Consider the following 72,089-nt stretch of genomic DNA (forward strand, 5'->3'; position numbering starts at 1 on the left):
TACATTCAGATATGTACCGCAGGTACTTAAAATATTTACTTTACCAACATCAAAAACACGAAACGCGGAGCTCACTCAAGTCAACCACTTTTCTCTGAATATGTATGTCCTTCCTTACTTCTCTCATAAGATCCAGACAATTTCAGGCTGACCACTGTATAGCCATGCGTGCTAGAGTGTGTGCGTCGTCCAGAGCAGCCCTAAAGTTTGCCACCTCATCCCCGGCTCCTAAGCCACCACAATCAGACCCAAGTGTGTCATTCCCATAAAAGCCCCACTCGGAGTAAAAGGTACCCCCTCACTCCATAAATTTTCATTCGAATATGTCGCTTGTAATTCTATTATTTTTTCTTTTCATTTTATCTTAACACAAATACCCGGCCTTTCCAAGGTTTATTCTAATTTATACCTAAAACAAATATATTTGAGATAAATTGTTTTAAACTTTATAAAAATGCGCAAAAGACGTAGAAGCTAACACAAACTGTTATTCCCATGTATCTTATTTTATATTAAAAACTACAGTGCTAATTTAAATGATTAGTCTAGATTAGTTATATTTCTATATTTGGGAGGCATACAATATTCTTAGCTTTCCAAATACAGGAAAGTATTTCAAAATGATAGCTAGCATGCGTATACCTATGCACAATTTCAGTTAGCCACAAAATTGGTGTACAACATGGAACAGAGACAGACATACATTCAATTGTATTTTAAGAAAAATAATTCGGAGAAGTTTAGTTTAGAAAGTAGATACAAGATTAAACACGGTGTTGTACTTTGTTCATCTCCCTGCTGTTGTAATCGTTTTTAACAGACACAAGAGCACAAAGATCCATATGAGCGGTCAGGGAAATGTAACCGATTACATATTAGTTTTGAATTTATCAACAAGGCCAGATTTAAACCTGCTGTGGGAGGGGGGTCACTTCAAATTAGAATCCAAGACACAAATCAAATTTACATTTTAAAACCCATTTATTACATGTTATTGAAACTGGGCAAGTTTAAAATGCATCTGTCAATGCAAAAAATTATCAGCTAAAATGAGTACAAGTTTTACGCCCTGCTTCCTACTATATACTATTATGTCACCAACATAATTCTTTCTTTTTTGCTAGGCATCTGAAAAACTAATGATTTCCTCAAATTGTATCATTTACATCCAAAAAGACAGAGCACTTCGTCTTTCATGCGTCATCGTGTTTCTCTGATAATCCTGTATCATACCCAATTTACTGAATGACATTTTTCCTGAACAGCTAGTGACCACCAAGCTTAAATATATTCTAAGAACTACATCAAAACTATGAAAGGTATCAAGCAAGCCCTTTCATTATGGATTAACAATGCCTGTTGAGATGGAGTGAGACATGATCTGAACTTACAAAGGGCTGCAAACTGCATAATTTCGTCTCCAAACACATTAGTAAAACCATAAGGAAAAAAAGCTTCAGTTCTTACCCTTGCATTAGATAAACTGCTAAAGCTGGCGTTAAGCTTGTACCGATTGATAGTCTACTCTATCTTTCGTGAGGCAACAAACAACGGATTTAAAGATGACAGTGAAAGTCTCGCATTTGAATTTTGTCTTGCAGAAAGAACTTCCTTCGAGGCTAATGCTGGATTTACAATAGATTTGTTTTTCTTTGGCCTATCTGTTGTTTCTGTATAGCCTGTATTTCCTCACATCTTCCTGGAACCCGTTTCCAAATCTTCATACCTATCCTGAAGCGATTTCGGAAAGTTTTCCAAAGATCCACCACTTAATACAAATCAACTCCTTGAAAAGTTTTATTTGTACTGTTAAACCATACAAGACATATTCCAGATCTTAGTCATCAGAGCAGTCAATACAATCCATTTTGTCTGCCTATATCTGATCCTATTATACTTCAAGGGTTTGTTCCAGATCATATCTCGAGCACATTTTGAATGCTTACATATCCTCTCAATGAGCTATATGTGAGAGGCGGTGAGATATCTTTTTTACGAAAGTGGAAATGGTATTAAAAACAGCCAAATTTATATCTCCCTGTAAGTAACAACACAACAATAACAACAAATCGAAATACGTTGAAAAAAAGTACAATGACAATTTAATTTTTTCTTAATTAAAACAAATTCTAATGCATCCACAAATGCGAACAGAAAAATAGCATGAAAGATTAAATTCGAAAATTTAAGGCTTTAGAAAAATCTAAGTGAAATATCAGTGAAAATTAAACTAACAATAATTGGGAATGCACAAAATAACTTGATTACCCCGAATGATTAAAACAAATAAAATAAAGCATGAAAGTAGGTTATTTATTATAGATTTCTTTTTATTTTCAACAACGTCGTTTAACTCAAAATAGCATCGGAGAAAAGAAATCAGGATAGCTAAGTTGCTTTTCATACATTCCCTATTCTTGTTGATTTCAATTTCTTTCACTTTTATATCCCAAAATGAACTCTTCACAAAAACATTGCAAGAGAACGCGCTGAACAAAAAAAAAAAAGACGAAAATAACTCCCACTACATCTTGAAAGTGACTCAGACCAGTGTTTTGGGTGATGTCATTTTGATTGACGTATTGACCTTAAAAATATAGAATTTTAGAGAAACGACCATGACAAATTTTAGAAAAAAAGAAAGGTTCGGTTTAATGAAAAACAAGATTCACCGTCATATTCTAAAGCTGAAAAAACTTTTTAGATATTGTGTGAAAGAGATAATTTTATAATTACTACTAAATTATCATTAGAAAGTTAGAATATAGTCGGAAGCTATATTCTCGCCTTTTTCTCGTAAATATAACAAACCTATCAAAAGACTGATGTCGAATTGAATAATGAAGTTTTAAGAGTGGCAATACTTGCGTGTACGTGTTTGAATCGCAAGAAAATTGAAATTTGTAGGCCATGGGAAGAAAAAGAACTGCAACGACTTTGATCGATAGCTAGGTAGGTAGATAAACAGACATAATTAGTACTGATTATCATTTATTAGTGTTTCTTTTTTTTTTTTATCAATCCGCTCATTTTATACCGAAGGGAATTTAGCTGCTTTCGGACTAGGTAGTCCATTTACTCAATCCCAAAGTAAGCTAACTGGAGAATCTTAAGAAAAAAGGAAAAGCTATACAGAGATAAATGTCTATGCATTGTGGAGGTGGGGTCCCTTTTCATGCAAAAGTTGCCAGAAAGACACCTCGTTAAAAAACTCCACCACCACCGTCACAGAAGGGTGGGACGATATCAGACATGCCCCTTTTGTTCCCCTAAATATTCGGTTATGTTTAGCAAACCCGAAATTATAAGGGAATTAAATCGTCCCCGTAACATCTGAACTTTTGTCCTTATAATAATTTTATCGGCACAAGCATGGGTTGGTGATTAAGGAATTCACTTGGCAACCATGTGGTTTTTGTTTCAGTACCATTGCACGGCACCTTGAGCCAGTGTCTTCTGCTATAGCCTCGGGCCAACCAATGCTTTGTGACTGAAATCAGTTGATGAAACTGTTAAAAGCCAGTAATGTGGGGTGGGGGCGTGCGTGTTCATCGTTTAACAAGTATTAATTCGCATGCATTTCTGTAACTCAGTGGCTCGGTAAAAAGAGAAATAGAATACTGGAACCGATTTAATCGAATAAACCCTTCAATGTGACACTCCAAAGTGTCGATAAACAAGAGTCAAGGACAAAATTCAAAAAGGAATGCGGTTTGTATCTTCTGAATTCAGTGTTCAACCCAGAGAACTATACGTTCCTATCATCTGAATAAACGATCCTGTAAGCCTAAAAATATTTGCAGATAAATGAATTCAATTTCACAGCAGAATGACAATGGTAAATATAGAACAATGATTAAGTAGTAAATGTATATATTGTAGAACGTATATAATGAATTTGCAGAATATCGAAATATTTTTAGAATAAACCATAATTCAGATATTCATTAATACATTTCGACTGATTCGAACGTGAATCTATTAAACGGTGCTGTATTTTGTCTCCAGAGAAGAACATTCAGACTATGTGTTCACAAGTTATTCGATTTGTTGGAGTAAGACGATTCCGAGACAATGCAGTGTTTCGGTCTGGTTGTGCGGATTCAAAGAAAGAGAAAAAGGCATTCAAATGTTTAATAAAATTATGGTTTTAATAAATTATGATGACCAAGAAGAACGGATCTTCGTTTTCTTTTGACCGCTTAAAGATTTTTCCGTTCTCAATGGCTTGTTTTCAGATTGTCCATGCAGATGTAATTATGCATGCTGGTGACGAATGTTGCATTCATTTTTTCGAAAAGAAAAAAATGAATAAAGATTGAAACATTTGAAGTTAAATATTTTTAGCCAATGAAAGGAGTCCAGTGTCCTCACAAGTAGAAACTGTTTGCTGCCATGAAAACTGTATCGTAACAATATAAGAAGACTGTGAAAATTTAATGAAAGCAAACAAAGAAAGGGAGCATTTTCTTTTTTTTTTTTTTCTGAAAAAAAAAAATTAAAGATAAAGATAAAATAATGAATTTTTTTAACAGCTTTTTTGCTTTCTTGCAGCCACTTTAATATTTATAAATACAATTAAAATAATATTACCATGGTCACAGCTCTTGCTTTCGACCTGCTGTTAGAAAGAACAGTCGAAGTGAAACGAAAACTTGAACTGTCAATAAAAGAAAATTATGAAATAAAACAATGTAGAGAAACGTTAAGAATTTAAAGAAATTGAGCTATGCACTCCGATATCTTTTCAAAGAAATATGTTTCATACCTGCGGTGCTACATAAACTCGCAGAGATGAGTCCAATATAGAACGATGAGTGTTACAGCGCCGTTCATTTCCTCGCTTAAGACAGGCCCATGTGCTTCCTATTTGTTGAGTATGGGTCCAGTCTTGTGAGTTTACAGACTCAGCGCTGTGGTTCACCGTTCTATGAAAAAATTGGTACATTGGTATCTCAGGAATATTTGAGTATGCACGTCACGGGTAAATAGTTGTTAGCAGCAGAACTGATGGACGAATGCAATCTTCGAGTGTGTTACTATCTCGAGAAGGTACGGCGAAAAGAAAAAGTTTTCAAGTTTCGCGACACACCGCCAAAACCCACTATTCGGGTAGCCTTTATACTCCTTGGAAAGGGTTTCGTCTATTCAGCTATTCTGCCGAGACCTCGAATCTTCATTAGATTGCGAAGCAAATCGTGTCGGCAGGCTTCTTTTAAATAATTATTATAATCTACTGCCGCAGTCGCACCAATCCCTAGCTGTCAATTCTTTGACCCAGTGGAAGTGTTCTCCCTTTCAACCGCGTACCTCTTTTAACAGACAGACTCTCGACTTTCTTACATCTCCAGCATACGCAGCAATGAAATGGAAAAAATGATATAGAACAGACAACAAAGAGTTTTGACTCTCGCTGTAAGGAAAGTGGCTTAAAAGTCATTGGATATAAATCATTATGTTAAACGCTTCAAATAATGAATGCGGTATTCACCAGCAGTATGCCAATTACCAGTCAAAAGCACATTTTTTTAAAATTTTCAACTTAAAATTTGTGGTTAGAAGAAAAAGAAATCCAAAAGAATTTTATGAATGCGAACGGTTTTGTATTATAAAGATGATGAGAGCACAACAAATAAAAATAAAAAGCTTATATTTTGGTAGTGGTGGATGGAATTTGTCAGTTTCATAGCCATTTATCTAGAGAGAGACGCTGAATCTCGGTCTTAAAAACGCATTTTTAAACGTGTGTAAATATCAAAAAGATGAGTGTTCATTCAGAAATTCCCGTCCCCCCACCCTCCGCCAGCTATTAACGTTATCGTTACTGGGTTTATATTTGCACTACTTTCCAATCTCTAATCGGGATTGGGGGATAAAGACAAAAAAAAAACCGCTTCAAGTTTCGCCCCACTTTGGGGCAATCTACGTTTTTAACAATAAGAAACACTAATGAACTGACAAGTCGTTTATTGTAAATCTAGATATATTGCAAAGTGGTTTTAATTATTCTTTTGTTTCAGTCATTTGACTGCGGCCATGCTGGAACACCGCCTTTAGTCGAACTAATCGACCCCAGGACATTCTCTGTAAACCTAGTACTTATTCTACGGGTTTCTTTTGCCGAATCGCTTAGTTACGGGGACGTAAACACACCAACATCGGTTATCAAGCTATGGTGGGAGGGACAAATACACACACACACATATATATATACGACGGGCTTCTTTCAGTTTGTCTACCAAATTCACTCAAGGCCTTGGTCGGCCCGATGCTATATTGGAAGACACTGATAATATTAAAGTTACATTGAATAAAGGATTCACAGTATTTAGTAAAATATTTCACAGTTCAAACTTCACAGGAATTGACTTTGAATCGCGTTACATACTGACAATGTTTTGTATTCTAGGAAGCCTGGCAGTAACTAACCTCCAGAGACTTGTCCATATCGATACGATTATTGTTCAGTTTAATATCAGTAAATTGACGACTTCAGTTGCTTGTTCTGCTATAGATAGCAGAACAAATCCCTTCGAATCACAAGTGCCTTAATTAATGTACAATAAGACGGAACCATCACTGCTGGCACGCATTTGATCTCATACCTACACAATAATGGTTGACCTGAGACTAAACAACAATGCATGGATCTCGAGTTAGTATTTGAGAAAGAAAGACGTCAGAAATAACCACATACTGAGTATCAGGTGTCTGTGATTATCTTTAAATTGCTAAGTCAAACATGCTACGCATACCAAGTCAGTATTAACTAAATAAAATATGTGTAAATTTGTTTTATCAGTAATTCAATTTTCATAATCAAGAGAAAAACATTGTAGAAAATTTCGATGTAGCTGGTTCCCGATAGAATAAGTTTTCAAACTTAGGGTTCGGCATTGAACTGTTACAGTGATGACATCGTGTGCCCAATGATCTTTTACTGGTTACATTCATTGGACTACAATCATGCTTCGGACACTTGATTATACCGACGTGCATATTTTATAGACCTTCGAAAGAGGAAAAGTAAAATTGACTTTGGCAGGATTTGAACTCGAAACATTAAGTGATGTAACTACTAAAGAACGCAAGGCATTTAGTCCAACGCTCTAATAATTCTGTCGTTTATCTTTTTCCAAGTTTTATTTCAGCAACTTTTTGAAAAATAACCTTTCAATAAAATTAAGATTCAAGATTCCATAGTGAACAACATCATGAAAATGACAAAATACAGATTAACATCTTAAATCATTAACGTTTGAGTATCTAAACGACATTTAGAAGAATTCTAATTTTTTTTTTAATATATATATATATATCAATCTTTTTAAAAAAACTTCCAAATGATAAATCTGATCTATTTTCCCTTTCTTTGACCAACAATATGTATACATTGAGAAATAGTTAGCTGCGAATCACTATAATCTGGCAGTTTTGCTAGCAAAGCTCGAAGAGGGTCCTTGTCGTCGATATCATATTTAACATGAAGGCGTACCGGTGGAGAGAATTCTACCCATTTCGGGTTTCTGGGAAACATCGGGATAGCAACTTCGGACACCGCCTGAGTTTCTGTTGAAGGTAATGACAATGTATAAGTTAGTCGATATTGTAGAAGTATCAGTTCAAAGTTGATGAGAATTGGTTGTATCTAAATAAAAACGAAATCATTGATAATAATCGTTTTACAAACAACATTGCTGTCAAGTTTCCTATAAGCTACATTTAGTAAGCATGGCTAATAATTGTGAAATTGTAAGCCTTATACCATAATTCGTGTGTAAAGTATTAGCTCCGATATCTAAATCGACTACCAGATGTAAAACTTTAAAATACCTTCTGGGCCAGGTTTAAGACAAAAGTGTAAAAGAAAAATTTCGAACCGGACTAGAACCCTCATCATTTGGAAACGAAGCGTTTCTTAGAATTTAACAGTATTTTAAGTTTTAACAGAATACGAATTCAATATTTAAATTTTAGTTGGAAGAGTTTGAAGGTAGTGCGGAGTGTGAAAGTTTTCAAACTGTAACGTATGTCATATAGTGTAGAGCTCAGTATTGTTTGAAATTACTGACATATGTACCTTATTGAGTATAGATTGCTTGGGGAATCAAAACCTGGATATTTAGTTTATTGAAGCGAACTCATTTCACTTACATGCGACAAAGTGTTGAACCCAAACTCCTTATAAGTTTGTGCCCATGTAAAAAAACAAAAATATTTGTATACTCACGAATATTAAATCTGGTACCATATTCTTCAGATTGAACCAGGCACTTACTTTCCCTGTCGACCAGAGAAGGCTCGATATAAACAAGATAACAGATTAGAAGGTTTTCCGTATTAAATGTCAAAATGTCGGGTGGGGGGAGGCCTTTCAGTTTAGAAGAGATTATTAAATGGTTAACGTTATTTAGAAAAGATCAGTTGCAATAGTGTTAATAGACTTAATATTTAGGAATGCAATCAATGAAGGCTATATGCCTGACAATACTATATGTTAATTCTTGATACAAGTAATTGTTATTCTAAGTGTAGTTACGCTTCAGATTTATATGAGAGCAGTGTCGATCGACTACTGGGCATCTATAAACATTACATAATATTTGATTAAAAATGACAAGGATTAAAGAGGTGAAAGTAATTTTCAAAGCCTTCCAAGTCGGAAATAAAACTTTTAAAATCTCGTCTTTATCAAATCAAAGCTGACGTATACACACGGCAAAATATATTGAGACAATTCATCTCCAATCCAGCTATGACAATAAGACGGTAAGATATGATTTGAAAAAAATGTGGCTTTATTACTTAACAGATGAAGTGATTACGTGCAAGAATCCTGGTTGGCTTCAGATATACCAAAAATACTGTTTACGTATCTGACACACCTACCCTTCGGTAGAATTTCCAGCTTCTTTCGGACAGTCGCTGTCACAATATTCCACGTGGTCTGACATGTCATTTAAACTTCCTACTTTACAGGTTGGATACCTCACTCGCCAATGACTGTCTCATCAATCGAATTGCTGAGTTTTCTTTGAGCATGTATTTATTTTTTTCGCACCTGACAGAGACTAAAGTTTGTAAATTAATATCATTTCTATAATAATGAGACAACTCTTGCAGTTGTGCAAGTGATGACATTGAGACATTTTTTATTTTCTTAACTTTTTTTTTTGAAATTGCCCAGTAGCAATTTCGAATCTTGACTCCATATTTATTTTAAGCATAAGTAATAACATTTAACAGATGATGACGACTGACAAAATGAGTATTTATGAATGTAACTTCACAAAACTGAACATTTGTTTAACCTTGTTTTAAAGAGTTTTTAAAACTCGCTAGGAATGCATTTCTTTTGACGAGAAACCCACCAACATTGTCTTTTGTGAGAAGAAAGAGGAAATATGTTTAGTCCTACTCCTTCCGTGTATATACTTTAATGTGAGGTGCAGTAGCTTCCACCGGGGATTGAAACAACGTTACAGCATCCAGTACTTGCTACACTTGAAAATACTGAAGTCAAATATAAAATTCGTAAATGGGAAAATATTTGGACGTGTTTATTGCATTTCTTATTCAACTCTGTATATTAGAGGATGGAGTGTTTTGTTTTCGTCGATTTAAATTTATACATTTTAACTTATATAATTTAATTTACAATTGATTTGATATTTACTCCTGATACAAAAATTCATTTATCCTCAAGTCTAGGTTTTATGAAGACATTGCGAATTAAAGAAGCAAGTACTAATATTTAACCAAACCGCAAAGCAACAACCTTACAGGGAAGATATGTTGATGAAATCGGACCGTATGTAACTAATATTTATTTTGTCAATCAGAAGAAAACTCAGTTCAACTTCTGCATGATTAGAACCTAGAACATAAAAAGGATAAAACTAAATCTCTTTATCGCAGTCAATTAAACTGTCTCAATATATATTGATGGACACAATGTTTCCTTTTCCTTTGATTGTACCTTTCTCTCCTATTTAGGTTCGAATTTGTTTAACTAGATCGTCTACCCATGGTCTTTGAGGTATATCAAGTGCTGCAAGAAAATCTAGTACATTACTGGTTTTTAATTTTTTAAAAGAAATGAAAACCATTTCGATAAACATTGTCATTTCGTATAATTTAATCGTGTATCATTATGAAACTTCAAAATCCAAGTGTTCTTATTCCTGTTATGATTTATCCAACTGATTCTGTTTGTCTTGGTTACATATGTTAACACACGTCGATGACCAGTTAAAGATATAGGTTTAACTAATGCATGTTAATTGTACTCGCTCTTTCCTCTTCAGACTGTAATCTATGTTTGTTTTATCGTTTTTGTTTCTGTAACATCTGTTTGTACTAATATAACCGTAATTGGTACATTCTTCACTATTGTTGGCACAACTAAACTCCATCGACCACACTTCAGTATACACCTCTTATTCAATCAAACTTTCCGACAGACGACTCCAATCTGGTTAAAATTCTCAACTGAAGTAGTTTATTTAACCTATATTGTTAATTCCTTTGAGAAAACGAATGACGTATAATCTCATGTGTCATACCTATCTGTACGGCAGTTGGTGCAGTCTTTCTGATCTTACCACTATGATATTGCAAGAAATTATTAATAAACCAACACGCTTTAACATAAATTGAAAGCAGAACGGCCACAACCATGATCATCACAATGACTGGCAAAAGACACAGAGCAAGGAACTACGACTTATAAAAGCTTTTTGCATGTATTTATTACTACAACTGACCTAAATAGTTTATCCTAAATGGGTTTCAAAATTCGGTACAAGGCCAGCAATTTCGAGGGAGGAGTAAGTCGGTTACATCGATGCCAATGTTCAACTGGTACTTATTTTATCAACCCCGAAAGGATGAAAGTAAAAGCCGACTCCTGCGGCGTTTGAACTCGAACATAAAGTCAGTAGAAATACCACTTAGCATTTCTTTTCCGGTGCGCTAACTATTCTGACAGCTCACCACCTTAATTTAACTGTTCTATATAAAGAAAATTCGGTACCGGTTTAGAATGTTATCTACATGCCATTGTGATCTACAGCAACTTAAATCTAGACTAGCTTGTGATCTACATTCAAAATTTTGTTATAAATTTGCAATTATAATTAGAGGCGAGAGTTAAACATTTAAAAAATAAAAGAAAAAGAAAGATTTTTATTGATTTTTATTTCATACTAGAAACACGAATACTGTGACGATTTGTATACAACACGGATATCATTTAAAAATGCAATAAAAAGATTTTGCTCCTTTGATCTTAAAATCTTCCAACAAATGAAATCTAAATGAGATTGAAAGTCTGTGCAGATCACAAACTATACCATTTGAACTAATGTAGATCACAAGCAGAAACATGTGTAAATTTATATAGATCACATACTACATCGGCACTGGATCTATCTGCAGGCTCTTCTTTCGGGTATCACTGGTCCCTTCACAATTCAAGAGGGCTGTGAAGTTTTTTCTTGGGGTGGGGGGCTTTTTTTTAAAGAATCCTACACACATTCACGGATTGTGTGCGTATGTTCGCAGTAATATAGGATGTTACAGAAAGATGAATTCATGAAATGACAGCGATGGCAATGTACTCCAACTATTGTGTTTACTTCCCTTGTTCGCCGAAGCCCCACGGTTGGGCAGGGATTCAAACAGCCCATTGCATGATGACATAGATCGCCAATCGATTATATTGACTTCGGGACTTGAATGATACTCTATTTTATCGACTCGTGAAGGATGAAGAGAAAAGCTGATCTCAAGAGGATTTAAACCCAGCACGTTAAGTGTCAAAGCAAATACTACATTAACGACTCTTCCATTGGGCCACCTTCAAGGCTGGCTCGATCTTTAATCGATGTTAAATATATTCATTTTCGAAACAAGTCGTGGTAATGATAGGACAAGCCATGGGAAGTGTCTAAATGGTCGCTCATCTTGTAGAAATAACAACTAAATATCCTCCAAGTTACACCTAAACACCATAAGTGACATATTGGGTAATTAAGCAAAGCTCGAGAAAAGGATTGGAGGACCATGGATGGAGCGTTTTTGATCATAGTTATGTTCAGTCAGAGCTGAACTGAAAGCTTAATTTTCCCGAATCTGCCATGAACAGAAATTAATTTTTATTCTATCCCCCACCTAATGAATGATCTAGTAGTAACGGTTGGGCTAAGCTCTGCTGATAAGATCTGATAATACCGAAACGTTTTGATTTTTTTAATAGATTTTAGGGATTGCCTCCCCTGTTTTGTTGACTCGAATTAATCGTTAATCACTTTTTCATTCTCATTATGAGTAAAATTTCACTTCGATCTATGCCAACAACCAATGATAGTCCATTGGTTGTTGGCACAGATCGGAAGTCCATTACATTGGCCCTGGTATTCCTTTGCCTTAGTCTTTTAAACTTTCTCTCTAGTTCGTAATATTCTCCTCTGTTCATTTGATATCAATCCCGAGTTACAAATATCCAAGTCTGAATAGAGTAGATTATCACAGAACCAATTAGCTGAAGAATCATTGGTTTGCATCTGGTCATTCTATCTTGTGCAATGCATTTTTGCAGTAAACATCCCAATTTCTCGTTCCGTTATCGTAGATTTTCTGTTGCTTTGGGGGGCTTTTCTTTAATGAGCTTCTTAACATAAATAAAGAGGTTATGGCGAATAAGAAGTAGAAATTCAATATAATGAATACGACTTTATTATATGCTAAATACACAGAAAGTAATTTACAAAAAGAAAGTGGCGTGGCTGTGTGGCAAGAAGCTTGCTTCCCAACCACATGGTTCCAGGTTCAGTCCTTGGGCAAGTGTATTCTACTTTAGCCTCGAGCCGACCAAAGCCTCGTGAGTGGATTTGGTAGTCGGAAACAGAAAGAAGCTCGTGGTATATATTTATATATACTTTATTTAAAAAGCATATTACCCTACCTCCAGTGTCCTAGCACTATTTTTTCCACCTTCTTTCGCATTTATTGGCTTACTCTGGTCTCTGTTTGTTCTCCCACCATCGCTTGACAACTAATGTTGGTATGTTTACGGCCCCGTAACTTAGCGGTTCGACAAAAGAGACCGATAGAATAAGTACTAGGTTTACAAAGAATAAGTCCTGGGGTCGATTTGTTCGACTAAAGGCGGTGCTCCAGCATGGCCGCAGTCAAGTGATTGAAACATGTAAAAGAATAATAGCAAAACACATGGAAATTCCATAGTTCTTTTGAAAACTAAGATGATTGGAGATTTATAGAGAATCGTGATATATATATATATATATATATATATATATTCTCTTTTTCTCTCTTGTGTGGTGATTAGGGCAGCGAACTCGCGGTTGTGGGATCGCGGTTTCGATTCCCTGACCGGGCGTTGTGAGTGTTTATTGAGCGAAAACATCTAAAGCTCCACAAGGCTCTGGCGGGTGACGAACCCAGCTATACTCTTTCACTACAACTTTCATTCTTTCTTCTTGTTTTTGTTGTACCTGTATTTCAAAAGGCCAACCTTGTTACACTCTGTCTCGCTTAATCTCCCCCGAGAACTTGCACTTGCACGTTAATTTCACGAGAAGGCTGTTCCGTTGATCGGATCAATTAGAACCCTTGTCTTCGTAACCGACGGAGTGCCACGATGTATGTGTGTGTATATATGTACAGCATTTTTAGTTTATATACTATGATCCGCTTCAAAAATACTTTAAATATGTTTAATTAATTCCCATTCTTACTCAGCCTTTCACTAGTTAGAATTTTCTCTCTCTCCCTCTCTTTGCATTTCTACCCTCTGACGTTTCAATATAAACATCATCATCACCACCACTAATACTCGCTAAACAAATTAGCCATATTATTTCTCTTTAACGCTGTACCTTTAAAGCATTATAGAATTCATTTTCATTCTTTCTTTTTCCTTTTTTCGTGGCCTTAGCTTCACTTTCAAATATGGCCTGTGATAAGGCTAGAGTACTCTGGCTGCATTATTTTCTGTGCTTGTTCTGTCATTGGTGGACCCAAATAGTTTAGGGACAACCAGTGAATAAATTACGCCCAGAACTATCGCGGGCTTGTCAGATAACAAATACTAAAATGAAATGCGGATAATATTCACAAGAGTAAACATTGAGTTATAAAACTTTTTGATGGGCAAAGTTGAAAGCTGCCAATGGAACTCGAACACATATATTTCGTGTTTACATAATATGTAGGTCCCAGTTCCACCAGTAGCCTTCGATTTTTTTTCTATCCAAGGGTTTTTAATGTACTATTTACACACTATTTATAGCTTATCTATTTCGAGTTCTCCCGTTAAAAGCAATTTATTTCGCGTCTCTCGTTGTTTCTATATTTTTATGACATTATTTCATTTAATGCATCTGCCAGTGTCGATAATGAAAGGGGGTTGAACACATCATACAGCACCCCTCTCGATATAGCGGAGAAAAAAAATCGGATACTGTTGGTGAAGAGATCATAACTCCAGTAATTGCAGGTGTGATTAAAAACATAACGAAGGAAGACTTCCTACCTCTTCTAAAATGCATGCTGTTGAGTGCGAATACAATGCAATGTCGTCGAAGATATGGAAAAAGGCTTGATATTTGATCTTCCGCATTTTCTGTTTTCCATGCAACGCGATGAATCTGCTATCAACAGTTCAATATGTTTGTTACTTGCATGAGGTATCATAATCCAAACTTAAAGTGCATTACTATTGAGTTTCTATTTGCCAGGAGCAAAGATTAATCGGGAAAAGTCAGTCGGCTTGCAGCTCGGCACCTGGAGAGGCAAGTCGATGCCTCCTGGCAGCGTCGTGGGACGTTGGACGGAGGGTCCGATTAAGTTGCTAGAGGTTTGGTTTGGTTTGGTCTGGACCTCCAAATAGAGAAGAATTGGGCTGAGGTATCGAGCAGGGTAACCCACATAGTCAAGACCTGGACTTCGCAGTGGCTGTCCCTGAAAAGGAAGGCGGAGGTAGCCAATATGTTCATCGCATCGATCATCACCTACCGCTTAACTGTCGTTCCTTGCCCTGATTCGTGGTTAATCAAGCCGGAAAGACAGCTCTTCCGCTTGTGAAACGTTCTGTTTGCTACCAACAACCGTTAACGAGTGGACTAGGGATGCCTTGGCTGTTGATGCGCTGAGGTTGAGGCATCTGTGGCTCCACCTGGATGGTGAACGGGTGTGGTCTCTGCTTGCGAAACAGATGTTTCCCAAGTTCAGTTTCGGTGGATGGGAAACCTGGTTCTATCGTAAATCGAAGTTGGGTACATGGTTCCTGCTATTCCGCCGTTCGGGCAATGCCTGTAGTAGTTTTTTAACCGCATTTTTCTATAGAGGCGGAATGTGAGGATAACCTTAGGTGAGACCCAAGGTCCCGACGATAATCAGCTGGCCAGTCTGTTCCAACGTACATTCAGGCCAAAGACCCTGGATAACTTTCAGAAGTCATTAGCAGGCAATGTTACCGAGGAGCCTTAACTGTTCGGGACAAGCTCACAAGGTATGGCAGCCTCGACCACTCAACCTGTCCAAGATGTGGGCAGGATAGGGAAACCGTACGGCATGCTATTGTTCAGTGTCAGATGTGTGGGTTTGTGTGGAATAACTGTTGTCAAGTACAGAAAGAGAACGGCAATCGACTGAGTCTATTGTAAAAATCGACCCACCGGATTTCCTATCAAAAGAAGCTAAGATTAGTTTTCTCGTTGTAGTAGCAATTGCGAGAAAGCTGATTTGGAAGACGAGATTGAAAGGCTTAAAGTCAGGCATCTTCATCTCAGGCCCTGCATTGGTGAATTACTTCACCTTCCACCTTTAAAAGAAAATAGGACTAGAAAGGAGATGCCTGTCTGTGAGAATGTTCGAAAATCGATGGAAGAATGTTGCACGAATGCTGAGTATGAATGTAACCAAATGAATGCGACGCAGGACGTGTCCCAGGCATCAGTGGTGGGGCGGGGCTCGTGGGGTCCGAATTAAACCCGCCCCATCTGTTATGTCTTCCGATCTGTCCTATCATTCGATTTCATTATATTTTGATAAATTTTAAAATTCATATGTATGTTAAAATTCATTCGTTCTTCTGACCCCAAATCAGATTGTGCTGTCCCCATCTTTGTTGAGCCCTTGTAGGCAATATAAAATCAGATTTTTCATTTGCCAAACTCCTTAAAGGCGTAGAAAAAAATTGACACAAATTTTCGATGTTTGAATATTTGAAGAAATAATGATTCTCCTGAAATAATACAATAGTTGCTATCGTTTTAAAGGATTTGCTATCATACTCAAGGTAAAGGTCCCTGATATATTTATATATTGTTTGTTGTATATTATACATACACCAGCTTATATCCGAGAAACTAAATGGTAAACTGTGCGTTAGAAGTGCGTATTAGCTTATTCAATAAAATCAAAGCACATCCTCGCAATCCACGACTGTTTGTAATGTTGATGAACCTTTTAATCTATTGTTGAGGTAAGTTAGTTCTGAAGAGGTAATACATTACAAAAACTTGACATGCATGACTCAGCTGTGACGTTTCATGCCGAATTGAAAAGCATAACAAGCGTTCGTCAGACCTAGACTCGAGCTATAATGAAGTGCAAAAACGTTTGTTAGAAAAAAAAGATGTCACTACTATTCATGTTCGAACAAGTTTAATAGGCTTCCCAAGTCAAAATAGATTTATTTAAATCCACATTGGCTCCTACAGATTTAAAGTATTTTTGAAATTTAGTGCAATTGGAAGAAGTAGAAAATATTTCAGGTCCTGGACTACATACATAAAAAGTTTTTTAAAAATTGAAGAAAGATTTTAAAGTGTTTAGAACACCTGACTACACTGTGACACCATCTGATTAGAAAATAAAGAATGCGGATATTGAATGTCAACTTACAAGATACTCATTAATGTGTATATGGATTTTGAAGTTTAATCATTTTCCAAAAGTGCCAGTTGGTACAACGTAGTTAATGCTATCAAATTACTCAAGTTTATTGTAGAGGTTGGACCATTTTCCTTAAATACTCTAGTTTGAATATAATCGGAGTTGGTTTGAGCCATGTAAATAGAGACTAATAAAACAGAGAAACAAACTGAACCTAGAAGGGTGTGGTGATTAACACATAAAATTCACTAATCTCTAACCAAATAACAATACTTTTGGTAATGTACCTCAAACACATTTCTTTGATTTATGATGTTAATTGATTCGATACAGAGGTATGTTAATATAGTTTAATGTTTTGTATTATCTATGTTATTTAGTGTCAAATTCTACATAATTAATGTTAGGTTCAGTCGGATAAGGCGGCGAGCTGGCGGAATCGTTAGCACGTCGGACAAAATGTGCCGGTCTTTACGTTCCGAGTTCAAATTCCACAGAGGTCGACGTTGCCTTTCATCTTTTTGGAGTCGATAAAATGAGTATCAGTTGAGCACTGGGATCGATGTAATCAACTTATCTTCCTTCTTCCAAAATTTGAAACCAATATTAGGGCAGTCGGATACAGTGCCCTTTACGTTCTGAGTTAAAATTCCACCAATGTCAACTTCGTCTTTTTGAGGTTAATAAAATAAAGCACCAGTCAAGTACTGGTGGCTGGTTTAATCTATTGTTCCTTTCCTCTTAACTTCCTGGTTTCCCCCCTTTATTAGAAACACTTATCAAATGCGTGAAGTGCTTGTCCATTCATGCAGACACACTGGTACGGGCATTTGTTCAATACGTGCAACCTAGGCTCTTTAGTTGCACGCCCAACAGGAAAAGAATATTGGTGAGCATCCACGCAAGCAGAGGCAGGTTGCTCATGCAGGGAATACAATGACTTCCCATTGGGGCGGGGGAGCAATGTGAGGCTGAGGGGGTCATATTTGAGGCTGTGGTGGTATCCAGCCCTAACAACTAGAGTAATAACAGGATCACATTGGCCACAGCGGAGGCGGCGGCAACGCTTTAGCCAGTAGAACATCCAAGGTCTTATTTAAACGGAAGCGGAGGATGCAAGCTTTGTATAGCAAAGCAGGCGAAAATCCTGAAAGACCAGCTTGATCCGGAGAGGCTCTTAAACTCTAGAAACGAGATCTATAGCCTCTGTCTACATTTTAGTCGCAACCTGCTGCAGGCGTAGGATTTCCTGTTCGTCGAGTAGGACGGTAAAAAATATTTGCGGAGCGGAACCAACCTAAGGGCGGAGATTCTTCGTGCACTGGTTAGGACTATAAGATTTTGATGACCAGACCGATCTAAACGTAATAACCCGTCCCGTTTAGGGCTCAAACAGTATAGAATATTATTTTGTTTGCAAATTGACTAACCATAATAGTTTTCTACCTCCAGTTTGAAGAAACTATATACTCGCAGCCATTGGAGACTGATGAGTCGTCTATAAGCTAAGCGGTTTATGGATGCGAAACCATTGGTCACCCAATGACCGAACATACATTTTACTTCATGTAAATACATATAGGAGCAAGAGTGGCTGTGTGGTAAGTACCTTGCTTACCAACCACATGGTTCCGAGTTCAGTCCCACTGCGTGGCTCTTTGGGCAAGTATTTTCTACTATAGCCTCGGGCCGACCAAAGCCCTGAGTGGATTTGGTAGACGAAAACTGAAAGAAGCCCGTCGTGTATGTGTGTGTTTGTGTGTCTGTTTGTCCCCCACCATTGCTTGACAACCGTTGCTGTACGTCCCCGTCACTTAGCGGTTCGACAAAAGAAACCGATAAAATAAGTACTAAACTTACAAAGACCCCAGTGCGTAACTGGTACTTATTTAATCGACCCTGAAAAGATAAAAGGCAAAGTCAACTTCAGCGGAATTTGAACTCAGAACGTAACGGCAGACGAAATGCGGCTACGCATTTCGCCCGGCGTGCTAACGATTCTGCCAGCTCGCCGCCTTTGTATTACTTTTGATATTAAGAGAAATTAAGAGGCAGAATCATTAGCACACTGGACAAAATTTTTAGTAGCATTTGTTCCTCTTTACATTCCAAGTTCAGATTCCGCTTAGGTCGACTTGGCCTTTCATCCTGCCAGGGTCAATAAAATAAATACCAGTTGAGCACTGGGGTCGATATAATAGACTTTAACCTCCCCACCACCACCACACCGAACTTGATAACCTTAAAATTAGAAAGAATATTAAGATAAATTCAAGATACAGAAAAAGAATATGAAACAGTATTGATAAAGGCTTATAACATTTTATTGAAACAGTGTATTAGTGACAACACATAGGATTGTGTTGTGTGACATTAAATAGGTAAAAAAAGATCAGACAGCATGAGAACTGTCATCACATAGGATGAACCTCATAACAGAGGAATATTATATAAAGGTGTTCTATAAACATTTCAATTATTGTGACATCACACACATTCATCTACAGACATTTTGAGCCATTGGTGGAGCCTATACATAGACAATCAACCTGCTTGAAATCTCTAAACCTAATCTGCCTCAAATTACAAACTGACATCTTAAAAAAAACAATGCTAGATAATGTAGTTCCACATACATAGAAAGACAATAGCTACAATTTTTTTGGTCGTAGGTCTGCTTTCTGAGGGTTGATTTGGGGGTTAAACATCAGCAGCAATCACTCACACAAAAACATGCTTTAGCAACAATCATTCACACAAATATATGCTTTGGTAACATTCTAACTACACCCTGGTTCCCTCCTTCTAGCCTTCATATGTCTTGTAGAAGATCAATCTTGGCATCAGCTGCACAAATTCCAACAGCCTAGGAGTGTTTGAAAAGGTCAATGACATTGCTCTTTCCTGTTTTGACTAGTATTTAGAAAAACATGGACAATAATGATTAACTATGCTTGGGAAAACAAAAAAGACAGGTTGATCATGGATGGAATGTCACTGATCATGACACTATTCGATAGGAGTTGACCTTGAACTATACAGCAACAATACAAACAATTTCATTAAGGTTTCAATACATGGGACTTGTATAGACTAATAACACTGAAATGCTGTTACAACTGCATACATGGTACATTTTTATTAAATACAGCATAATGCAAACAAGACACAGAAATAAACATGGTTGATTGAATGCTTATAGTATAAACAGACATGGATAATTCCATATTAGGTAAATGTATCAAATCAGAATGCAGTATCCTTGGCTCAGCTCATCTCATTGTTGAGAAAGTTGTTTGGGTAAAATCTCAGACCTTCAATAGATTCATCTCGACAAATCCCACCAAACTTTTCTGTGAAAAGCAATCTGAAATAGAAAGAAAGAAAATTAAAGCAAAAATGTAATTATTGATTTTGTTTCAACTAGGTACAAAAACTGCATGGTGTTCTTATCTTGCATCAAGCCAACCTTGTTCAAGCAGACCAATGATCAAAGATGTTCTGGCCATGACCATCCAGTCTTTTGTATATCAAGGAGTACATTTTCAAATATTTCCTTTAAGACTGTATGATATGAGTTAAGGGAAATTTGGCTACTATTTCAAGCAGGTCAAGTAAGAACATAGAGGCTCCTTTGATGTTGTTTAGCCCCAAGCAAACTCTGATTGATGTATGACCAAGGGAGTTCCAAATATGACCATCCAGTCGTTTTTACATATCTAGTAAAAATTTATCTGTGTTCTTTTTTTTTTTCAAAGGTGATAGAATGTTATCTGAAGGTTATTAGGTTGCTATTTCTGGTAATCTGTGCAGTCATATACAAGCTCCTTCATTGGCTGTTTTAAGTGGAAATATGAATGGTCTAATAAGATTTTCTTTTAATGTAAATTAATATTAAACATTTGAGCCAACCTGAGACCAATAAAAGCAAAAAGCTCATTGATGAAAGCATTGACTCAAACTGAAGCATATTGCAATGCTAGACAGTAGTATAACCTATCCTGCAAGCACTAAGTGACTGATAAATTATCTCATAGGGATAAAATATTACAGTTGTTAAATATCAGAATAGATTTATAGTTCCTCATTTGAGGAATGGTAAGAACTCTATTTGTATAACTGATAATGTGGTCACTTAGCAAGCAGTAAGTAGATGGCTTGTGTCTTATCAGGAGACCTATCTAAAATTGTTATTTATGAAATAAAAAGTTCAGAATCATTTTTCACCCACCAAACTGCATCAGTGATGTAAAAGTACTCATCCCTTTAATGCTTAATTTATGGTTAATAGTGTCAAAAGATTTTTATAATTTTATATCTATCACTAATATTTTCCCTCGCCCTGGCACTGATTATGACTGCCTTTAAAAAAGCCACAATCAGCTAAATAATTGGCTGGCTGGCCGATAGTCTGCTAGTTCAGGTTTTGTTGTAGATACTGCAGTCTTAACAATTAATGATAATCACAAGCAGGAAGGTATAAAGCATTGTTGCTAAGTAGTAATAGCACTGGAAAATCATTGCAATGTTGAGTTCACATTCTTCAGACATGAGCACTAACATGATGGTCCTCACTTTCAATTTTGTGACCACCACTCTTTGATGGATTTCAAAAGAAATTACTTGCCTTACACATAAGATCATAATTCCCATTACACACAGAGTCAATCACTCAATGCTTCTCCCTCAGCAAGAAACTGGTTTCTTGTAGAGGAGACATATAGCAGCTCACATTATACAAGAGGTGGAATAATTGATGTGATTTGGAAAGAAACATAAAATGGCGGTGACAAGGTATCAGGGTAAGCTCTGAAGGGTAGAAGAACAACAAGGGTAGTTTGGGTAGAGTAGCAAGAGAGTATGGAGAGAGCGAAGGATGGTAAGAGATGGAGGTGAGATTCAGAATGATGAACAAGGGTTGAAGTGGTGGGTAGAGTTAATGATAAATATGAGTTAGTGGGAAGATCAGGGGGATTTGGTGCTGATTGACAATATAAGACAATGAAGAGGAGCAGTATAATAATAACAATAATAATGGTTTCAAGTTTTGGCATAAGGCCAGCAATTTTGGGGGAAGGACTAAGCCAATTAAATCAAACCCCAGAGCTCAACTGGTACTTATTTTATCAACCCTGAGAGGATGAAAGGTAAAGTCAACCTCAGCAGAATTTGAACTCAGAACATAAGGACTGGCAAAATGAGGCTAAGCATTTCACCCAGCATGCTAACGACAATGATAATAACAACACAGTAGACAGCAGAAAGACGGGAAAATGGGAGATAATGTGTAGTCAGGTTGCATGATTGTGCGTAGAGAAAAAGAGCAAGTGCATATGGAAAGTGAGAGATGTATGGTAATATGGGCAAGTCAAGAAGAAGAGGTTCAATTGAGAAGGAGAGATAATTTGGTAGCAAAGATGGTAGCGTGATCAATGTAAAATGTGAGTGGAGAGGAACAATATTAAAAAAATGGAAGAAGGTTGTCAAGTGAAGTGGTTCTAGATAGTGAGAAAGATAACTGGCATCATAATTGAAAAGATATACAGTTCTGCTCTCATTTAATTACAGCAGCAGAATACTACAGCTAAACAGGTGAATGATAAAAACACATTAACAAGAAATTACTGACAAACTGCTATATCAAACTTAAGCACCCTGTGGTATTTATTCCACCAAGTTGTACAGACATTCCTTTATCACACTTGCCATAGAAAATGCAATGAACCAATGACTGGGCCTTTGGAAATCTATGACTAATGACACAAATACAGGATATTTAATGAAAAAGTAAACAGAATAATTTAGAACTTACATATTATTGTTGAAAAGATACAAGTGCATAAAAGTCTAAATAGTAGATGTTAAGTAGGTATATCTCACTAGTGTATCAACATGTACATGGTACATCAAATGGTATATTCCATTACACTGGTTATGCTGTGAGGGGTATCTGGGTATGCCACAGATTTTTTAAAAATATAAATTTTAGGAGGTCCATACTAATGACTGAGAATCTTAAAAAAGTATATTATTCATGATTTTGTTATACATTTTATGATAAATAATATAAAGCAACCAAAAGATTTCGATGTTTTTTCTAAATTTTTGGAAAGACTTCCGAAAACCTTTTTCCCCCATGTCGCCCACCCATCACCACACCACTTCCAAAGTTTCACTTTTAGAGTCGCAGTCAACGCTTGCGCAATGGCGAAAAGGGTTTCAAAACTTCCTGTTAATGCCATAGACTACAAGGAGAGGAGGAGGGGTATAATTCTGTATTTTTCTGCATATTTAAAGAAAAAATTTCTGAAAAACGTAAAAAATGAAGAACTTAGAGTGGGGGGAATTTAAAAATGTCGATTTTTGGCATTTTTCCGGAATCCCCGTTGCCAAAAATGTTGGTTTTTGGGAAAAAAATAAAAAATTGGGAGATATTGGTGGGGGACAGGCATAAGTGTTTCCAAATTTTTAAATATAAAATATAGCTGTTTTCTTTTTTAATTTCCATGCACCAATAATTTTTGTGCTTCAAAATCAAAAAAATTGGTAACCTTTGGTATAAGCAGTAGCAGCAAACTGAAATAGATGTGTGTGATGCACTGGTTTGTCATACAATGTTCTTTGAAAAAAAAACCCTCTAAAATACACAAGAGATTCTAGTCTAGTGATTTGTCTCTAATCTGCTTATCACTAAAGAAAATGAATAAGGAAAAATGGTTTGAGGTTTCTTTTTGTATAAGCCTTACCTTTCTTTGGCTAAAATGACTGAAACACCGATGCACTGTGAGAGTTCTTCAGCAGTTAAAGAACCATTCTGTTCCACCTGGAAATAAAGATCCAAATACATTATATTTTGTTTCTTCAGAAAATTGTAAACTTCAGCAAATCTAGTTTTAATTCTTCAATATTCTGTTTCATATCACGAGAAACTTAAATAGCTACGAGCTTTATCATGATCATTGTTGCATTAATAAAAATAATAACAATAATAATAATAATAATAATAACAATAGTCAGATGTAAGCAAGAAGACTAAGATTGAAAGCATTTTAGTCGTGACTATCCTGTATTTTTTTCCAGGCATAGTGTGGTTATCTAATATTATGTTATTGAATATGTTCTTTTTTTTTAAAGCATTTTATAACATGAAGGAGATTTGACTGCTATTTCTAGCAGGTCAAGCAACAACATAAAGGCTTTGGACATATTGGTATGCAGGAATCTTCATTAGATGTTTCATTTAAAATTCATCCGAACACACCTCACAAACCAGCAAAAGAGCTTCTATGCTCAGCTTAGAAGTAGCAGCAGCCAAACTTGCTCAAATTACACTCTTCTATCTTAAAAGAAAAAAGGATAAGTTGAATAATACAATCCTAGATACACAATTCCTCAAAAAAGATGAGTTGGTCACAAAATGAATGGCACTGATCATGGATATACTCTATCAGAACTGATCTGTAGTTAAACAAACTCATTTCTTGGTGTTTTTATTGACTCTGATTAACTTATTTCCAGATATTAAAGATGACATGATAAAAGATTGACTGGATTGATAAGAGCAATCATGCTCACTGCATGATTGATTAACCAGTGACAGATAGTTGAAAACTAATTCAAGCACAAGTATGAATGCATGCAATATAATGATTTCAAATTTTGGCACAAGGTCAGTAACTTGGGGGGGGGGGGTAAGTCGATTACATTGACCCCAGTATTCAGCTGGTACTCATCAGTCCCAAAAGGATGAAATGTAAAGTCAACCTTGATGGAATTTAAACTCAGAACATGAAGACAGATGAAATGCTACTAAGCATCTTACCCAGCATCCTAATGATTCTGTCTCTGTCCTCAGTGATGCCTTAATGCATGCAATATATTAAATCTTTCTTTCTTTCTTTTACTTGTTTCAGTCATTTGACTGAGGCCATGCTGGAGCACGACCTTTAGTCGAGCAAATCGACTTATTCTTTGTAAGCCTAGTACTTATTCTATCAGTCTTTTTTGCCGAACCGCTAAGTAACAGGGACATAAACACACCAGCATTGGTTGTCAAGCTATGTTGGGGGGACAAACACAGACACGCAAACATATATACACACACACACATATATATACATATATACGATGGGCTTCTTTCAGTTTCCGTCTACCAAATCCACTCACAAGGTTTTGGTCAGCCTGAGGCTATAGTAAAAGACACTTGCCCAAGGTGCCACGCAGTGGGACTGAACCCAGAATGTTTTATTTTTCAACATACTGACAACATACTGTGCAGGAGATCTATCAAATCTATGAGAAAGTAAATGTTAATAGACATGAAGATGATGTTGATGTGATAAATATCTGAGTTATGGTTATTAAAGTTAATTTTTCAGACTATTAATCTCATCTTCAGAGATGAGAAATTTCCTTAAACTTTTACATATACACTGTTTCAATTGTTTTGATCTTTGTCTTATTCATGGATGTGTATTGGGGTGAATTCAAACTAGGAATGTACATTACATCAATGAACCAGGGAATAAGGATATTATTAATCTTAGTTCAGATATTAAGATTCCTAGTTAAAACCCAGTCCAATATTAAGTATTTCTCTAGGAATAAGATAACAGATGTGAAGATCAAAACCAAACCAATCAAAACATCATGTGGATGTAAATATAACAAATGACTGAGAAAACTCTTTTAGTCTTGAGAGGGAAGAATCAATGACACAATGGAATGCAACCAAACCATGATGTAAATTAGCTATCAATGAGAAGGGCACCAACCCATAAAAACATCATTATCATTTCAATGCTTCAAAAACTAACTTATGTTTGTTTACATATGACGTAAAGAATGGTTGATTTCTCTGCTGTGGAAGGCATAAGATACCAAGCCCCAACAATTATTAAGACATTGCCATCCTACCCATGCAAGTGTGGTAAAAATGGATGAAAATAACAATCTCTATAGACGAAGCTAATACTTTATGACTGGTTTCAGCCAATATGGTTGTGGCCATGCAAGAAAAGATTTAACCCCACTTAGCATTCAGGTTACTCACTCAAACGTAAGGCTTTCTTATTCACATTGTTTTGAATAAATTAGCCATTATCTTGTAGCTTTGAGATTTTGATGATGTGATTGTTTATTTTTTTAAATAACATTGCAAGGTAGTTATGAGAGGCCAGGTCTGGCTGGTTTGAACATAAAACTGGTATAGCATTTGAGCCAGATACCATTGGTTTAAATGCAAAAGGGATAATCTTAATGTTACATTTATAATTGAATCTGTCAACAACAATAATAGAATTCTTCCTAAATTCGAATTAATACTCACCATCTCTATAGTCCGCTCAATGGCTTGTTCTTCGTTGTGGGACTGACTCTGTAACACCATAACACCACTGTCAAAAATACGTAACCTGAAGCAAAAACAAATGAAAGTATAACTGATGATAATTTCAAAATTTTTTGTAACAGTCACAAATTATGCAAACCATCTGCACAAAATAGCAACAGAACTTTCCTCAAATCACACTCTACAGCCTTAAAAAGAGAAAGGACAAATTAGATGATGTGGTCCTACACAGACTAAACCTGAAGAAAATGAGAGAACAATCATGGCTTCAACACCTTTGATCATAGATCTGCTCAATCAGCTGATTTGGAGAGCAACAACAGCAGCAATGCAGTGAGTGGAGAAGAATATTCTGTTATACCAACCCCAGTACTTGTACTTTATTTTATCAACCCTGGGAAAATGAAATATAAAGCTAACCGATACAAAGCTCTACTGATTTAGACATCAGCCAATAGGGAAAGACCTTCCAATCCTGACTATCCAGTATTTTCAATTATCTAAGACTATGTTATTCAATGTATCATTCTTTTTTAAGATAGTAGGCTTTCTTATTGGTGTTGTTGCTTAGCACCAAGTCAACTCCAATTAAGCAGATCTATGATCAGAGGCATGCCAACCATGACCATCTCATTTTTTTAGAAGGAATCTGGAACTACATTATCTAATGTGTCCCTCACATATGAAGACAATGGAGTGTAATTTGATGGAAATTTTGCTCTATTTCAAGCAGGTTGAGAGCCCACATAGACACAGACAATACACCAGGTATCTGTATAGAAATAAAGGTTCCCAGTTTGAATCCAGCCTGAGAATGTCCACAACCAGGCGTAAAACACCTGATGATTGCAGATTAAACCTATTAAATATTATAAATATACACCTTCAAGCTGTTTTTACAGGCTTAGTAAGTGCCATGACCTTTGTAGGCTCCCTAACTGGTGACATTGATACACATGAGGTTTAGCTTAGACTTAAATGAGTCAAAGCAACAGGGAGAGATATTGGAACTATAAAGCCAGCAGTATGACAACTAGATAAAAGTGAGGAATTTTAATATTGCCTACCATACCACCTCTAGAAATGGTGACAAGAGAATCTTTCATTGTATGATCTAGCATCTCACTTGTAGGAACCCACACTTTCCAATTCAAGTTTTGTGTGTGTGTGTGAGATCATCGTTGTTTAATGTCCATTTTCCATGCATCCATGGGTAGGACAGTGCATGGGTATTATTATTATTCATGATTATTTCAACCTTTCTAATATTTTTGAAATCATCCCAACAAGTGGCTAGGGTATGTGATGACAAATAACTGAGACTATTGGTGATCTGCTGTGCATGAGAAGAAATTGTAGTTGTGCCTGTGAAATATGCTTGTGAAATGTAAAAAGCATCCATGCTGGTGATGTGGTAAAAACACCTGGTACACTCTGTGGAGTGGTTGGCATTAGGAAGGGCATCCAGCTGTAGAAACCAAGCCAAAATAGATTGGAGCCTGCAGCAGCTCTCTGGTTTACCAGCTCCAGTCAAAGCATCTAGCCTATGCCGCCGCCAGCAGCAGCAGCAGCACCACCACTACCACCACGAAGAAGAAGAAGATGAAGAAGACGACGATGACGACAATAATATTCCCAGAAAATTTCTTAACAGAAATTATGATGAGAATGCTTGAGCTATGAAAAGAAAACAATAACAACAATTGGCTGACCTGATATCTAGATCAGAGGATTCCATGATTTCGCAAGCATGTAACAAATCTTCAGGTGATAACAACTGAAACAAACGAAAAAATTGTAAACCAATAGATAAAATGTCAGAAATATAATGAAAGATATAAAAAGAATTTACAAACAGTCTCTATATGGTCATTTGGCCTGTTAACAATAGCTGCCAAACCTCCCTTAAATCCCACCCAAACATCTTTGAAAAAGGATACATCTGATATTGAGGGGCTGAATTTGATACTGAGGAATATATTTTAGAAAAAAAAAAAACAATATCATTACATATGAAATAACTTTGATCATAAGACTGTCAACTCAATTAGAAGTGGCCTGAAGTTAAGCTACAACAATATACTCTTTTACTTGTTTCAGTCATTTGACTGTGGCCATACTGGAGCACCGTCTTTAATCGAGCAACTCGACCCCCGGGACTTATTCTTTTGTAAGCCCAGTACTTATTCTATTGGTCTCTTTTGCCGAACCGCTAAGTAACGGGGACATAAACACACCAGCATCAGTTGTCAAGCAATGCTAGGGGGACAAATACAGACACACAAACACAACACGCATATATATATACATATATACGACGGGCTTCTTTCAGTTTCCGTCTACCAAATCCACTCACAAGGCTTTGGTCGGCCCGAGGCTATAGTAGAAGACACTTGCCCAAGGTGCCACGCAGTGGGACTGAACCCGAAACCATGTGGTTAGTAAACAAACTACTTACCACACAGCCACTCATAGTTATCACTTCCATTTGTAAAATAAAAATTAACAAATATTTTCTTTTTAAGTGACAACTGGTTGAGTCCATATGCTAATGGACAACCATGGTTCATGCGGTGCCACCAGCACCATTGCTGTACAAACTCATGGCCAACACAGCACACAACATTTCCTCCTAATTAGCAGCAAGTAGGCACCACAGAAAGAGGAACTGCTTGTGACTATGATCAGTTGCAACACCTTAAAATTAATAAATGTTCTGTTCACATTTAAACACTTTCTTTCATATTTTGTGAATAACAGCATCACTGGTTACAGTTTACAACAGAGTAATCACTTGTACACAACATTTAAATAAGTGGGATACCAAGGGATTGTCTATGCAACTCAGGTGGAACAAATATCACAAAGGGTTTTCACTCAAAAAGTACTGGACAATCAATTTTGTCATCAATATACATCACTACAAGACACATTCACACACACCAACACACATTTGACAAACAGTGGCCCAGAAAAATTATATGGTTAACTCATAAATGGATGCCTTTGGTCATTGTTTGATTTGTCTCACCACAAATAAATCAGCTGATAAGATATTTGAGGCAAAACATTTTTTAAACTTCATTTTAAAGGTTTTAATCAGAAGAACAGCACTCGTGACATTTTTCATGTGTGCCAAGATTGGATGAAGTTATTGTCAGACCAGAAATCTGGTCCAATATTTGCAATAGAATGAACTGTTAACCCTTTGTGGGGCAGTGAGGTTGGAATTACACAAAAGAACATTGGGGTCCTGAGGGACCTCCTTTTATTTTTGCGCATTTCTGAACTATCCATAAAGTAATATTTGTTTAATCTTGTATATATGAGTGCATAATACAGAACAAGAAATTTAGCAATTTACAGGTAAATATTTGTAATTATTAGCGGAGGGGAATTGAAATATAATTTATTGTCTGAAAAATACCTTTATTGAAAGAAATCAATATCTTTTATAATTTTATAAACTATACATATAGCACTAAATATAAATAAAACAAAATTATTTAGTATATAGATTCATACAAGTACAAATACGAAGAAAATTGACTTAATAGTTCATCAGAATATCTGAAAAAAGAACAGAAAAAAATAATTTCACAGAAGGCCAATGGGGTCCATTTGGACCCCAATGGTCATATTTTATGCTATAACATCCATATGATTGGAAATTTTAAACTCAAAATTCGTATGTGCATGCATAAACTATTGATGATAAAAGTCATGAGGTATAAAATCATTTAAATAGAAAATGTAAAAGTTGCATAACTTTCAAAATTTGCTGGGGTCTCCAGGGACCCCCACCAGCCCACAAAGGGTAAACGGCTTCCAAAGACCAGGTTAAACCAGGCAATATTTTGTACTGAGCATACAAGACACAAACTTGTCATTATTTAACTCTAAGTCATTTCTTACCAAGAAGACTTATAACGAAAGGCATTCCAGGTATGAGTTTACCATTTGTTTTATGTATCTAGGATTGCATTATCTAATGTGGCCTTCCCTTTTTATGATAGTAGGATACAATTTGAAGAAGATTTTACTACAATTTCCAGCAGGATAATTGACCACATAACCTTTTACATTGGTTTGTTACAAGACATAAGCAACAACATGGTTAAATAGTGAATTTTTGAAGGTCAGCGTCAAGGATCTGTGTTCCATTCCCAAATAAATGTACTTTGTTTTAGCTTCTTTGTATCAGCAGTTGACACCTCTTATTTGTTATGTCCTCTTCACATTCATGCATTTAAAGCAATGTTTCTCAACCATTTATTTTACCTACGGACCCCTTGGATTCCTATTTTTACTCTACTGACCTGCCGTAACTATTTGATATGTATATGAAAAACATCCTACTGTATTTTTATAATTAAATCATCATTATCATCCTCATTATCATCATCGTTTAATGTCCGCTTTCCATGCTAGCATGGGTTGGACGATTTGACTGAGGACTGGCGAACCAGATGGTTGCACCAGGCTCCAATTTTTATCTGGCAGAGTTTCTACAGCTGGATGCCCTTCCTAACACCAACCACTCCGAGAGTGCTTTTATGTGCCACCAGCACGAGGGCCAGTCAGACGGTACTGGCAACGGCCATGCTCAAATGGTATTTTTTACGTGCCACCTGCACAGGTGCCAGTCCAGCGGCACTAGCAACAACCTTGCTTGAATGTTTTTTTCACGTGCCAGTAAGGCGACGCTTGTAACGATCACACTCGAATGGTGCTTTTTACATGCCACCGGCATGGAAGCCAGTTAGCTGCTCTGGCAACGATCATGCTCTGATAGTGCTCTTAGTGCTCCACTAGCACTTATGCCAGTCATTAGAACATTTTGTGTGTTGTAGAAGTATAAGTAATTTATGGCACATAAATTTTATTGACAAAATCTTATATAGACCCTCAAGGGCCATATGGATCCCAGTTGAGAACCACTGGTTAGGAAATACTATATCCTTAGCATAAAATCCTGATTGGATTGAAAGCCACGTGCACATACACTGAACTGCAAAAAGAAACATGATTTTTTTCAAATGTCATTTTTATATGAAATTTATTTCAGGGATGTAAGAGTAAATATTTCAAGACATGCTGGTTTATGGCTGAGACCCAAATTGCAGGTAACCTTTCAACTTTCCTTGAACTGAGATGCCAAAATGCAGCTGTGTTGAATGCCATGGGTGTCAGTCACAAACAACTGACATGAAAACCGAAATGCACGTGCATCTTGTGGAGGTTATGGGTATAAAAACCAACTTGAAATGCATTCCTGGCATTCATAATTTGGCCACATCAGCTATGACCCAATTGTCAGCAGAACAGAGAGAACAAGCTTTCAGCAGATTGCAAGCAGGGTAGCATGCCCTGGTTGTTGTAAAAGCTTACACTGTCCATGTGCACCATCTATTGCCTGCAACAGCAATACAACACCACCAACAGCACTGCAGACCATGCCCACAGAGGGTTACCCCAGTTGACCACACCTAGGCAGGATCGTGTCATCCACCTGCAACACCTCTGTGATTGCTTCAGACTGGCCAGCATGTCAGCTCTTGAGACCATTGGCACTGGACAGTGACCCATCAGCGGCGACACGGTATGATGTTGACTGGCCGCCAACAACCTGTGTTGCTGTTGTCCTGCTTGCGGGCCTGTACTCATCACTTGCCACCGTCAGACACAACTACAGCACCGACATTGGTGGCATCAACAATGAAGGTCGATAGTCTTCTCTGACAATAGCTGGTACTGTGTTTCCAACTCGGATGGCAGAGTGAGGGTATGGCATAGGAGGGAACACTACAGAGATACATGCGTCATGGAGAGAGACACATGGGGTGGCTAAAGCATCATGGTTTGGGGTGCTATAGGCCTGAATCAGAGAAATGGGCCCCGTGTGTTCCAAAATGTTGGTGCAAGTAGAGGGAATTGCATCACAGCACAGTGCTACGTTGACCAGATCCTAAGACCTCACATCATGCCCTTCTTCGCATGTCACCATAGCCACATGTTCCAGTAGGAAAATGCTCCTTCCCACATGGTCAAGGTCACCATGGACTTCCTGCATCAGCACAACATCAGAACCATGCCATGGCCAGCTCTCAGCCCGGATTTGAACCCAATTGAACACCTGTGGGACGAAATCCAAAGATAGCTGGACTAGGTGATCACAAGGCCAACAACTCATGTGGAACTGGATGCAGATTTCATCATGGTGTGGGCACAAGTGCCAATGGCTTTTGTGAACCACCTCATGCATTCCATGTACTGTTGGTGTATGGCCATTTTGAACACCCAGGGAGGGTATACACGGTATTGAATATGTCATGCCCTACAATCTCAATGTGCTGGATCCACCCACTACCAGAAAACATGACCACAACCCATAGACCATGGTCAAAGTGCATCCAAGAAATGGACTTCATCAGCTTTATCCAAACTTATCTCTGACATAATGAAATTAAAATATATTTCAAAGTCACACATGTCTCAAATTTCTGTAGTGGTTCAGTGTATTAAAACAAAAACAAAACCAACACACACTTGGTTTGAGTTACTACAATTCTATAAGTTCTCTGGCTCCAGCGATATTTTACAATGAAATTTTAATAGTATATGATGGACAATGTATATTATCTTGGTTTCTTGTCTTCATTCTTTTCCACTTGAATTAGACATGGAACTATCTGAGATATTTTGTGAGAGGAAGCACTAGTAGTTTGATGATTATGTCTTTCTGATGACAGGTAACAATAGGAACTGCATCACTGATTTAACTCACTGAAAGCTTACCTTGTATTCAATCAACATTTACATAATTATTAAGTTGAAAATTATACGAAGTCCAATATTACCTCCATTCCACGAGCTCTGTTAACTCGGCAGTAGACATCGGTGAGTGTCATCATTCCACCACATTCCTGGAATCATAAAATTGGTAATGAGTTCTTGCAAATTAAGTGTCTATAAAAGCAGTAAAGGGTTCTTCCTGGTAGGTGATTAGACCTCACTTTTAATACATTGAGTGGATAAGAGATAAACTTGCTCTTAGATAGAAAGACAAGTGGCTCTTGAATAACACAGTAAATAGTATGGTATCTATTTCACCTACAGCACACATATATTTAAGTGTGCACTAATATATTTAGTATATCTTCACCATCATCATCATATCATTTTATATTCATGTTCCATACTGGCATGGGTAAGATGGTTTCACAGGAGCTGATGAGTCCAAGGACTACATCATGCTCCAGTGTTTGCTTTGGTATGGTTTGTACTGCTAGATGCCCTTCCTAATGCCAACCATGTACTGGATGCTTTTTTTGTGCCACTAGTACTACTAAAATTGCCATGCAGCTTGCAAGACAATGAAACTCTGAGAGCATGACTTTACACAAGGAAATGAGGGGTATGAGGAAAGGGGTAGAACCTGTTTCAAACAGTAAAGAAGCTACAAAGCTACTCACATTTTAGAAGGGAGGGTGGAAGTGATCAAGTGAAGTTGAAAAGAGATAAAAATAGTGGTGATGAGGTATCTCAGAGAAGAAGTGAGTGGAACAGAGAAACCAGGAGGGAGGGTGGGTGGGTGAAAGTTGCAAGAGTGTATGAGATAGTGAGAGGCAGAGAATGGGCGAGGGGAAGTAGGCAACAACTGTGTGGTGTTTGTGGTGTTATGGGCTGTGATGAGCTATGTGGTGTTGGGGGGAGAGGATTGCAGATGAGGTAAATGGAAGACTGCAGGGGCTGACAGAAGAGCCACGGGGTCATGCTTGGGCACAAAGCATGTGGGGCAGTTCGATGAGAGATGGCGAGTGTGGAAGGACATGTTTTTATCTTGATTGTGGTCGCTCATCCTGCCTCGGTCAACAGGTAAGGTCTCTGTATTTCTTTCTCCCTTTTGCTTCTTTTTCTGTTGTCTTTTTCCTCCATCACACTACAAACTGTAAAGATTGGGCAGGGTTGAAAGGTGGATATAGTGAATGGTGAATAAAGGTTTGGAAATGGCCAATGATGCATGAGCTGGGTGAGTAGGATGAGTAGAAGTCAACAGAGAAAAAGGGTTGGGGTTAGTAGTAGAATACCAATGATGATACAGTAAACAGGAGAAGGCTGAAAGAGAGAGTAGGATGTAGGAAAGTGTGGGAGGGGGAGGTTGATCAAAAAACGATTTTAACCAATTAAAATGCAATATATAATGTGCAGTAAAAACATTATCTTTAGTAACAATTTTTGTCAAGAAAGAGAACAGTGAGGAGACCATAGTGTAGACTGATTAAAATTTAGATGAAACATGCAGCAGGAAGAGAACCTGAACTCTAAGTACACTGACAAATCCATATATGTTTCACTTATACTAGACTTCCTCAGCAAAGTAATCAGGCTATTTAAAATACTAACATTGGAAATTTTTCTGTCATATATTAGAACTCATAGTAAATAAGCTGGACTGGGTTTATATCCATGGTCCATGAGCTGGGTAGTTGAATACTGTATCCAAAAAGGATAATTTTGCTTCTGTTTCTATGTAAATTTACAAACGTGATTGAAGCATTAAACAGATGTCCCTACTATTTTACTCATTGTATTCTACTTTGAATAACTCTATTGCAGGAAACAGGATGCCATATGTTAAGTGACTTAAGGGAGATATGGTTGTTCTTTCTAGCATGTTTAGCAACTGCATAGAGGCTCCCTTGTAAGGGTGTTGAAAGTACTGACAGTGGATGGTAAATATAGTTGACACAAAAGAAAAGCAGGAAAAACTCCAACAGAAGTGATAAGATCATGTTAGATCTCACCTAACAAGATGACATACAAAGGGTGAGAGGAGGAGTGGAGTCATACACTAACTAGAATGAAGAGTGCAGTGTGCAAATTCTTTGCAGACTATCTCAGACTGATGAGAATTAAGCACTTGACATTCAGATCGACAATTTGCAGGAAATATATCAACAAGGAAAGATTTCCAGCAGATTGCAGTTGTAGAAAACAGCAGTTACCAACCTGGACAATAGAGTTAGCAAGGTTAAAACTTTAAAAGATTCTAATTTAAAATGTTAAATTATACAGCTACATATAATTGCAGGTTAGTTAATAAAATTAGCTTACTGAGTAGACAAATATTTCAAAAATCTGTGAGAAAATTAATTTGAATAAAAGGAGTTTTTGGTAATGAAAATGTCAGGAACCACTACTCTGGAGGAAGTGTTTAGTGTGAAACCTGGAATGTAGAGTGGTCACACAGCTATGCTGGGTTGGCATGAAGTGAACATTAATAAAACAGTTGTTAATAATAAATTTGAACATACAGCAATTGGCTTTTTCAAGATGTCATTAAGTTGCTGTGCCAACTGGAGATAATAACGGTCACCAGTTCCATGTGTCTCTCTGGTGACAGGATTTGGTATACCCATACTCAGTAAATAGGACTTGAAGCGAATGGTCTGAAAGTAATCATAAAATAAAGAACACAAATAATGTAACTGAAAAATCAAACCAAATTATGAATACAAAAAGTTATCATGAAATTGATAGATAAGAAATTGTTTTATAAAACTGCAATGCTTTAAATTTTGGAGAATTGAAGAAACAAGAAATTTGAGATGTTCATATATGAACATTGAAAATGATTTTTAAAATGACACAAAATATGGCCAGAAGCACACCTCTACCACCATCATTGAGCTTTGATCAAGTAGACCTATCAATCAAACATATTCCAGTCATGGCTATTTCATCTCATTGCCAAACACAGTATATTTAGAATTATATTATTCCATGCATCCTTCCTTTACTGAGATGGGGTATAGTTTGAGGGAAATTTTGCTGGTATTTCTAGCAGACTGAATGCCCACATAGAAGCACCTTCAATGTTTTGCAGACCTTCAAAGAACTGACACAACCATTGCCGAGGCAGCATGTACTGCAGCACCATCAAGTGTGTGAGAGTAGCACTTGTGGAGTGTTTAAACTGGATCAGAGATTATCTTTTTTTTTTTTTTGACCAAATACTACTGCTGAAGTAACATATATAAACAACAGGATTTTAGACAAACAACACTAAAATAGGTGTGTGTGTGTGTAAAACATAAATATTTAACTTACCTCATCTTCAGTTACATCCCCTTGTTTCTCTTTGATCTTATTGGCAATCATATTCGATATAAGCACCATCTCTTTGGCCTGCAGATTGAAAAAAACCAGACATGTTAAGATCTGTAAAAATGTATTTTTACAATAATGATAATTGTGGAGTGATGGAGGGGATAAGATAACAATAGATATTAAATAAGGATTATAGATTGATGATACATTCTAATTAATCAGTCGAATACTTAACTATTAAACAGAGGTTCCAGTACAGTTTAAGCTAGGATGATTTAAACTAGTGGTTCTCAACTGTTTTTTTTATCTATGGAACCCTTTGTTTACTATTTTATTCTAGTGGACTCCATAGTCATTTGTTGTTTAAAAACTAGTTTTAAAGAAACTTCTTTCAAAATTCCTATTTTGTTTTTCACACATTAACTTGCATAGTTTGAACTATGTAAAACGTTAGAGAAAAAAACTTAGATACTTCTTGCAATACATACATCTACATAAAAACTTTTCAAGGACCTTCAAAATACTATGTGGATCTCCAGTTTACTATTTTGCTAGTGTGGACCCCCAAAAATCTTATATGGACCCTAGTTGAGAACCACTGGTTTAAGCAAACTAATTAACTAAACAACATACATTAAATTTATATACATTATATACATACATTGCTGATCTAGCAAGCGAGGCCTCATATCAGTGAGGGGGGGCCGGTGCGCATTGATGCCGTCGAGAGGTAGGCCCCGAAACGACACGCATTCTCTCCTGATGACCCCATACGCTTGCTGGCTTCCGGTATGTGGAGTTTTTGACTGGTAGCACTTGCATGTGCAAGTTGTTTGCAAGACATCCAGTCTATCTTCTCAGAAGCATGAAGGCTGCTACTGAAATCCCTCAATGTTACTTATAAGTTCAGTAAGCCACTATTATCTCTTACTAAAAATGAAGTAAGGCAACTAACTTAAATTTGTTAATTTGATTGGTTCTTGTAAAAATTTTGTATGTAAACAACAAATATTAAGTTAATTAATTCACTATTGTCTTTAATATTAAGAGTACACAAGGTGGTAAGCTGGTAGAACCATCAGCATGCCAGGCAAAATGCTTAGTGGCATTTTGTCCGTCTTTACGTTCTGAGTTCAAATTCCACCAACGTCCACTTTACCTTTCATCCTTTTGGAAAATGATAAAATAAGTACCAGCTGAGCACTGGGGTTGATTTAATCGACTTACCCCTTCTCCAAAATTGCTGGCCTTGTGCCAAAATTTGAAACCAATATTAAGACTACACACTCAAGTCAAAAATCTAAGAAAATCATAAGAATAGAATGGCAACAGCTAAGAACATTAATTGGATGAAATAGTGTGATGAGCTACTGAAGATTATATATAAATGTCCAATCTGTTAGAGAACAACAAACAAAAGCAAAAACTACACATTTGGTGCAATTCTTCAGGTGTAAATGAAGTTGAAGAGCCAAGAATATCAAACTTCTAATATTGGCATCAAGTGAGAAACTTTAGCCATGTAGAGAAAGAAGCTTTGATTTTAATTTTTGGAAATAATGTTTTGCAAAATGATTCAGGGCCAAGTTTTTTTTTATTTGTTTGCCTAAGCCCTTCAAAGCAGAGCTCCAGCATGGCTGCAGTACAATGAATTAAACAAGTAAAAGATAAAAGGAGAACTTTTTCAGAGAAAGATTACTTTTTCAATCAAATTACTCAAATCTTCAAAAGCTCGTGAGATGTTTTTATCTGTGTCCTCTTGTTTCTTTTGGATAGCTCTTTCTATGCCAATGATGCCAGGACGGTGCCGTGGAGAAGTTACCTGCAAAACAAGTTAATGTTTCTTGTATGAAAATCATTAAATAAATCATAGATATTTCATATTTCATTCCTCTAATGATTTTACATCCATTTTATATTTTTACATGTCAGATGGAATGTAGGTATTAAAATTTAGTGGAAATAAAGTATTGCTTAAAACAAAGAAAAGAAAAGAATTCATCATCATCATCATCATCGTTTAGCGTCCGTTTTCCATGCTAGCATGGGTTGGACGGTTCTACTGGGGTCTGTGAAGCCAGAAGGCTTCATCAGGCCCAGTCAAATCTGGCAGTGTTTCTACGGCTGGATGCCCTTCCTAACGCCAACCACTCCGTGAGTGTAGTGGGTGCTTTTTACGTGCCACCCGCACAGGTGCCAGACAGAGCTGGCAAACGGCCACGAACGGATGGTGCTTTTTATGTGCCACCGGCACAAGGGCCAGGCGAGGCTGGCAACGGACACGAAACGGGGCGGTGCTGGCAACGGTCGCGAAACGGAAGGTTCTCTTACATGCCACCGGCACTGGTAACACATCTGCAATTTCCATTCTGATCCTCACTTGCCTCAACGGGTCTTCACAAGTAGAGTTTCGACATGCCACCGGCACTGGTAACACATCTGCAATTTCCATTGATCGATTTCCATTTCTGATCCTCACTTGCCTCAACGGGTCTTCATAAGTAGAGTATCGACATGCCACCGGCACTGGTAACACATCTGCAATTTCCATTGATCGATTTCGATTCTGATCCTCACTTGCCTCAACAGGTCTTCACAAGTAGAGTTTTGTGTCCCAAGAAGGGAAGGTATGCATACGTAGGCTGGCTCCATCCCAAGTAGAAGGCCACGGGTTATGGACTCACTTGTCCTGCCGGGTCTTCTCATGCACAGCACACTTCCAGAGGACTCAGTCTCTAGTCATTTCCTCAGTGAGACTTAAAGTTCGAAGGTCGTGCTTCACCACCTCGTCCCAGGTTTTCCTGGGTCTGCCTCTTCCACAGGTTCCCTCAACCGCTAGGGTGTGGCACTTTTTCACACAACTATCTTCATCCATTCTCGCCACATGACCATACCAGCGCAATCGTCTCTCTTGCACACCACAACTGATGCTTCTTAGGTCCAGCTTTTCTCTCAAGGTACTTACACTCTGTCGATTATGAACACTGACATTACACATCCATCGGAGCATACTGGCTTCATTTCTTGCGAGCTTACGCATATCCTCAGCAGTCACGGCCCATGTTTCACTGCCATGTAGCATGGCTGTTCGTACACACGCATCATACAGTCTGCCTTTCACTCTGTGCGAGAGGCCTTTTGTCACCAGCAGGGGTAAGAGCTCTCTGAACTTTGCCCAAGCTATTCTTACTCTAGCAGTTACACTTTCAGCACACCCGCCCCCGCTGCTGACTTGGTCACCTAGGTAACGGAAACTATCAACTATTTCTAGTTTTTCTCCCTGGAAAGTGGTGGATGACAATAGTTAATAAGGTACTGGACAACCAGTCAGTAGCTTAGGATTGTGTACATGATCAAGACTCTTTGAACAACTACTCCACCTAGCTCTATACTACTGCTGTTTAGCCCTAGGAGAAACATAAACAAGTTGACCTATGATCAAGATAACTCCAGCCCTAACCAACCTGTTATTTTTTCTATGTACAGCATCATATAAGGTAACTTTTTTCTTTTTAAGACAACAGCTATGATATGATGGTGATTTGGTTGCTATTTCTAGCAAGCAGAGCAACTATGCCATATAGAGGCTTCCTTGTTGGACCCAAGCAAGTACTGCTAATGGCACAAGTTGGAGTTGGTGCTATTGTTTAGCCCCAAATCAACCCTGGAGAAGACTTGTAGTGAAAACTATCACTGCATATTTTCAGTTATAATATATCTAGGACTACATTATCCTATGTGTCCTTTCTACTTAAAAATGCTAAGGTGCACCTTAAGAGAGATATGGCTGCTTCACTATGGCAACAGCAACAACATCAACAGCAATAATGTGACCTCCAGTCAAATATGACTGAGCATCCAGTATTTATTCATTTAAACATGGATTTTAAACCACCACACACACGCACACACACAAACACACTTCTGACTTTCTATTATGCTTTTTAAAAACTGTTCACAGATATATGTTTTGAACAGACAAAACACATCGCTAAAATTGTCAAGAAGGCTGAGGGTGTCTTGGCATCACTCACCAAATCCTTTGTTAGCTGCTCTCCGACTATCTATCTACGGCTTTATATAGCTATGGTAAGACCTCACCTGGAATTTGCATCACCGGTCTGGAACCCCTATCTTGCCCAGGATATCAATCGTCTAGAAGCCGTTCAGCGACGTGCAACCAAAAGAATACCCTCCATTAGGCATTTGCCATATTCTGAACGCCTTACTTCCCTGGGCATGGACACATTGAAACTCCGACGTCTGGCAGCTGACTTGGCAGACACCCATAAAATTATCAACCATCGTACAAACAATAACTTGGAGCACCTTTTCAAACTCCACCCATCTAACACCCATGGACATATTTACAAAGTCAGAAAACAGCACAGCTCCCATGACTTTAGGAAACATTTTTTCATGCTGAGAGTTGCTGAAGCATGGAACAAACTGCCGGCATCAGTTGTTAGCTGTCGGAGCACTGCATCATTCAAAACTTCCATGCTTTCTGAGATTCACCAACACTACACCTGATTTTCTCCCCTCCATACATGTATCTGACTCATGCATTGTTCGCTTTCCAGACATTTGTACATTACTGCATATACTCTATATGCACTTTCTGACAAGTTGTGGTGCACCTGAGCACTGTATACAATAATTTCATTATTATTATTATAACATCAGAGATTCAGACTGTCAATCTTTTTATATATTTTAATTAATTTGTCTTAATCAGACTTTTATTAGAGTTAGGACATTTACAGCAGCAATAAATTTATTCATATAAAAATATTTTTTTTGCACCTGATGCATTTAAATAGTCTGCATTTAGAAACATAAGACATTACACTTTTTAAAATTGAAAAGGTTTCATTTTATGAAGAATGAAAATTTAATTATATGTACAAAGAAATATATTCATACACTTCAAATCTAAACATGTTTAAAATACAGGTGTAGGTGTGGCTGTGTGGTAAGAAGTTTGCTTCCCAACTACATGGTACTAGGTTCAGTCCCACCTTGGGCAAAAGTTTTCTGCAACAGCTTCAGGCTGACTGAAGCTTGGGAGTGGACTTGATAGATGGAAACTGAAAGAAGCCAGTTCTGTGTGTGTGTGTGTTTGTCTCCCACCACCACTAGATAACCGGTAGTGGTGTGTTTACATCCCCTGTAAATTAGTGTTACAACAAAAGTGACTGATAGAATAAGTACCAGGCTTAAGAAAAAAAAGTACTAGTTGTCAATTCATTTGACTAAAAATTCTTCAAGGAGGTGCCCCAGCATGGCTGCAGTCTAATGACAGAAACAAATAAAAGGTATATATATATATATACTCTCTCTTTACTCTCTTTTACTCTTTTACTTGTTTCAGTCATTTGACTGCGGCCATGCTGGAGCACCGCCTTTAGTCGAGCAAATCGACCCCAGGACTTATTCTTTGTAAGCCCAGTACTTATTCTATCGGTCTCTTTTGCCGAACCGCTAAGTGACGGGGACGTAAACACACCAGCATCGGTTGTCAAGCAATGTTAGGGGGACAAACACAGACACGCAAACACACACACACACACACACACACACACATATATATATAAATATATACATATATACGACAGGCTTCTTTCAATTTCCGTCTACCAAATCCACTCACAAGGCATTGGTCGGCCCGGGGCTATAGCAGAAGACACTTGCCCAAGATGCCACGCAGTGGGACTGAACCCGGAACCATGTGGTTGGTTAGCAAGCTACTTACCACACAGCCACTCCTGCGCCTATATATATATATATCTTATATATATATATATATATCTTATATAAAATCCGTTCTGTCTGTCTGTGTGTCTTCTAGGATCTCAGGCATCCTCCATTCGATTGCGCTCAAATTTGATATGTAGATACCGACGGTATCGGGCCGTGTATAAGTCTTGAAAGAATTACAAAAATCAATTCCAGGTGAGAATGTGATTGATAAAGCCATTTTTGTCCTACTTTTCTTCTGTCAACCTGTACATAACTGCACCTTTAATTTTTTAATTGTTTTTGTACTGCTTAAAGGCACATTTCTTTCTTGCCAAGCTTACTGTTTAAACCATGTTTGTGTTCTCACAGTCAACAGCCTTATCATTACTGGTACTTTAAACTCTTCATATTTGTGTGAATAAAATCGTTTTTCTTTGGAATAGAAAAAACGTCTATCTTTATTTCTTCTTTTGCTGGTGTCTCAAATTTAGGTTAAATCAGTGTTTCTCAAAGGGGAGGCCTATGGGACGGTCGGACAAGTTGTTTTGAGAAAATTTGGTTTAAATGTTTGACAACTCAGCACTGTCCATTGGAGGGGGGTGTTTTGCTCATATATATATTGCTTCATTGCTACTACAACAACAATGAACTTAACAGAAGTCATGCAAGTCTAACTTAATTTGATGTTTTCCTGTCAAGATTCTTATTCTGCTATAACTTTATACTCAGATACACAAAGCATCTACTAAAACTCATTTTAATTTAAAATACAAGAAACATATTTTGGTTATTTCACTTACTGTGATTTGAGAAATTCCCAAAGAAGGTTTCTCAAATTTTCTTTCCTCAAGTTGTTCTTTGAAATATCTGAAGAACTGTTAAAAAAAAACAAAGAGTAATTAACTTATTTTGTATATTAAATAGTTTGGTCTGGAGGAAGGGTTAGCATCAGTGACATTTATAAACCCACAAGACAGTGATGCCAATGCAGTTGATATTTTCTTATGATAATTGCAAGTCAACAATTGAAGGAAAAATGTAAGCAGATAGAGGACTCTAGAGGGCCAACATTTTAGAATGGAAAGATTGGATACAGTGCTAAGTAAGGGACTGGGTAAGATAGATAGATTCAAGACAGGTGATGAGAAGAAGAGAGAATAGTAAATAGTATCATTGCTTGATAACAGATGCTGGTGTGTTTATGTCTCCGTAACTTAGCAGTTCAGCAAAAAAGACCAATATATTTTATTGGTTTCTTTTGCTGAACTTTTACTAGGCTTACAAAGAATAAATACTAGGGTTGATTTCTTCTACTAAAACCCTTTAAGGTGGTGCTCCAGTATGGCTGTCATCAAATGACTGAAACAAGAATAAAAGAATATGGTTCCGGGTTCAGTTCCACTGTTTGGCACCTTGGGCAAGTGTCTTCTACTATAACCTCAGGCCAATCAAAGCCTTGTGAGTGGATTTGGTAGATGGAAACTGAAGGAAGTCTGTCGTGTGTGTGTGTGTGTGTGTGTGTGTGTACATATATGTATGTATGTATATTATCTATATGTGTGTGTGTCTTTGTAGTTGTGTTTGTCCCCCACTGTTGCTTGACAACCTGTGATGGTTTGTTTGTGTCCCCATAACCTAGCAGCTCAGCTAAAGAGACCAACAGAATAAGTATCAGGCTTAAAAATAAGTACTGGGGTTGATTCATTTGACTAAAAATTCAAGGCAGTGCCCCAGCATGGTCACAGTCTAATGAATGAAATAAGTAAAAATATATTTAGTATCAAACACATACAAGTTACACCTACATGCATAAATTTCTTTTATAGTAAACATTCTGTTCATTGATACCAAAATGTCATAACAGTGAACCACATAACTGTCACAGCAAACATTATGTTAGATCACTGGCACTAAATTGTCGAGACAGTGAACCATACAGCTATTACATTTGCTAACATTTAACTATCAAAAATTAAGAGTAGAGTACACAATTACCAATGAGAACATTGACACATTTGAAAGTATAATTCAGCCTATAACCTTTTTCCCTATCTTCTATGAAACTGAATTAACATAACAGCTATTTATGACAGTCTAGTGTATCTGATAAATTTAATTAATTTATAAAAGCAGTAATAGTAAAGCTTATCTTGTGTACATAATGATTGATATATATATATATATATATATATATATATACACACACATATATATATCTTATCATCATCATTGTTTAATATTCATGTTCCATTCTAGCATGGGTTGGACAGTTTGAAAGATCCAATGGGTCCAAAGACTGTATCATGCTGCAGTCTGCCTTGGCATGGGTTCTACAGCTGGATGCCCTTCCTAATGCCAACAACTTTACAGTGTGCATTGGGTACTTTTTTTCATGCCACCGGCACAATTGAGGTCACCATGTAGCTTGCAAGTCACCAAACCCAGGGGGGATGCTGCATCCATATGTTAGATAGCAATTAAGGTAAGAGGGAAGAGGTTGGGGTGGAGCAGGTTTAGGTTGTAGAAGGGCTACAAGACTATTCACATTTAGCAGGGAGAGAGAGGAAGAAAGAATTAGAAGTGTCTCCAAGGAGACAGATAGTGGTGATGAGTTATCCAGGTGGTACCTCAGGTAGGAAGAGTAGTAGTGGGTGGGGAAAATGGGGGGTTGCAAGAGTGTACAGAGGAAGGTAGGCAACATCTGTCTGTAAAGATTGGGAAACAGTTGTGAGAAGTGGAGTACCCAAGTTCGGGAGGCTATAAGGGATGCTAGCAATAGGGTAGTAATGATATTGTTGACAGGGGAGGGGGTAAAAAAATTCATCCTTTATTCTATCAAAAAATAACAGAGGCCAATAGCTAATTAATCGTTTTTAAATGGTTAATTAAAATATCTTTTAATAAGTAAAATGAAATAAAATCCAGAAAATATGAATAAAAATCTATTTAAATTTGAATTTATATTCTATTTAATTACTGCCTAGGACAGGTTTGTAAATATGTTTATGTTGTATGCATTAATCTCTAAAATGTTCTCAGTTTGTTTCTTATTAATTCACACAAAGGTGCCACATAAAAAGCATTAATGTGGGTGCAGGTGTCACATGTGGTTGGCATTAAGAAGGGCATCCAGCTGTAGAAACCAAACCAGAAAAGACTATGGAACAGTTTCTGTCAGGCCAGCATGGGAAACAGATGTTAAATATTGTTGTTGTTGATGATGAAACTGATATATGAAATTTGAATGGTTTTAGTAAAAAATTCATTTCTGCATAAAAGTTTACCTCTTTTTCACCGGACTCTCGAAATGAAAATCTGACATATGTAGATGAGCTTTGTGACATGGGACCTGACGGTTTGTTTGGAGACGGTTCATGAAGATGGGTCACTATTTTAGCACTGAAATAGACAATAAGGCAGTTATCACAACAGCAATTACAATAAATAAATAAAATATTAGTTTCACTATATTTCCTACACGCTAGGTATTAGGAGATCAGTAACACTGAATTGAACCTGATACAAGTCAGAGACAACTTTTAGTTCTGCACACAGTTTCTCTGGTGCTGGTGGCACAACAAAATGTTCCTAGTTCACATTAGTGGTTGGCAATCATAATAGTGTTCAGTTATAAAAAAAAACATACACAACGACATCAGTAGTATCAAATGATGAAGGAACATGAAAATGAAGAGACACAGTCCTATTACAGACCTCCCATAGGTTTGTATGTAAGCATTGAAAACTGGATGGAAAACAATAATGATGATAATGATAACTGTCTAACAGCAGAATTAAAGCCAAAACTTCCATCCTGTATTTAACTGTCCCAGGAAAACCTGGGACGAGGTGGTGAAGCACGACCTTCGAACTTTAGGCCTCACTGAGGAAATGACCAGCGACCGAGACCTTTGGAAATATTCTGTACGTGAGAAGACCAGGCAGGACAAGTGAGCCCAGCCCACTTATGAATGCCTTTCCTCCCTTGGACACAAAGACCTGTTGAGGCAAGCGAAGTCGATATAGAACCTCATCCGACGACAGACACCCATGCCAACCCCCCCTGCTTGCAAAGACATGTTGGGGCAAGTGAAATCGAAATTGAAACCGAATTGAACCAGCCAGGATCCCTGGCCTGGTGGTACGTAAAAAGCACTATCCGACTCGTAGCCGTGGCACGTAAAATACTCCAATGCGACCGTACGACAGGCACCCATGCCAACCCCCTTTGCTTGTGAAGACATGCTGGGGCAATCGAAATCGAATTGAACCAGCCAGGATCCCTGGTCTGGTGGTACGTAAAAAGCACTATCCGACTCGTGGCCGTGGAACGTAAAATACTCCAATGCGACCGTACGACAGGCACCCATGCCAACCCCCTTTGCTTGTGAAGACATGTTGGGGAAATCAAAATCGAAATCGAATTGAACCAGCCAGGATCCCTGGTCTGGTGGTACGTAAAAAGCACTATCCGACTCGTGGCCGATGCCAGCACCGCCTCGACTGGCTTCCGTGCCGGTGGCACATAAAATACACCAATCCGACCGTGGCTGTTGCCAGCCTCGCCTGGCACCTGTGCAGGTGGCACGTAAAAAGCACCCACTACACTCACGGAGTGGTTGGCGTTAGGAAGGGCATCCAGCTGTAGAAACATTGCCAGATTAGACTGGAGCCTGGTGCAGCCTTCTGGCTTCCCAGAACCCCGGTCGAACCGTCCAACCCATGCTAGCATGGAGAACGGACGTTAAACGATGATGATGATGATGATGAAACTCTGAGTTGGTTTCAAGGCATTCTCACTAAATTTGAATTCATACAAAGTCAGAAAATAAATACTTCAAACAAGAGCAGCTATATACTAAATATATCTTTTTGTATATATCTGCAAATAGATATCAAATTTTCTAGCTTTGGCTGATTTATACAAAGAGCTAAAACTAGAAACATAGAGATCGGCTAAAGCTGATTTAATACACTGGTATAGATCAGAAAATGCTAGAAACATCAACAAAGTGGTTCAGTCCCACTGCGTGGCACTTTGGGCACGTGTCTTCTATTATAGCCTCAGGCCGACCAAAGCCTTGTGAGTAGATTTAGTAGAAAGAAGCCCGTCATATATATGTATGTGTGTGTATATGTTTGTGTCTGTGTTTGTTCCCTCAACATCGCATAACAACTGATGCTGGTGTTTATGTCCCATAACTTAGCAGTTCAGCAAAAGGGACTGATATAATAAGTACTAGGCTTACGGCAGTGCTCCAGCATGGCCGCAGTCAAATGACTGAAACAAGTAAAAGAGAGTAAAGTGCAATGCCTAATCCATAAGCTTCACAGAAAAAGGATATATTAATGAGAACTTTACAATATACTGTTTTAATTCATTCTACAAAGTAATAGTCTTCAAGCTGCATTAAAAACAATTTAAACCTGCTAACAAACAATAAAACATCATCATTATTTAGCATCCATTTTCTATACTGGCACAGGTTAAACAGTTTTACTGGAACTGGTAAGCTGGAGAGTTGCACCAGGCTCCAGTCTGTTTTGGCTTGGTTTCTATGGCTGGATGGCCTTCCTAATGCCAACCACTCTACAGAGTGTACCGGGTGCCTTTTACATGTCAATAACATGAGTGCCATGTAAATTGGAACTAAGTTGAAACACTACAAGATATTTTATGCTATTCTATACACTTGCATCGGTTAGCTGATTTCTAAAATATGTATCATTCTAAATATATCAAAAATATGCAGCACTCTAACTTTATATATTAATCCAACTTCACACAATTGAGATTAGGGGAATCTAGGAATAAAAACATTGATTCAACATGCTATGAATATTTACTGAACCATACTACTCATACAAACATTAAAATACAAATACAGATCTATTGTAACAGAATAGATTCATATTGAGAGAGATGATTAGCATTCCCTTTGACAAGATTCTATGAGATTATCAATTCCTTAAAATACAAATATATCTAGATCAAACTAGAAATGTTTCAGTTCCATTACTAATGAAACTAATATGATTACTTCTAGGAAACAGCCTCACTCCATCAAACCTCATAAGACAGGTGTAAAATAATTATCCAACATTCTTACAACAAATTCAAAGCCTTTTAAAACTACCTTTGATTATACATATACTTCAATTGTGCCTCCCCTGCTAACTCTTCCTTGTGGAGTTGGCCTTAGGCACCAGACCACACGGAGCACCCAAATTCCATTTCCAAGATCAGTGCAAACCCATTTCCTTCCACTGCTCCAACAACTCAAATACCTGGGACACAATCGCCAAGGACCACCAAAAGTGGCAGCTTGTCATCATTGAGGGAATGGACCAAATGGAAAATAACAGAAGCAAAGAATGACTTGTACGACACTGTCCTCTGCAAACCCTCCCCCGTGATAAATGCTCCCAGCTCTTCTATACTGTCTTTGGCCTCAACAGCCACTTCATACACCAGCACACTTTGCACCCATCAGAATGAAGAGGCTCAATCGCTCACTACAGATTAACTACAAGTGAATGCCAACAATAATTTTTCAGATTATTCACTGCACATTTTAGAAATGCATTTTTTAATATTTACTTATGTTTTGATAGCTTTAAGTCTTGATTATCACCAGATGTGTTACTTCTTCTGGTATGCATATTTCCAAACTGGAGTTACACAAGGAATCTTTATTTCTAAACTCATTTACAGATTTTACAAACAAAAAAATAAATCTAATTTTTAGTAAAATATTTCAAAAGTTGAGTTACCTTCGAGCAAATCTTGAAGGATGCTCTTCGATGTATACACATAAAGAAAGGGGTAACGATAAGATATATTTCTGGAAGGAAAAAAAAAGACAAAAACAAAGTTTTGAAATATTGAAAAAATTCATTCATATATGTGTGTATATATATATATATATATATATATATATATATATATATATATTATTATTATTATTATTATTATTATTATTATTATTATTATCAATAATAATAATAATAATAAGGCGGCAAGCTGGCAGAATCTTTAGAACATTGGGTGAAATGCTTAGCAGTATTTTATCGATCTTTCCGTTCTGAGTTCAAATTCCACTGAGGTCGACTTTGCCTTTCATCCTTTTCGGGTCAATGAAATAAGTAGTAATTACACAGTGGGGTTGATGTAATCAACTTACTCCCTCCTCCAAATTTCAGGCATTGTTCCTATAGTAGAAAGGATTATTATTATTATTGTTATTATTTGAAATAGTATAGTTTGGCCCACGTGACTTAAAGATTCATAGGCTCATTACAGGAACCTATCTCATCAGGTTCAGACAGCTGAATGAAGGGATATAGGAAACTGAGCTGCTATTGATCAAGAGGGTTGATGTTGTTGGAAATAGTATTGAAATTTGAGCAACACCAAATCCATCAAAACAGAGATCCCAGTCTGAACTTCTTACATCATGTGACTTTGGAACTTAAGTGACATCAATAGCCAGCAACGGCACATATGTGTGTGTGTGTGTAATGTTGTATGAATGCTTGGATGTGTGTCTGATGCATATGCATATGTATCTGCTATATGTGTGTACATATAAGCTGGCATGTGGGTGAGGGGTAATGGTGCATATGTACATTTGCAAGGGTGGATGTGCTTATGGGTGCATGTGTGCATCAGCTATGTGTGTGCACTTGTGTGCCAACCAAAGCCTTGTGAGTGGATTTGGTAAACGGAAACTGAAAAAAAGTCCATCGCACATAGATATCCATATCTATGTGCACTTGTCATTGTATCTGTGCTTGTTCCCCACCACCACTTGGCAACCAGTGCTATTTATATCCTCATAACTTAATGGTTCAGCAAAAGAGACCAATAGAATAAGTACCAGGCTTAAGAAATAGGTACTGGCGTCAATTCATTTGTCTAAGAATTCTTCGAGGCAGTGCTCCCCTCCCCTCCACATGGCCACAATCTAATGACTGAAAAAGATAAAAGATATAACTGTATTTGTAAAGCTGCTGTTTGCAACATAACAAAAATTTCTTAAAATTATGAAGGAAAGTCTTAATTTGAGCACAGACTCTTCAAAGAGATTTGTGAAGATGTTTTTGAATCATAGGACTAGGTTTTTCCTGTTTATTATAGTTTTCTATATCATAGCAGCTGTCTATGAGAACATCTGTATAGTGCCAATGTAGTTCTCATAGCCAAATCAGTAAAAGAATTTGAGAAAAAGTTCCAAACATGGTAGAAGAAGAGTTTTGGCTAGCAAGAAAGTATACAGAATGCTACTCCCATCTAAGAGATAGCCATGCTTGATATGCAAAGAAGTAGATTGTGTATGCTTAATGTAAATTATGAGTGCACTAAAGATTTAATGGGAGCACAGACAGGCTGGCAGAGAAGAAAAATTGCATATGTAGCAGATGCCCAGGTTTAGTGAGCAGTAAGAACTCCTATGAAATGAATACTTTCAAATGCTCAGATGGCTCCCTACAAGTAGACAGGTATTTTTATATATGTGACCAAATTATAAATGGAGGTGTATGTTATAAAATTAAACTAACCAGAGTGAGAACAGTGTGTAAAAAGTTCAGAGAATTACTATCTTTGTAGATACAAAGGCTTTTTCTCTCTGAGCAGAGTGTATAGTAATTGTGTCTAATCCATGCCATAGTAAACATGAACAGTTAAACGCATAGATAACCATCATTCTTTCTAGATGAAGTTGACATGGTATCTAAATTGCAAATCAATCAAAGTCTCAACATAGTTACTTAAACTGCTGAAAGTAATAACCAAATCCTTAAAATTAGACCTTATTGTCTTCTCTCTTTTCTCTCATATTCTTGAGCACTCTCTCTAACTGGGGTAATCATGTATCTCCTCTAAAGCAAGACACCTGTTTCTATCCCTGTCACACTCTAACCTCTCATCACCTGGTACACAGCCACCTTTTCCAATACCACCAACCACCTCAAATAATCTTTGTCTAGCAAGTTTCTTGGAGACCTGACCAGTGCTGGTGCTATGTATAAAGCATCCAGTCCACACTGTAAAGTGATTGGCACTAGGAAAGGCATTCAGTTGTAAAAAGTATGCCAAAACGGACCTTGCCAGTGCTGGTGCTATGTAAAAAGCACCCAATCCACTCTATAAAGTGGTTGGCATTAAGAAGGGCATCCAGCCATAAAACCCATGTCAAAACAGACAGTGGATTTTGGTACAGTTTCTTGACTTTCCAGCTCTGTTCAAACCATCCAACCCATGCCAGCATGCAAAATAGGCGTTAAATGATAATGATGATGGTGATGACCCTATTGTCTTAAAAATAGAAGGAAACCCTAGATAATATGGACCCAGATATATTGTTAGATCAGGTGGTCACATTTACAACATAAATTTCATTCCTGATAAAGTCATGAAAGTCACATCAGCTCAACCATGTCCTTGGGGAATTTGAGATTTCATTCTCCAGAGACATGCTAGATGTCAAAAACAAAGAAAAAAAACATCTCTTACACCCGACCACCCACATAAACACACAAAGTGAAATGAAAAGTGGAATGGAAGTGAATGTGAATCAGAACTATTTTCATAAGCTTCAGAATATTTACTAAATTTCAAAGATTTGGTGAATTTCTTCACTTATTGATATATTTAACCAGTGTTTAAAGGTAAAGTTAACTTCTCAAATCATACCAACTCAGAAGGGCAGGTTTCCTGGTTTTGTGACATATATATTCCCCACTTGGATGGGACGCTGATCCAACATAGGATTACTCATTTTTATCAGCTGAGTGAACTGGAGCAACCTGAAATGAAGTGCTTTTCTCAAGAACACAATGCACTGACCAATCATGAGTCCAACACCCTAACCCCTAAGTCACACACCTCCACTAACCAGTGTTTAGGAGGAATATAACTTAAACACTTTGAAGAATCTATGCTCAAATTAGAACTTTCCTTCATAATTTTAAGAACTTTTTGTTACATTGCAAACAGAAGCTTAGCAAATACATTTCATCCTCCTCATCATCATCATTAAGCATCTGTTTTCCATGCTGGCATGTGTTAAACAGTTTGACTGGAGCTGTACCAGGCTCCAGTCTATTTTGGTTTGGTTTCTATGGCTGGATACCCTTCCTAACGCTAATCACTCCACGATGTACTGGGTGCCTTTAACGTGTCACTTGCATGGGTGCCTTTCATATGTCACCAGCACTGGCCATGACCATGATTTCACCTAGCTTGATGTATCTTCTGAAGCATAGCAAATCACCAAAAGTTTCGGTCAGTTGTCATTGCCTCCATGAGGCTCAACATTTGAAGATCATATTTCATCACCTCGTCCCATGTCTGAGTCTGCCTCTTCCACAGGTTCCCTCCACAGTCAGAGATTGGCACTTCTTTGTGCAGCTGTATTGGTCCACATGCCTTACATGATCATACCAGCATAGTCTTCTCTCCAGCACACATCTGATGCCTCTTATACCCAGTTTTCCTCTTAAATCATTTACACTGTCATATGTGCACACTGACATTGCACATCCAGCAGAGCATACTAGCTTCATTTCTTTCAAAACTTTTTATGTCCTCTGCAGTCACAGCCCACGTTTCACTGCCATGTAGCATGGGTGCTTGCACACAGGGATTGTACAATCTGCCTTTCACTGACGGAGAGGCTTTTTTTTTACCAACAAAGGTAGAATCTCTTTGAACTTTGCCCAGCCTATTCTTATTCTAGCACTACACTCTCAGAGCATCCTCTTCCAAGTTCTTTATAATACATTGTCTACAAGTATGAGAGATGGAAAAGGAGATTATGCATATATGTGTGTGCACATGTAAGAAATAAATAGACATTGGAAAACATACATTGTTCTGAGCACCTCTCCAAATTAATCTGTGAGTTGTTAACATCAAAGTTCCGCTTTCAAAGGGAGTCTAAAATAAAACAGAAAAGAATATTACAAACACTGTATTGTCATATACTCTGTGAAGGAGTTCTTTTGCCATGTTAACATATCAAAGAGTTTCTGTAACAGACAATAATACTGTCATAAAGAAATGTAACTTCAACATGAAACTTAGTCATAAAGCACCCAATGAAGGATCCTCTATGACAGCACTCAACCTGCTAGAAAGAGCAGACAAATCTCCCTTAAATCACAGCCTAGTCTTAAAAAAAAACACAACAATGCACAACATAGCTATACAAAAACAAAGGATTGTTATGATTATAGGTTTGTTCAACAGGAATGTCTTTGATCCTGATTTGCTCAATCAGGTTTGGTATTGGAGTAAATAACGATTATCATCTTAATAAGAGTCGTAATATTTTACTGGTATTAAAAAAAACACTCCGAAAAGAAGTAAATTCTATTACACATATTGAATTGTGTTAGACATGAATTCAGTTTCTCTCTTTCTCTCATATATACATACGTTTATGCACACATACATATGTTTTTGAATGTACAAGAAAACAGTATTCAATATATATATATATATATATATATTGAGCTAATGTTTTCTTTTCTTCGCTATATAAATATTTCTAATGAAATATTTAATGCTCACTACATTAATTATACTAACACTAACTTTGTTTTTGTGAACAGCGTTTGAGTAAAAAAAACTTCAGCCCCCCCCCCCCCCCACACACACACCCCACCCGGAGACATGTCTCTAGGAGAACAATCCAATATATCCTTGGTTGTAGCTAAATCAAGCACGTTGTTATTATTCAGTTCGGCCTATCTCTGGTCAAGTTCTTCAGTCGCAACCTTCACGATATTCTTTTAGGGTTAACATTATTGAATTTCTCATCTTTTCTTAGAAAAGATAGTAAGATATAATTTGACTAAAATTTTGACTGTTCTAACACGTCAAACGACCACATAAAAGCTCCCGTGAAAAGTTATTCATATCTAGCAAAAGTTACGTCGTTAGTAGACGTACAATTAAAGCCTTAACACAATAATTGTCTAAATAGTCTCTACCAGACGACCCCAGCTGGCGTAAAGTGCATAACAGTATAAGCCGTATATAATTATCAGACAACGCTATCAAACGGTTATTGTTGCCAAGACTAGTGGGTGGGAAACACGCTCAGGATATTGATAAAGTTATCAGTCAATTATTACTACCTAAAATGTTCTCCCAAAAATGACCACAGTAAGAGGCTTCCATTTGAGTCTGAGGAATCGCCTATACAGCTAAGCGCTTTATAGGTACGAAAGCAATGGTCAGTCTGACCGGCCATAACTATCAACCTTCTAAATGTGCGTACGCATATACATGTATATATATATATATATATATATATATAGTTGAAATTTACAGGAAAACAAAAGCCAGGTGTATGAACAATAAGCAGGTGTATTAGTTTGGCGCTCGAGAAAGTCTTATATATAGGCAATTCTTCCGCATCATTCACCCACACAACCTCCCTCATGACATATGACAGATACAAAGAGTAATTGATGGCTGAAGCTCCATAACTCTAGTCTGGTGTAGTGGTTTTGTGGGTATCAGGAAGTGGATGAAGAAGTATGCAGCGATATATGTCAACAGAATCTTAACATCTTGTAACATCCATACTGTCTGGCACAGCTGAAGGAAACGAAACGGTTAATGTTTACATCTTGAAATTATCGGAAGGTGACGAATTTTTAATGATCTGTAGTTGAAAATCAACAAAGGAAATATCTGCAGTGAAAGCTGTACGTAATATATGTTTATTTGTGGTACAAAAACATAAAAGAGCTCAGCCTAATCTTTTGGCTGACATGTACAGTATCTAAAAGTGAGTTTGTTTCTGCGGAAGACGTATTATAGAAACAAGAAAGGCGGAGGAAAAAGCGATTACATAGGCATAAATATTGAATAAAAATAGAAATGACGTGCCTTCTCTTGACCATCATATAATGCTACTCCACTTCTTTGGAAGACGAACACTTCATCTTCAGCCAGCTGGCCGTCGCTCCACTCGAAACGATCCATGTAAACAACAAAACACTTCTCTAAAGTTTCTCTCTTCAAGAAGTTGAACTGGATCGTTTAGTCACCACTGGATAGAAGGGAAGTAACTCTAAACTCTAGCAGGCGAAACTAATGCTAATTAATATCCATGAGAAAAATCATGAGTGGGGTTGCTCAAACCTGGTCAGCTTTCACCGAGCTGAAAAACCTTCTAGTCATGGCCATGACATCTTTTTGTATTTCTAGGATGATGATATCCAATATCCTCTTCCATTTCAAAAACTACGGTGTGAATTCAAAGAAATTTAGCTGTTATTTCTAGCAGATTAAGCGACCACTAGACATTTCTCAGTTTAAGTGCTGCGGCGAGAGATAAGTGCTGAGATTTAGGGTGACAAGAACATTTTCCCCGTTTAGGAACTTCTAAAAAGATCTGTTAAAGCAAAATTAGAACTTAAAGCATGTAATTTTTGCATTGTATATATTCTAATTAAATCTTAATTAATTAAGAAATTATATATATTGGCAATGTAATAAATCACTTTTATAAACTACTTTTCTTTTAAATTTATAGCTTAAACATAAATACATGTATTATTGAAAATATTGAAAATATTCGCAATAATAGAGATGTTTTGTAAATGACATAACGAGTAAATATCTATTTTAAAGAGTCGTCTCCCTTGGTATGTTCATTCAGCTGAACGAAGAAATACATAAATAAATCATTGTACAGAGACATTCCGATCGTTTCCATTGCTTTCACCAACGTTCTTAAAGCCAGGAAAATTAGATTACAGTGACAGTTGATGCTAATGGGTCATTGTCTCTTATATAATTGCACCAAAACAGCGGCAGCTTCTAAAGTTGTGTTCAATTCACGGTGCTTTTTGGTGATCTCACCCCCATTAAAAAATTGTCTATGTCCCCACTAAAAAATCGGGTTAATGTGGCGTCAAGATATTGGATTAAAAGAGTTAGATCCTTTCGATTCAATACTTCAACACATTGTTGACGTTTGACCTCTTCAATAGGCATGGTATGATTTGTTATAAAAATATTATCAGATTCAAAACGATGTTTCATCTTTTCACTTTTTATGTTTATTAATTTTTTTCATTTTTGTGTTTTGTTTTATTGAGGGTTAAATAATTTTTTTAGTTGGGGATAACCAAAAGTACCGATATTTCTCGTAAAACGGGGTGGGGAGAGAGATAACACAATTCCTTAATGGGGGTGGGATAACCAAAAAGTACCCATTTTTTATATAATTTAGAGCCATTTTAATTCAAATACAACGATGATATCCCCTGAGATTTTTCTTTGTTTTTTTTTTCTTTTTAAATGTCAGTCTTAGGTTTGGATCCCAGATATTAAGGTTTAAACATATATTAATGTGATATTTTCAATAAGCCCTAGGTTGTATGAAAGTGTCTTTGGAAAGGACATCGTTTTTAAGCACTAGACATTAGTAAAAAGTGGGGATGTATTCTTTCCAAGTGCACATTACCAGGATGGCGACAAAGTGCAGACGATTGGCTGGATGGATCCTAAGAACATTCAGAACCAGAGATAAGGAAACCATGAGGGTCCTCTGGCGGACATTCGTCCTCAGCCGCCTGGATTACTGCTCACAGCTATGGTCACCCACCAGTGTGTAATTAGTAGCAGACATTGAGGCAATCCAGAGAAGATTCACAAAGAAGATCGTCTCTTTGCAACAGCTCAGCTACTGGGAAAGGTTGAAACAGCTAAGACTCTACTCGCTGGAGAGAAGACGGGCGAGGTATGCAGTAATATATATCTAGAAGATCCTGGAAGGAATTGTGCCAAATTTTGGCATTGAAAGCTACACCAGTGCCAGAACGGGACGACACTGCATAGTGCCAAAGATCCCAGCAATGCCATCACGCTTCAGGACCAGTTACTGCAACAGCCTGGGTTTCAAGGGCCCACAGCTTTTTAATATTCTCCCAAAGAGTCTGAGGAACTTGCACAAAGTAGATGCAGGTTTTTTTAAATCAAAGCTGGACCTCTTCCTGTCGAGAGTCCCAGATGAGCCTACCTCACGGCAAGGGGTGCAAACGAGGGTAGCTATATCAAACTCCATTCTTCATCAAGTGCCACATATTAGAGGAGGCTCCTAGTAATAACAGTGTAGCGCAAAACGGCGGTGCAGCAGAATGACCACAGCCCTGAGCTGAAACTAGAAAAAAAATACATACGTATACACATAGATATGAACGTGTAACATAGACCTTACCATTAAACATAACATTCTTTTTCTTCTGAATTCCACATTGTACCAAAAAAGAACAAAATGTCTTTTTTGATGTGTCTTTCTATGTGCGCAAGGCGACAGTCCATGCGATTTCTCCTGTTACCCTTAGAGAGTTTCGTAAAATATAACACCAGTGCTAAATTTTATTATCAGAGAACTCTTCGATTTGACTATGAGTATCTAATTCAACTGATAGAAACGATAAGCCTCATTCTCGAGGAAGACAACTTCTGATGCGGCCAACCGTCGATCTAGCAGCATCCTTCCAACATCTCAATGAAAACTTAATTTATTTGCTTGTGTTCCTTCGATCAAAGGATCTTTTCAATTGAAAATATTCTACCTGACCATTCTATCACAATGTGCTTTGAAAGCATTCACTATTTCAATTCTGGTTTGCTACACTTCTTGTTATATCTTTGACGCTCATCCTTCTGTATATTATTGACAATTTAGCTGTTACTTCTAACCACGCAAACGCACGCACGCACGCGCGCGCACACACACACATACACACACACACACACACACACACACACACACCACACACACACACACACACATTGATATCAGCCTTCACGTCTTCCTGACCGTTCTTAAACCTCACGTTTCTTTGAAAAGATTGTAGCAGGACCGTTTATCACATTCATTTTATTATAATATTAGACAGCTTGTCAATTTGGCTGTTTTAACCTTAAACACTAGAATATCGGTTCACCGGGGCTTTTCTCAGTATCAAGTCATATGGCCCAGTTATTTGCCAAATTAGTTGCAGATAATGGTCGGTTTTAACTGTCCAATCGTGTGTTTGCAATAGAGTTTGTTTCCAACGCAAGAAAAACCATCTTGGCATGTGATCAGGTTCCCCACCTTGATCAGGCCGACCAAGGTGGGGAACTCCACTACATGCAGCGGTAGCATGTTGTCGACAAACAGGTCTACAATCCTTCTGTCCACCATAAACTGACGGACGCCAGAGCCAACCGTTTGGGCAAACGCCTGGCCAATGCTGGGCTGGAGTGCTTTCTTTGTACATGGCTGCGAGGAGTGGCTACTGGCACTGCTACCAGAAGACTGTGTTTCTCACGGGAAGAACCGGCCTTGATCTTCTCAAACTGGATAGTATGCGATGGGTGTTTCCTCTTGAGATGCGACTTCAAACTATTTAGGCTCGCCGCTTGTCCCTTGATGGTGGTCTCCTTGGGCTGGTACATGACGCACTGGAAGTACAGGATTTAGGCGTTGCTCTTATCTCTTGACGTAAGGACAAAGTAGTCCTCCATGTGGAACTATGGGTTTTGAGACTCCTGGATCTTAGCCTGAGCGACCTCTGCCTTACCCACAGCCATAGCAGATTCTTCAACAGGCCTTTCATCTTCAGGCCGAATAAAAATGTCTTCACTATCCATAACGATAAGCGATATCTTGATAAGCCGATAACGTACACTACTGTGTCTGACACTGTAAGACTGTCTGTAATGTGACAACATCGTAAGTGAACACAACTCAAAACTGCAGAATTACACAACGCTGCTCAGCTAGCTGCTGCTGCATTGACCAATCACGTCTTGTCACGTGTACACATAGTCAGCCAATAGTGTTGCTGGCGAACTCTTTGAAACACGGCCACAACAGACATGAACAAACGTATAAATTTTGTTAGCGGGCTTAAAATCGACGGAGGCAAATTGGTCCACTAATGGATTCCAGAGTTAACGAAAATGCTAATCCGCTAAACGAATAAGTTTGCTTCGCTAACTAGCTGATTAGCGGAATCGTGCCCACCACTGTATATATACATACATATATATATAATGTATATGCTGGGCCGGCTCAAGGCACCGGCAACTCGGGCAGTCGCCTGGGGCGCTATGTGTTAGGGGGCGTCAAGGAGGGCGTGACAAAGTCGAGGAAATTTCCACGGCCTTGTGTACACACACACACACACACCACACACACACACACACACAACACACACACACACATATAGGCGCAGGAGTGACTGTGTGGTAAGTAGCTTGGTTACCAACCACATGGTTCCGGGTTCAGTCCCACTGCGTGGCACCTTGGGCAAGTATCTTATATTATAGCCTCAGGCCGATCAAAGCCTTGTGAGTAGATTTGGTAGACGGAAACTGAAAGAAGCCCGTCATATATATATGTATATATAGTCTGTGTTTGTCTCCCCGCGGCAGAAAAGATCCCTCCCCGCCATTGCTTGACAACCGATGCTGGTGTGTTTACATTCCCGTAACCTAGCGGTTCGTCAAAATAGAGCGATAGAATAAGTACTAGGCTTACAAAGAATAAGTCCTGGGGTCGATTTGTTCGACTAAAAGCAGTGCTCCAGCATGGCCGCAGTCAAATGAATATATAGATAGCAATATTAAATCTCTGAGCGAAAAGTAAACAGTAGCAGCACGGAATCGTGAAGTATGTTTGGCAACTAAATGTGGCAGTTCCATAAGGACGATGAAGGTTGATGCTACTGTAGCATCGTCTGTATGGGACCGCCACATTTAGTTGGCAAATATACTTCATAATATATATATATATTTATATAAATGAGGATAAGATCGTTAATTTAAAAAATAACATAACTATCTTATCAAGTGGCCAGCATGGAAATAATAACCTTCGAAGGTAATAATTATTTAAATTTATAACTTTGGGTATCTATAACTTAGAGTTTTGGAGTCAGATCATGGCTGCTATTTTCAGCATAGCGGTATCTCGTAGATACCCTAAGTTTAAATTTATATATATATATATTAACTAGCAGCTAAGCCCGGTTTCATCCAGTAGGCTTGGATGATGTGGCTGCAAAACGTGCTCTGTGTAAGCATTCAACTTGTTTGGACATGCTTACGTTAAAAATAATTTCTATTGCGTGTGCACACGCACACACATACACATTCACATACCCCACTTTTACATACAAACATATATTAACACAGAGTTGAAATGCTGTTTATTTTTTTCAGCGTACACAACCAATTATGACATCACCCCTTCCTTCTTTATTCATCTATCGCCCCTTACTTTCTCATTCATAAACACAAGAGTATTATTATAGTAGATTATCTTGGTAACCATGGGAGCTATGGAAAAATATGACATCACCCCTTCCTTTCTCATTGATAAACACAAGTGTATTATTATAGTAGATAATCTCGGTAACCATGGGAGCTATGAACAAATATGACATCATCCCTTCCTTCCTTATTCATCTATCACTCCTTCCTTTCTCATTCATAAACACAAGAGTATTATTATAGCAGATTATCTTGGTACCCATGGAAGCTATGAAAAAATACAAAGCCCAGCATCATCATTGAATCATTCTAAATATCTGTGTAATTTTTCGCGTTTGACCGTGAATACCGAGACAAGAAAGAATCACCCATGTCAAATTTATATGTATAGATAATAATATGACAATAAAAGAATGAATGAGATCTCGATATTATATAAAATAGAGGAATTTATCTATAAATATAATATATGACAATTAGTTGGTTGCCATAATAAAACTCAGAGTTTCAGATACCGGAGATGAAGTCTGCTCCGGCATCTCATCAGTTATTTAGACAAAACTTGTTAAATAAAGGGAAATTACTCTAATAGGCACGGTGAAAGTAATACTTCATTCATAGAATCTGCATATGCATACATACACACACACACACACATGTATGCATATATATCTATATACATACTCACACGTGTGTACATATACATACAAACACACACATATATGCCTGATACCTTGGGAAAGTGTTTTCTACCATAGCCTCGGGCCGACCAAAGCCTTGTTAGTGGATTTGGCAGACGGAAACTGAAAGAAGCCCCTCGTATATATGTATGTATGTGTGTGTGTGTGTGTGTATGTGTGTATGTGTGTGTGTGTGTGTGGTGTGTGTGTGTGTGTGTGTGTGTGTGTGTGTGTCTGTGTTTGTCACCCAACATCGCTTGACAACCAATGCTGGTGTTTACGTCCCCGTAACTTAGCGGTTCGGCAAAAGAGACCGATAGAATAAGTACTAGACTTACAAAGAATAAGTCCTGGGGTCGATTTGCTCAACTAAAAGATGGTGCTCCAGCATGGCCGCAGTCAAATGACTGAAACAAGTAAAAGAATAAAGAATGTCTACGTATACACGCACATACACATGCTAATATACTCATCCACGCACCACTACGCTCATATATACATCTCGACACTCACACACACATACATACGTAGGTATACAATACGTGGTTTATATGCATATACATACGCGGAAAACGTGTATACAAATAAAAACACATACGTAAAAACGCACGCATCAAGATGCTCATATACACATCCCTATATACACATACGTGGAGGCGCAATGGCCCAGTGGTTAGGGCAGCGGACTCGCGGTCGTAGGTTCCCAGACCGGGCGTTGTGTGTTTTATTGAGCGAAAACACCTCTTTCGCCACAACTTTCTCTCACTCTTTCTTCTGTTGGCCTGCTCGCTTAGCCAGTGGGGTGGCGTCATTCGAAGGCTAAAACAATGCAAAGCGCATTGTGACCAGCGATGTGTAGCAACATGTGATAGTCTGGTCGGTCACGGGGATATATACATACGCGGATATACAAAAACGTAGTCTATACGCACATGCATACACGGATAGACGTAAATACAAATAAATACACATACGCAAAAAAAGCCATAAACCGTAAAACATTCACCATCGCCGCAAAACTTTAATATACAAATCAGTTATATATGTATATACACAAATACACCACCCTGTCTGACAAACACATCTACACCTGCGTATATATAACGTATATTATACATACAAATATGTGTGTATAACGTATATACGTTATATGTCTGCAGGTGTAAATGTATTTGCGCGCATAAACACATACACATACATAGCTACTGAAGCTGGTTCCTCTCTCCCTGTCTCTCTCTCTACGTATATATATATATATATATATATATATATATATATATATATATAGATATATATATATATATATATATATATATATATATATATATATATTGTCTGGGGTAAGTCATCAAGGGCAGACCCAAAGGGATGGAGACCTGCGGGGACACATGCCCCGCTCAAGATAAGAAGTGTACCCTTCTAAATAATGTTATCACGCCTTTTCTCATGGAATTGTATTCTCTTCCAACCTTGTGCTCTCCTTTCGAAAAATTCCTGGGACCACGCCTGGTCCATACTGCCTTAATATCCAACACACACACCGGTTTAATTTCCAATCATTTATTATTTATATTATTTGTTTCCAAAATTATAGTTGCTTTTGCAACCTTGTGTGTGTTGTTGTTATTATTATTATTATTATCATTATTAGCCCTGGTGGTAAATAAAAGAAATCATTATTATTATTATTATTATTATTATTATTATTATTATATAACATGCGACTAGGATAAGTTTGATTTGTTTACTAAAATCAAAAAGAAGAAAATTGAAATGTCAATATCACTGTTGACGTCTGCTTCGCTTTTGTGACGGATTAGAATATCACGTGACTGATAAGGGCTAAATGCAGTTCCTAATAATCAATGGCTAATAAATTTATAAAAAATCAACAAAACGATTTATAATTGATTGATATTAAGGCGTTTTTAAATTTTCGAAGCACTAACAATTAAAAAGAAATTAAAAATAGCTTCTTTGATATTTAAGTTTGTTTTATATTTCTACCGTACGAAACGATACACAGACATACAAATACATGTATTCACACATTTAAAAAAAAGTATTATTAATCTAAACCCATATATATTTTTCATGTGAGGAAATAATAATTCTAAAAATTTTTATGACAAATAAAAACAATAATTGGACAGGAAAAGAATTTTTTTTCTTTCACGTTCTCGACCGGAAGTGATTTTCCTGAAGGTCAAAGGAACGGAGAAATTCTTCAAGGTGTTTCGTGTGTCTTCAGTTAACCACCCAGAGACCAAAAATGCTTCCCAGGGTCTTACCTCTTGCTAATTCTTTGAGGACGACAGTTAGTAAGTAACATAATGGAAATAGTCTAGTTTATCCCCATCTCTTTCTCTTTTTCTTTTACTTGCTATTTTTCTCTATGCTTTCATATATTAACTTTCTCTTTCTATATATTTGTTAACCCTGTCTCCCCTTTCAACAAAGTTACTTGCGTTCTTCCAGATTGCCTTAAAGCAGACAAAACTATTAGACAAAATGCTTGCGGTATTATTCTGAATTCAAATGATGCCGAGACTAGCTTTGACTCTCATTCTTGCGGGTTCGATAAAAATAATATTCAATCAGATACTGAAATAGATTCAATACCTTCCATACTGCAAAATAACAATTTAATCCACTTTAAGACCAACGCAGACCACTATTTTTATTCGGGTTCCGTAGATTCACCCCACCCCCTGCATTTATGTATATATATATATATATATATATATGGTGATCTATGTTTATATTTATATATATATATATATATATATGGTGATCTATGTTTATATTTATATATATATATATATATATATATTATATATATATATATATAGATATATATATATTCGACGTTCTGATCCACTAACTGGACTGGTACCTTATTTCTCGATCCCTGCAAGAATGAAAAAGTTGAAGCAGATGGGAAGATGGGATTTGAACTCAGAATGTAGCGGACCGCAACGGATGGTGCATGGCATTCGTTTTATCCATATATTTCTCATATATATATATATTTCCTGAGCGCCATACTAATACAATTGTTTGTTTGTATTCCACCTGCCTTCGTCTTTTGTTTATTTCCGTAAACCTGCCTTCGTCTTTTGTCTATTTTCATAAAGCTTCCCGTTATATATATATATATATATCGGGAGTGAGATAGACATGTATAGATATAAATAGATATGAATATCAAGAAGCCCATTCTAAAACAGTAATAATATTTAGAAGGTAGTTTGTTGTGACCGGTTAGAGAGTGACCATTGGTTTCGCACCTAAATAAGGCGCTTCGCTATATTGTCACCTATACAGCTAAGCGCCTTATAGGTGCGAAATTCATGGTCACTATCTGACCAGCTATAACAAACAACCTTATATGTGTGTGTGTGTATATATATATATATATATATATATATATATATATATATATATATAAATTAGAAGAAATGAGGTAATCAGAAGATCGGATGGTTCATATTTATAGATATTTATATATTACATTTTTTACATATATATATCATATCATTCAGATTATTAGCGCTTTCTCCCATTCTAGTGGGGTTTTCAAATCAAATTTGATTTGAAAACCCCACTAGAATGGGAGAAAGCGCTAATAATCTGAATGATATGATATATATGTAAAAAATGTAATATATAAATAAATATCTATAATATCTGTACATCATCTCCAAACCTTCCAATATATATATATATATATACCAATTAAGGACTGAACACGAAAAGTGGACAGTCAACATGCTAGATATAGACGTCAAATCGCCATTCACCACAAAAGATTATGTTCTCAGATCAAACTCAACACAAAACCATAGCAATAAACAAGTGAAAAATATACGAAATAAAATAATTACTTTATTATAATTATTTTATTTCGTATATTTTTCACTTGTTTATTGCTATGGTTTTGTGTTGAGTTTGATCTGAGAACATAATCTTTTGTGGTGAATGGCGATTTGACGTCTATATCTAGCATGTTGACTGTCCACTTTTCGTGTTCAGTCCTTAATTGGTATATATAAATATTTTAATCTTCGGATTCTTTTTTAATATGCTAGACCACTGGTCTTAATTGATAAATATCAATTTCTACCCTTAATTAATTATATATATATATATATATATATGAGTATGTGTGTATATATGTTATGTGGGCGTGTATTATAGACAATTGTTTGATGCAGCGACCTTCATTTATTTTTTCAAAGTTATTTCTCTGCACAACCAATGTAGTCTCAGGTAGCTTTAATCCAGCAGTCGTTCCGTTTGTGATCGGCTTGCTATTTTTGCTTTTTTTTTTGCATAAATTACATTGTGTATTATAATTTTTTCTTATGTTAAAAACTAAAATGTGATGTAAGGGAGATTTGGTTGCTATTTCGCTGGAGTGCTAGTTTGAGGTGACGAGCTAATGACTTTGTGGAGTTTCGGATCAGGATGCCCACATAAGTTGAATTTTCTGCGTTTTGACGGAGATTTTTCTCCAATTCGTCTAATCTTCTAAAAATAGCGGTCAAATGGCCTTCAAATTACACTACTGTCTTAACAAAATGTGATACGTTAGATAATACAGTTTAAAATATCCAGCTAAAAAATTAGATCGTGACGGCTGAAATATTGTTAATCGTAGGTCAGCTTGAACAGGACAGACCTGGGGTTAAATAGCGACCATGAGCAACCGGATATCTGGCACGTAAACTGTTTCCTTTAAACCCCAGACCAGTTGTTTTTAAGCAGACTTCTTATTTAATCACCAAAGGAACTCCAGCCGCGACCAACTTGTCTTACAGATTTCTGCGACTACACTCTGATGAATTTTTTTTAAAGAAACGTAACTGCTTTAATAGAGATTTGGCTGCTATCTCTAACAGTTTGAACGATCACTTAGAGGCTCATGTGTGCTGTCCAAGGTGTCCTTCACTGTTTTGAAGATTGTAGGGTAGATTTGGCTGCCATTTCTATGCTTCTCGAGCTACCACATTTAGAAACCCTCTCAGTATAAGGAAGCAGTCAGACAACGAAGTGCAATCTATAGTTGCAGAGCTCGAAATAACCCGTGCCTCAGACAGGTTGAAGAAATGTTTCATTGTTCTCTTTGATGTGCAGTTCGGCTGTTAAAAATGGAGATATTTGAAGAAGTTCGATTCACAACCAAATGGTTCACGGTTCAATCCCACTTTGGCGGCAGTTTGGGCAAATAACACGTGCAGTACTTTGTGAGTGGAATTTATGAGACAGAAACTGCACAAGCCCGTTTTGTGTGTGTGTATTTAAAAAAATTTTTTTTTTTTACTTGTTTCAGTCACTGGACTTCGGTTTTGCTGGTGTACCGCCTTGAAGGGTTTGGTCGTACAAATCGACCCCACCACTAATTTTTTTTTTTAAACCTGGTACTTATTCTATCGGTTTACTTTTACCGAACCGCTAAGTTACGGGGACATAAACAAACCAACCAACACCAGTTATCAAGCAGTGTGGGTGGACAAACACAAAGGCGCGCACGCACACACACACTCATATTATCATCATCATTTAACGTCCATTTTCCATGCTGGTGTGGGTTTGGTTGGGACTGATAAGCTGGAGAGCTGCACTAGGCTTCAGTCGTCTGTTTTGACTTTGTGTCTACGGGTGGATGCCCTTCCTAACGCCAACCACTTTACAGAGTGTACTGAGTGCCTTCATCTGTGTCACCGACACTGGCAATGATCACAATTCACTTGGCTTCTCAAGCACAGTAAATCGCCAGAAGTCTCAGTCACTTGTCATTGCCTCAATGAGGCTCGGCAACTGAAGATCATATTTTGCCACCTTGTCCCACGTCTTCCTGAACATCTCTCTCTCTCTCTCACTCTCTCTCTCTCTCTCTCTCTCTCTATATATATATATATATATATATATAATATATATATATATATACATAATTCTCTACTATTTCTAATTCCTCTCCTGTTGATTCTTTTTCCTTAAAGAACTCTGTCTGGAACTCTAGATTTTCCACTCCCCACGACAAATCCACTGTACTCATTTTATTGATTTTGGTATACATACACACACACACACGCACGTACATGTATACTCACACATAACAGGCTTCCACACACTTTCCTTCTACCAAATTTACTCACAAGGTATTGGCCCATCTGGAGCTATAGTGGAAGCTCAAGGTGCTGTGTAGTGAGACTGAACCCAAAGCTACGTGTTTGCAAAGTGAGCTTAACTGTACAGCCATGTCTCCACTTGTATTTGTCTATGTTCAAAAACCTGCCACTGGCCACTGAGTTTTTTCTCTTAGATCATTTTTTTTTTTGCTTGACTTATGCAAATTATCTAGGCCATAAACATGTTCTACTCCTTTTGTATAATAAGATTGGAAAGATTGGAAATAAGATTGGACTATAGTTGTCCTGATGATGCTTATTGAGGCAGAAATATAACCACAGCTATCTTCTTATCAGCAGATGATAAGGTTGTCCATTTCCTTAGTAGCATATCAACTTTGGAGGATTCATGATTCCTTAGATTATCTCCCCTTCTCATATGGAGCTGGTTTAACTCTTGTTATCACATCTCTACTGAGAAACACTGCCTTTGTTCCAATTAATTTTGAAAATAATAAAGAATTTAGTGTTATTACGCTGGTGTTTGGAAGATAAATTATGGAATTTTGATGGAAAGTTTTAATGTAAATGTCTTTAAAGCATAAGTTTATATCACAGAACCAAGGCCAGTCTCAGGTAGGTTGGTATAAAAAGGGCTAAATTACCATTTGGTAATAGTGACACATCTTCAAGACGTGAAGATAAATCAAGAATTTATGTTGTATGGTATTTGATATATCTGTATTTATGTGTGTGTGTCTGTTTATATATATATATATATATATATATATATATATATATATATATGTAGCAAACATTGTCTATTAGGCTATTTAGCTTTAAATTATTTCAAATGGGCGTATTTTCAGCATTGTCAACATTTGATCATGTGATTAAGGTTGAACTAAATCTTTTGCAAATATTGGATGGTCTTAACTAGCCAATCAGTGTCTGAGCTACTGTTTTTATTCCAGAACAGAAAAATTTTCTTCCTGCTCACCAATCGTTATATAAGGAATGGTCTCTCACTCTATAGAGCAGAGTGGAGAGAGAGAGACAAGATCAAAAGCCAAGTGAACATCTTTCTATTTTTTTTCCTGTTGCCAACGCTGCCCCGCACACAGAACTGAGCCATGAACATGCTACAGAATTTCAACTATGACGCATCATCCACTGTTCCAAATATAGTTAGTTAAAATTACCAAACTAGTTACTTCTTAGTATGTGAGACTTTTGCTGTGTATTTTTATAATGGATTTTAATGAATAACAGTCACATTGAATTTACCTGGTTCTTGTCAGGGGTGGGGAAACTTTTTCGTGCAGCGGGCAAAAATTTCAAAGAAAAAGGTCTGTGGGTGGATCACAAGTTCTAACTCTTATATTTGTGTAAATCTTATATATATCTATGTATAATTCGATATACATTAATAAATATAAGTTTAAGACATTAAATTAATGCATAACATCGGCATTAATGCTGCCACTGAATTTAAGATGTTTATATTACTTACGAGATATTCTATATTTTTCAGGTAGAGTGTAGTTGGGCCTCAAGGAGGTGGGACAGACCTAGCAATATGTTTTATAGTGAAAACAAAATTTCCATTCAAATGGCAATTACAGAGTAAAAGGTGGATGATTTTGTTTAAGTCTAACTGTTGTAGTATACCAGCCTACAGGTGCAATAAAATGGGCTCATGGGTGCAATTGCACTGATGGGTGGGTGGGGTTCTCCACCTTTGAGCTACAGTAACTTCAGGTGCATGGACTTGACCAGTTAATGCATAACCAACACACAGCTACAAGAATCAGCCACAGTTAACTTAACCAATGGCCTTTTTATATATATATATATATATAATAGCTAGCAAGGACACAGTATTTCATTTTGCAAATATAATATACTGTCAAGTATATTAGAGGTTTACTAATCAATATTGTCTTACTTTTGTGTTAACAGTATGATGATATTCTCATTCTTAACTTTATCTCTACAGATTTTTTATACAATTCAAATCCAACACTGAAGGTTGTTTTGTATACGAATGCATTTAGGAAAGAAAATGCAATCAAAGATAGAAAAAAATTGGTAATGGATATATATTTCAAGAAGTATTCTTCTTTCATCAGTATGTCATTCAACCCATCAACTATTCACAAACGCATTGCTTAAATATCCACTAAGTTTAGCAGTGTAACACTATCATATAACTAGACCAATTTATGTGTTAAACATATTTGTAGTAATTATTATATAACTATATTAATTGTTAGTAAGGTTAGTAATAGTAATATTTCGTTTTACAACCATAATATGCTATCAAGTATATCAAAGGTTTACAAGGTAATATTGTGTCTTACATTTGTGTTAGCATTGCACTAAACTTAGTAGGTATTTAAGCATTGCATCCATGGATAGTTGATGAGCTGGGTGTGGTGCTGATGAAAGAGCAATGACTCTTGAAATATGCACATTCACTCATCACCGGTTTTTTCTTCAATCGTCCATGCTAGCATGGAGAACGGACGTTAAACGATGATGATGATGATGATTTAGAGAGAGAGAAAGCAATAAGAAAATGGAGGGGTCAATAAGTGGTTCATCAACTTTTAGACATTATATTATGTCAATTTATTTATTTATTTATTCATTTACTAAAGTGACAATTACAAGAATATACAATTACAAGAATATATGTGTATTACAAGAATATATGTGTATTACTAATTGGGTATTCTACCAGCAGTGTATTGGATAGATATTATCCCTTAGTTGGTTGGATTCACAACCTCTAACTTTCTTGGAATATATATATATATATAGGGTTGGTGCATAATTATTGTGATTTTTTTTCAACAAAAACAATAACAATATTTAACAAAAACATCTTTAAATGATGGTTTAACCATCTGCCAAGCAAATGGTAAGCAGTAATTGAAGTAGATGGTGAATATGTCCCAGAATAATCATTTAAAGATGTTTTTGTTACATGTTTTTATTGTTTTTGTTGAATGGAAATTTGTTGAAAAAAAAGCTGCAATAATTATGCACCAACCCAATATATATACATACTCAGAGTTGCTGAAGCATGGAATAAACTGCCTGCGTCAGTTGTTGACTGCCATGACACTGCATCCTTTAAGGCCCTCATGCTTTCCGAAATCTGCCGAAACTACACCTGATTATATATACACTTTAGACGAGTTGTAGTGCACCTGAGCACTGTACACATTATTATTATTATTATTATTATTATACACACACATATATATGTCTTTTATTTCTTTACTTGTTTCAGTCATTAGACTGTGGTCAAGCTGGAGCACCACCTTCAAGAATTTTTAGTTAAATGAATCAACCCCAGTATTTATTAAAGCCTGATATTTATTCTATCAGTCTTTTTTGCCAGACCACGAAGTTATGGGGACCTAAACATACTACCACCAGTTGTCAAGCAGTGGTAGGACAAAGACACACACATATATATCTATATACACATACTAGCTGACGTACCTGGTAATTCCTGGAAAAATGGGGCTTATCCCTTGGTTTCATTCTTATAATTGTTTTGCTAATCCAATAACAACAATACAAAGTATGTAGTCCTTGAAACGGTTTTTGTGCATTTACAGAGAATACCAAACTGTCTTACATAGGATCTTGTTTTTATGAAATCCCAATAAGCTATGAATACCTAATTCATGAAGTCAGTTACGTAATAACATGAAATTAGTTAGCTGATAAGAATTCAAATAAAGTAGCCCCAGAAAGGGCTTTAATGCATTCCCAGAGTATATAGAACTTAGGAGGAAATACCAATAAGGTATGTATACCAAAATTGTGAAGCATGTTATGTAATAACAGGCTAATCGGATATGAGATAATAACAATTCAAAGTAAATAACTCTTCAAAGGGCTTTTGTGTGTTCCCAGAGAATATAACCCTTAGGGGCGCTAGTGTTGAAATAGATTTACAATGAATGTAGAAACGAATTGACATTTAGTTTTACAGTAGACATACAAATAAATTTGCATGTAGATTTTAAAATAAAAGTTTCACGAAAATTCATTAATGAGTGTAGATGGCAACAGACATCTAGACAAACAACTTACATCTATATATGTATAGATGATGGGCTGCTTTTGCTTTCCATCTATCAAATCCATTCCCAGGAACCATATAGTTGTAAAGCAAGCTTCTTATCACACATCTACATCTATCTATATGTATATATATATATATACATACAAACATACATACACTGTGGGGTACCCATATATAAACGGTTCTCTAAGCAAACAAATTAAATAATGAATGGCTTTTTGAAGAAAATTAAACCCACATATCAAACTGAAATTTGATCATCAAACTAGAAGCAAATAATGCATGCGTTTAAGTGACTCTGAGACCATTTGCTGAAATTTGAACAACAGACAATGAGTAGACTGCACACCTATATATAAATGCTGGGAGAGTGAATATGAATGATAAACTAAATTTGTGTTTCTCAACCATTGTTTACCTATGGACCCCTGTGATTCCTATTTTACATGTATGGACCCTCCTAGCCATTCACTATTTAAAAAGTCCCATTATATTTTTTATTATTAAATATCATTAGGAATGGTACAAAAAAATTCTTAGAATATTTTGTGTGTAGTAGAAGTACAACCAATTTATTGCAGATAAATTTTAACATCAAAATTTTATATGGACCCTGGTTGAGAACCATTAAACTAAATCAATTGTGTGCAAGCAGTTTTTCTGATGAAAATTATATTCAGCCAATGAGCTGAAATTCAAACCACAAACCATGAGCAGACTATGCCTGGTACATATTCAGTTG

General features: G+C 37.0%; 2 protein-coding genes across 2 annotated transcripts in view; one reads left to right on the plus strand and one right to left on the minus strand.

The window, feature by feature from the left end:
• Positions 1-19,229: 19,229 nt before the first annotated feature.
• Positions 19,230-55,277, minus strand: LOC115212070 (vacuolar protein-sorting-associated protein 36). Its single transcript, XM_029780879.2, has 13 exons — positions 55,035-55,277; positions 53,001-53,069; positions 48,902-48,972; positions 45,412-45,526; positions 42,928-43,002; positions 38,085-38,207; positions 36,386-36,463; positions 35,590-35,724; positions 33,133-33,198; positions 27,985-28,049; positions 26,252-26,336; positions 23,670-23,746; positions 19,230-20,290 (listed from the first exon to the last, which is right to left on the minus strand). The coding sequence occupies exons 1-13, from the start codon at positions 55,128-55,130 to the stop codon at positions 20,191-20,193; spliced, it is 1,155 nt and encodes a 384-aa protein (XP_029636739.1). The 5' UTR covers positions 55,131-55,277; the 3' UTR covers positions 19,230-20,190.
• Positions 55,278-63,268: 7,991 nt separating this feature from the next.
• The window catches only part of LOC115211961, a 17,055-nt gene continuing 8,234 nt past the window's right edge, over positions 63,269-72,089 (plus strand). Inside the window, exon 1 of the mRNA XM_029780728.2 lies at positions 63,269-63,426. Within this exon, the coding sequence (XP_029636588.1) occupies positions 63,378-63,426 (49 nt within the window). The 5' untranslated portion in view covers positions 63,269-63,377. The remainder of the gene's footprint in view (positions 63,427-72,089) is intronic.

This window comes from Octopus sinensis, linkage group LG5 (assembly GCF_006345805.1).
Source record: "Octopus sinensis linkage group LG5, ASM634580v1, whole genome shotgun sequence".
Classification (NCBI taxonomy): domain Eukaryota; kingdom Metazoa; phylum Mollusca; class Cephalopoda; order Octopoda; family Octopodidae; genus Octopus; species Octopus sinensis.

Bases quoted from the DNA above. Each gene is read 5' to 3' on its own strand.
- LOC115212070 (XM_029780879.2), bottom strand. From the start codon at position 55,130: ATGGATCGTTTCGAGTGGAGCGACGGCCAGCTGGCTGAAGATGAAGTG. The intron at 35,725-36,385 runs GTAAGTTAAATA...GATTACTTTCAG, and splicing joins GGGATGTAACTGAAGATGAG to ACCATTCGCTTCAAGTCCTA. The intron at 28,050-33,132 runs GTAATATTGGAC...CGTTTGTTTCAG, and splicing joins ACAGAGCTCGTGGAATGGAG to TTGTTATCACCTGAAGATTT.